This window comes from Lytechinus variegatus, chromosome 4, assembly GCF_018143015.1.
Source record: "Lytechinus variegatus isolate NC3 chromosome 4, Lvar_3.0, whole genome shotgun sequence".
Classification (NCBI taxonomy): domain Eukaryota; kingdom Metazoa; phylum Echinodermata; class Echinoidea; order Temnopleuroida; family Toxopneustidae; genus Lytechinus; species Lytechinus variegatus.
Window position 1 is genome coordinate 3,660,654 of NC_054743.1, and position 72,089 is coordinate 3,732,742.

Consider the following 72,089-nt stretch of genomic DNA (forward strand, 5'->3'; position numbering starts at 1 on the left):
TTTGATACATGTAGATGAGACCCAAACCAAGGTTATATGTGAAAAAAATTACCCACATGTTGTATATTTGTTAATTCCCATGGCTTTTTCAAAGTGTAAACCTTTTTTGATATGCACTGTAGTGTAGAAGGTTTTACGGTACACCATATGTGTATCTTGGGAAATTGTTAGTCCAAAAAAGGACTACGCAAACTCGACGTTTCGACAAGTGTGTTTTTGTCGTATTCAGGAGAATGAGCAAGGGTGGTGCATGTCAGGATCAAACCTTGTTTTCTCCTATTTAAAGATTTGATCACCAATCACCCAAATGACATAAACAACCTTTCATACCCCAGGCATCCTTTTTTTAAGCGACGAGAGGTATGATGTAGTCAAAGTACACATAAGTTATTGCACTGCGCAATAATCATTCCGGTTAATAGTTGTTTATTACAGCTATATCATTTTGCTCCAAATGCGATTCATTTCCATGGAAATTTTAACAATGAATCTAACATGAGTTCACATATAAATGATATTGACGTTCCAAAGATAAGATAAATTAAGTTGGATTTTATCAGTTTAGAATTTCAATTATGGAATGAAAAAATCTGTTATGGATGGAAAAAATTATAATTTCTCCGGACATCATCAAGGGTTTATTATATCAAAGAACTTCCATATAATAATAATAATAGTGTATATTTGTAGATCGCACACACCGTCAGTAGACGCTCATGGCGGTAGCCGAGCAACCGTTCTCTTTCACAATGTAAAAATTAGATTTTATAGAAATTTATATAAATACTACACAAGAACCATGAACGAGTACAATGTAAGAATAATAATTTCACATCTGGTTCATTCACCCCAACCAATCCATCAGCCCATCATCATGCGGAACCCAGTGCCCTCTAGTTGCCCCGTTCACTGACAATTTAAGGGGTAAACCCAGTCAGTACATAACTCACAGGAGCTCTAGCAATCTGAGGACTAGTAGGCGGCAAGTAGTAAGAATTCCAAAAATTTTCTGTAGAATCTGATTTTTTGTGCTATTTCTCCTATTTTTAGGGTGCTGAATACGAATCTGCTTGTTGCCAAATTTATAAATGCCGTCTTCGACCGTTGCCATGGCAACCGATTAATTTCTCAAAAATAACATGTATTCCCATGTAAATGGTAGATAAACATGATATAAATTAGCCAAGAGATTGAATTCAAGGTTCTGATTAAATACAAATTAAATGTAGAAATATTTAAGATCATCAAAATAGTTCCAATTAGCCCGTTGCCATGGTAACAGCTCATTTTTCCTCCAGAAAAGTAAAAAAAATTATTTAAAGTTGTATAATCTGTTTTTTGTTTCATTTTCCCTGCGATTAGGGTGTTAAACATAGGGAGTGATTTTGCTAAATGTATAAATGCACTCTCATTCCATTTCCATGGCAACCAAATAATACCTAATTTGGTAAAAAAAAGATAATAACATAGAAAAAAAGATAATGGCAGGAAAGACAATAAAAGCTACTTAATCTACATGCGTTGGGTTTTTCCCACTCATTTAGAACAAAAACTACATAAGTATTTTGCATGAGATTATTGGAATGATAGGAATTGATGTTGCCTTGACAATGCTTGAATTTAAAAATATATATCAATGTTGCAAATGGCCCGTTGCCATGGTAACATCTTATTTTTCTCAGAAAAGTACAAATTTTGATAAAATCATGTAGAGTCACGTTTTTATCCTTTCATTTCCACTAAGTTTAGGTTTCTAAAAATTAATATGGTTGTTGGTAATTGTGTAAGCACCATCTCAGACCATTGCCATGGCAACCAAATACCAACTTATTTGGTAAAAAAATAACCTGTTGAAAAAGGTAATGGTGGGATGTACAGTAAAAACGAACTAATCTACATGCGAAAGGCTTGACCCATTAATTTAATTTTTAAAGCAAAATTACGGTAAGTATTCTACATTAATTAAAATGATAAAATTGATATTTCCTTGGCAACGCTTGATTTTATAAATAAATATCAATGATGCAAATTGCCTATTGTCATGGTAACGGCTCCATTTACACCAGAAAATAACAAATTTTAATAAAAATATGTCCGATTATTCTTTCATTTCCGCCAAAGTATACATGTAGGTTGCTAGACATTGATATGCTTGTTGCTGTTGCTTTGATAGTGGTTAATCAATTTAATTTTATATGATAAATATCAATGTTGCAAATTGCCTGATGCCATGGTAAACATCACTCGCAAAGTTCCCTCCTGCAGACTTTTCAACCTGAAGAAAGTAAACTGTGAGCAGTTTTCCACAGATCTGGATACATATCTTCAGAACCTCCCTGCACTCCCTACTCATTACGACAGATTTTTAGAGCTGCTGAAGAAATCATCAAGGAAGAATATTCCACAAGGATGCCATACAAGCTATACTCAGGGCCAGCAGAAACACCAGATTCGGATCCTTGGGAATGACTGTACAAAGTCCCAATCTACATGTAGGTCCCAAGTTACCGCCGGCCAAGTGGCCAGCCAGCTCCTAGTGAACAGCTAAGGTAACCCGCGAAGTTCCAACCTCAGAGGTTGGGAGTAGCCTGCCAAGAGTCATCTGGATTCACAAGAACTTTCAGCATGAACGACTTGCGCAATGCTATAAAAGCAATGAAGATCAGCAAGGCAGCTGGATTGGACAATGTCCTCGATCTGTGAACAGATGAAACATCTTGGACCTGTTGCACTCCATCGGCGGCTTGACATGCTAAACTACTGTCTTGAGAACTCAGAACATGCTCTCAAATCAATGGTTTTCTGAATCTCAGTGGTTCCAGTAGCATGGCTGACACACAAAAGGTTTCCCACAAGGAAGCATACTCTTATCATCTACACAAATGACCAACCAATCCACCAAATAATGAGAGCTACCTGTCCGCTGATGACATTTGCATTGCTTCACACAAACAGTCCTTTGAAGAGATGAAAAAGCACTCAGCGATGCTCTGGTAGGTCTGACTCCTTACTACGTTGCAAATCATCTCTGGGCAAATCCAGAGAAAACCCAACTCAGTGCTTTCCACCTAAAAAACAAAGATGCAGATCAGTAACTAAGGGTCAGATGGTATAGAAAATGGTTGGAACACACCAGTAAGCCAATCTACCTTGACGTCACCCTAGACAGTTCCCTTACCTACAAAGAACATGTTGCCAAGACAAAGGCTAAAGTTGGAGCAAGGAACAGCATCCTGAAGAAGCTTTCCAACACAAAATGGGAACAGGTGCAAAACCATCCGTGCGACAGCTCCTGCTCTTTGCTACTTGACTGCTGAGTATGCAGTCCTCATCCGTTTTAGGTCATCACATGCTGCCACGATTGATACAGCCCTGAATGCTGCTTGCAGAGCAATTACTGGCTGCGACAAAAACAAGAGCAGATGATCTCTAGCTACAGTGTGGTATTGCCCATCCACACATCAGAAGAGAGGTATCAGCACAGGTGGAAAAAACAAGTAAGAAGATAACCATCTTCATCCACTCTTTTAAGTATGAACCTGCCAAAAAACAGACTCAAATCAAGATGTAGCTTCCTTCACTTGACTAAATCCCTTGATGGCTCTGCTCATAATCAAAGGGTCACCCTATTGTCCAACCACCTACAGTCTGTGGTCAACGCTCAATCTCTCCAATGGACCTAGCGAATCGCTTCCCAGGTTCAAGTGAGGAATGTGTAGTGTATAGATTTTTTTTGACCATTTGTGCTCCAATAAATTTTATAACGAAAAAAATAGCCAGTATGCCAATTTTTCTAAGGGTTTGTGAAATTTGGGAGAATTCAGCTAGAGACAATTTTGAGAATATTTTTGGCAATTTGACCTACAAATCTGACAAAAATAATGATTTAGGGGTTAAGTTTTTAAGAACTTGACATGCAACATCTATTTGCTGAATTGAATTACCCCCAACTTCTAACTCCAAGGTGGCTGCCAATTTAAGGGTCACAAATTCCATTTTGATAGAGAGTTGTTCAAAATATTTATTTGGGGGTTTTAGAGTCAAGAAATCAAAATATGGAAAGCCAGCAAAATCAGCATATCAAATGTATGTTTGTTCAAAAAGATTTCTAGATATGAATGTATATTTGTAAAGTCATTAATTTCTTAACAATTTTGTGTGATTTCCTTTGTTTACAAAGGACATTGTGCAAATTTTTCATAGAAAAAATTATGACACTGATGAATTTCCATAGAGTTACGATTGATCGGATCAATCGTAACTCTTTGTACAACAGGGCCCATTTACATTTGACACACTGACCTTGCCTTTAAAACGAATGGCGGTCGGTAGTAATTAAAAATGGGTGATGGGTTTGAATTTGGCGTTCCTCAGGGTTTTGTACTGGGACCTATACTTTTTTCTCGGTATTTATTACCACTTGGGGACACTTTGAGGCAGAATAATGTTGAATTTGATTTCTTTAGTTCCCAAATCTCCAACTAGTTTTCACAATGCTATTGTATTCAGGAAATTAATGTATCAATGATAAGAAATAAAGTTAAGCCTGCTCTTGAATGAACAAAAAGTCCTAGACATATTCCTGCTCATGTTCATTTGTTAATTGGTAATTCTGAACCTGCTGAATCTGTTAGAATTCTAGGTGTTGAACTTAATTTGTCATTAACGAGTAAGCAAGTAAATTCGCTTTGTAAAACCCAAAACTCCCATTTATACAAACATGGAGCTACCATGATACAATGGTCGGAAAGATATTGACGGATGATGCTTGCCATCATGCTGTTCAATCACTGGTGTTCAGGCGCCTAGATATAGTCAAAACATCACATTCAGAATCGAGCAGTCGGTACCATTACAACAGCCAGAAAGTATGATCATGTTTCCTTTGTTCAAAGAGCTTCACTTGCTACTGGTCAAAAACAGAATCATAGAAAAATTGCTTTGTTTACTTGTCGATTAATAACTTGACACCACAATACATTTCATGCTGGGTTTTTTCCATACGCTTTCTATCCCCAACTTGGGAAAACATTTCACTGGTCCCAGTATTCAAAATCAGTTCATGTCCTTCTGTACAATTATTTTTTGAATTTTATATACAACACCCACTTTATATATTGTAAGCACTTGAAGAGTAGAATTATTCATTTTTATAATAATAAATGAAATAATATAGCCTAGGATTTGTATAGTGCTCCTATATTACCCTGGCTAAGCTAGTCTACCGCATCCGGTGCTCACAACTTCCTTCAAGTATCCATTTACCTTACCTGGGTTGCACTTGCAGTACAATATGGATAAATTTTCTTGCTTTTAAAAGGAAAACACACCCCGGATGGGAATCGAACCGATGTCCCTCAGATTGAAAGAAAGAGGCTTAACCACTAGACCACGACGCCCCCACAATGTTAAGCTATATTGGAAAGTGCTTTGAGCATGTTTACATGAAGAACTTGCTATAAATGTTAATATGTATGTATTTATGTTAAAGGACAAGTCCACCCCAACACAAAATTAAGTTTAATAAAAAGAGAAAAATCCAACAAACACAACACTGAAAATATCAAAATCGGATGTAAAGCATGAAAGTTATATTTTATATTTTCGCTTAATTTCACAAAAAACAGATACTGGCATTTTCTGGTCGGTATGCAAATGAGAAGTCTGATGATGTCATCCACTCACTATGTCTTTTGCATTTTATTATGTGAAATATGATTTTTTTTCCTATTTTCTCCTCATTCTCATGTCTAATACAAAGTTTTATTCCTCCATGAACACATGTAATTAGCATTAATACTATATGGTTCAGTCAAGTTGGCCCTTATTGTCAAATCTGTATAAAATGAAATAATGTATATTAAAACAATAAAAAACAACAAAAGAAATAGTGAGAGACATCATCGACTGTCTCATTTGCGTATTACTGAGTTGTGCATATCACTGTTATGTGAAAAACAAGCAAAATTTAAAATGCCACAACTCTTCTTTTATATGAAATTTTCAGCGTTATGCCAGTATGATTTTTCTTTATTCATTCAAATCAACATTTATCGGGGTTGGACTTGACCTTTAATAGAAAACTGTTAAAGATAATAATTATAACTTTAAAGTTTATTTGGCAAATTGACATAATCCTGGCCTTCTATTAGATACAACTGACCTTTTGAGGATACAAGGTAAATTCTTCCATGTGTTAATGTAGACTCAATGTGGGACTTTCATGAAAAACCCATTCATTTAATAATAGAATCCTGAGGGTTTTTTTTTACCTCAAAAGACCCTTAACCTTCACCTTGTGACATGATATATAATTAACTTGAAAATTAATAAACCTGTAAAGTTTTTGATGTTGATACCACAGTACAGTCAAAGTTCATTGACCAGAACTTTAACCTGAAACTCGTGCACAATGATCAGTGATAGTTGAATACCAATATGCACTCTCAAAGTTTTGCCTTATCAGAAACTTGATGAGATTCAATGATGATAATACAACATGGCCAAATCTTGGCGATCGTAAAAGACCTACGACCTTGATCATATGACCTGAAACTTGAACTTTATGATTTATGATTAATGATTATGTCGATTGGACTTTATTATAAATTGAAAATGGCCCGAGGGAGTATTTTTACATTAACAAGCATATGGATGTTGAGCACCCTAACATTAGGAACAAGTGGAATGCCTCTGGCCGTCTCACCTGCATCACGCGGTTCAATATAGCAGCAGTGCTGACTTTGAATACTACTCTAACTCGCACAAGATGTTCAGTGATACATGGTTACTCTTATGTCCACTTTTTATGAACTAGACCAATAAACTTACAGAGATATGATGGTTATTCAACAAAAAACCCCAACATGGCCAAAGTTCATTGACCTTACATGACCTTTGACCTTGATCAGGTGACCTGAAACTCAAACAGGATGTTCAGTGATACTTGATTACTCTTATGTACAAGTTTCATGAATCAGATCCATAAACTTTCAAAGTTATGATGGTAATTCAACAGATACCCCCGATTCGGCCAAAGTTCATTGACCCTAAATGACCTTTGACCTTAATCATGAGACCTGAAACTTGCACAAATTTTTCAGTGATGCTTGATTACTATTATGTCCAAGTTTCATGAATCAGATCCATAAACTTTCAAAGTTATGATGGGAATTCAACAGATATCCCCAATTCGGCCAAAGTTCATTGACCCTAAATGACCTTTGACCTTGGTCATGTGACATGAAACTCATGAAGGATGTTCAGTGATACTTGATCAACCTTATGTCCAAGTTTCATGAACTAGGTCATATATTTTCTAAGTTATGATGACATTTCAAAAACTTAACCTCAGGTTAAGATTTCGATGTTGATTCCTCCAACATGGTCTAAGTTCATTGACCCTAAATGTCCTTTGACTTGGTCATGTGACATGAAACTCTAATAGGATATTTAGTAATACTTGATTGACCTTGATGGTCCATATACATTCTAAGTTATGACGTCATTTCAAAAACTTAACCTCATGTTAAGATTTGATGTTGACACCGCCGCCGTCGGAAAAGCGGCGCCTATAGTCTCACTTTGCTTCGCAGGTGAGACAAAAATGAAAGGAAAATCAGAAGTTTTAATTTATCAACTTTGTGATTTTTTGAGAAAAATCAGCTGTTACCATGGCAATGGGGGCGTTGCAACATTCATATTTATATTAAATGCAAGTTTTACCAAGGCAACAGTAATTATTTTCTTTCAAATGAACTCATGCAGACCACTTACCGTATGTTTTGTTCAATATTGAACGAATGGTTCAAAATTTACGTAAGTAGATTGTGATTTTTATGGTATTTTCCATTATTATCTCCCCCATGTTATTCGGTTGCCATGGCAATGGCTTAAGATGGTATTTATACATTTAGCAACAAGCATATATAGATATAGCATCTTGTAATTAGAGGAAATGAAATAAAATTCAGATTCTGTAATATTTTATATCAAATGTATACTTTTCTGAGAAAAATAAGCTGTTACCATGGCAACGGCCAGTTTGCAATATTCCTATTTATCTTTTAATTCAAACATTGTCAAGGCAACATCAATTCCTATCATTCCAATAAACTCCTGCAGAATACTTACTGTAGTTTTTGTTCTAAATGAGTGGGAAAAACCCAACGCATGTAGATTAGGTCGCTTTTATTGTATTTCTCGCCATTATCTTTTTTACCATGATATTACTTTTTTTACCAAATAAGGTATTATTTGGTTGCCATGGCAATGTAATGAGAGTGTATTTATACATTTAGCAAAAATCACTCCTATGTTTAACACCGTAAACGCATGGAAAATGAAACAACAAAAAAAAAACGATTCTACAACTATAAATCAATTTTTTTTACTTTTCTGGAGGAAATATGAGCCGTTACCATGGCAACGGGCCAGTTGGAACTATTTTGATGATCTTAAATATTTCTGAATTTCATTTGTATTTAATTGGAACCTTGATTTCAATCTATTTGCTAATTTTTTATCATGTTTATCTACCATTTACAGGGGTATACATGCTATTTTTGAGAAATTAATCCGTTGCCATGGCAACGGTCAAAGACGGCATTTATAAATTTGGCAACAAGCAGATTCATGTTCAGCACCCTCAAAATAGGGGAAATAGCACAAAAAATCAGATTCTACAGAAAATTTTTGGTAACCTTTAATATTATGACGAGGAGCTGTGTACTAGACACCGGGTCCCACATGAACAGCCAATCTTACTTTTAATCATAAATGGAATACAACAGAATACATTTAAAATCAGTTACAATTAGAATAGGTATGTCTTAAGGTGATCTTTGAAAGTAGTATATGTCTTGATGGAGCGAAGTGAGAGAGGAAGCATATTCCATAACCTGGCTGCTGCATTCGAGAAAGCATGGTCTCCAGTGGCGTACCGTGAGTCACGGCATTGGGGGGGCACCAGCAAAAATTTTGAGTCACTTAGTGAGCGTGCGACTGAGCGCGCCCAGTTGCCAGGTATACGGACCTAATAGAGACATTTTAAGGACAGCGCCATTAAACGGATATGTATCTCACTTGTCAAATAATGCGAGCGCGAAGCACGAGCTTAACATTTTTGATATTCAGACCTAAAAAGGGAAATTATAATCAATCTTTTGTAACCATGATACGTACCTGTCTCGCTAAATAATGCGAGCGCGAAGCGCGAGCCGAAATTTTTGTAAATATTGACCCCCAAACAGGAAGATTTTAAGGACTATATTTTAATTATACTTGCTTATATAGCGCTTAATACTTACTTTGTCAGAAGTCTCTAAGCGCTCTACAGTATATGCAGCATAATTACTTTAGGAATCCAATAAGAGTATACACATCTCACCATAGTCATTCAATGCGATTGCCAATAAGCACTTGCTGATTTTGTTAGAATTATATCTAAATATGCACATAAAGCACTTGTAATCGTGATTAACATGCCCATCTCACTAATCAAATCTTGCGAGCGCGAAGCGCGAGCTGAAAATTTAGGAAATTCAGACCTGAAGAGGGGCAATTTAAGGCTTGTTTGTAGGAATTCACGAAGACCATACGTAGTTCACTAACCAAATGATGCGAGCGCGAAGCGCGAGCTGAAAATTTTTGATATTCAGATCAGAAAAGGGAAATTTTAAGGACTGATTCTAGGAATTCTTGGAGAGCAGACATATTTCACCAATCCACTACTGCGAACGTAATCACGGACAGGAAATGTTTTATATTAAGACCTTAAAATAGGGCAATCACTTTAAGCAGTAATGAAAAAGAAGCATACTATTGTACATAAAACAATAATAACTCGAAGTGCGAGGAAATATATTTGGCAGTTTGGTGTATATGACTTGAAAACGGGAGGTTTTAGTATAACAGGATTATATATCTCGTTAAACAGACAATGCGAGCACCAGGAGCAATGGAGACATAGGCCCTGAGCAAATTATGTTTCATTAAGTTATGAAAAAAAATGTTTCTTATGTAATATAACATAACATAATTATGATATAATATAACATTATAATGAACAATAATGTCTTCTTTCCCACAATATTTCTCTTCCTTTCTCCCTCTTTTTTTTTCCTTTTCCCCGTTTTTTTTTTTTTTTGGTCAGCCGATTGGGGGGGCACGTGCCCCCCATGCCCCCCCCGTAGTTACGCCACTGATGGTCTCCCCAGGAATGATAGGTACGGGGAGTTTGAAGCAGCTTACAATCTGTAAATCGTATAGTGCGGATAGGATTGTATGACCTAAGGGATTCCTGGATATATTGCGGTGACAATACATTGAGGGCTCGATATACAAATAATACAAGTTTAAATTGAACTCGTTTGTGAACAGGAAGCTAATGTAGAGAATGTAAAACTGGTGTGATTGGGTCCATTCTCGGTGCAAGGAGATGATATCTCCTTGCTCGGTGTAAAGGTGAGGAGTCTGGCACTTGAATTTTGAAGAGATTGCAGTCTAGTAAGTTGTTGTTTTGTGAGTCCATAGAAAAGAGAATTACAAAAATCAAGCCGAGATGTGATTAAAGCATGAATTAATTGTTCACATGCTTGTTTGTTTAAGAATTTTTGAATAAACCCTAGGTTCCTAGGTTTCTTTCTCTGTCATTATATTACAACAATTTACAAGAATGCATTATAGTACTTTTTTTTCTAATATATTAGGTATACTTTTCATTTTTTACGATATTTATTTATGCTTACCTATAATAATTTGTATTGTATAATATTATTGTTTGTACTGAGTTGTTGACATTGTTGAAAGTGTGGTATGTTTGATATGAATAAACTCTGAACCTTGAACCTTCTTCCGCAATTGATATCTAACAGACTTTGATGTGCTAGATACCTGTTCAACAAAAGACATAATGGTATCAAATACCACACCTAGGTTAGGTTACGACCTTAGAGACTGGCCTTATAACTTTATCGTCAATATGTACAAGAAAGCGATCGTGGTTAATTTTCAAAATAGACTTTTTCGAACCAAAAACAATGAATTCACTTTTATTTTAAGTTTAAAACTATTTGAATCCATCCAGCACTTCATGTCATGGATGCAGGCATCTAAGACTCTTAAAGCACTGGCAATCGCATCAGGGGGAGGATGTACAGAAATGATAAGCTGAATGTCATCAGCATAGCAATGATACTTACTTTTTTAAATAATTGTACTGATAGGCTGAAGGTAAACAAAGAACATTAATGGGCCACCTACAGACCCTTGTGGCACACCATACGAAAGGAGAGTTCTATCTGATTGAGAATTATTGACAGACACATATTGGGTTCTTTGATCGATGTATGAAGAAAACCACTTCATTGCCATGCCCGTTACTCCAAGAGAGTGCAGTCTTTTTATTAGTATAGAGTGATCAATGGTGTCAAATGCACTCGACATATCAAGCTGCACGAGAAAAGTTATATTACCTCTGTCCATTTCCGATAATATGTCTATATATCGGCTTATGTCGAAAGGGTGGGTGCTGTCGCGTTAGGGTGCGTCAACGCGAACGCGAAGATTCGTCCAAAGCCCCCCCCCCCCAGTTTGGCCGAAAGGGTGCGTTGGGAGCGTTAGGGCGCGTCAGTGTCGACAACGCCCCCAAATGGCACAACCGGGGGGGGGGGGCTTTTCCCGAACCTTCGCGTTCAGTACATTTTTATTTTACAAATCGTCTTGAACGAGGTTCGCTGACTAATTAGGCCACGCCCACTCCCAAAGTTTTGATAAAAATGTAAAGTTTGTTTGATGTTTTCGCCGCGACGATTCGAAATGAAACGAAGAAATTAGCAGAAGTGAAGGTCACCGGAGAGGTGAATGAGGATTTTACCGTAAGTAAAACCATTCAAAATGTCGTTCATATTATATGTAAGGTGATGAATAATTTGTGGTTCGTAATTATCAATTGAATTACAAGAAAAGATAATCTTCTGGCAGGAACCCTGTCGATACGATCGACAAACTTGACAGTACATAATCCAGTCTAGTCCCATACCCGTGTTTCTGTGTCTGCAGAACTAAGTATCTGACTGAGGTCCACACAACGACCCATCGCGACCCTGTCCATACACGTTTTTATGATCCACACAGGGCTGTAATTTTGCTAAGAGAAATCTTTATATTGTTTTACCTTTATGACATTCGGCATTATCGTGATATAGGGAACCACCGTTCACTTCATACAGCAGCGCTTTATTCAGTCACACGTGCACGCACTACCCTATTTCCACCTCCATTCACTTTGTACACAAGTGCGCGTACACAAATCTACGAGTGGTTCCCAAAACCACGATTTGGCCTGACATTCTATATTAAAAATCATAATTTTTCTTTTCCTTTGGTTTTGTATTAATTTTGTTGCTCGGTGTGGTCGGGGATATCCTCGATTACCAGCGTGTGCAATAGATGTACACAAATCCAATGTGGCCATCCCAATTCTGTGTACTTACAGTCATTGGAATTGGACAGGAGCTAAATCACATATTGATAGTGTGAGTGATAAATTGGATATTCTCAACTTATTTAGCATATAGGCTTAGCGAACACAAGTCAAACGAAATGGAGGCACTCGACAGCAGGCGAGGATTCAGGGGGGAGTTATGTGGCAGAGGTGCGTTCACACCCAATCAAAATCTAGATATTATAAGTTTTAAATGGTGCACCCGTGGCAGTAGACCAAAAGCTTCGGTCCCTGTTTTGCTGGTTGTTCAGCTGAACTCCGTTGGCTTCACTCACCAAATACAGAGACCGAAGTTCTAGCACGATCTGTACAGGGGACTCAATGGCCATATGTTTACGTACTTAAGATCGGATAAAAAGGGGAAGTGAATTTGCGCGACAGCCGAGGTAAGTCACTGTTTTGTTCCTTTTAACTTCAATTTTCTCCGTTTTGGGGAATTATTGCCAAGAGGGAATATAAATTTGCATTTTGGTCGCGTTAATTTTCAAAATTGTTATTCATTAAAGACAAAATTGAACTTTGAAGAGCCCCGACGGGGGGATTTTGCATTGTAAGTCCCCTAATGGTGGCTGCACAATAGCAAGCCGTCTGTGTATGAGGAGAAATAAAAAAAAATGTTTAAAAACTCCTCGAAACAGACAGCTGCCAGCTGTCTAGCTATCGTGCAGCCACCATTATGGGACTTACAATGCGAAATCCCCCAGTCGGGGCTCTTCAATTTTTCAATTTTATTTTTCATTTTTATCGTACCACATAAAGTTAGAGTCTAGATCTAGTCAAACCTAACCTTAAATAGCACGTAAAGGTACTTAAAGGTCCATTCATTAAAACAAAAATAAAGGGGAATATGCAATGGATCTCATCAAGCCCAAGTATTTTTTTGCCTTTGAATCTCATAATAAAGTACTATTGAACAAAGTCCAGTAAATTAAACCAGCAAGGTATCCATGTGCTATTGGGTTAGAAAAAACTTTTATTTTAATTCAAAAATATATTAATGACAAAAATGTTTTATTATTTGTATGATTAATATGTTAATGACTGTCTTGCTTATAATCAAGTGGAAATTATATGAATTAACAAGAATTAATTGTTGACCGATTGTTGGTCGATTCTAGAAATTTCAGGATAATACAACAAGAAAGAAAAATGATTGGTATATTTGAATCATTCCCCTTTATAAAATGTCAACAATATTCATAGAAAGTGCAATATTTTTCAATGATCACTGTGTCAATCTACATATTTCTTTGTTATATCAATGTAATATTAATGTTCTAATTTCAGACTGGAACTAGAGAGCTTGGCTCTGACTGGTCTACTACAGCAAGGAATGTGCCAGGGGCCAATCTGATGAACATGTGGCAGAAGATTTGGCAATGGGTGAAGAAACACTGAGATTGAAATGCAACCACAGGTAACATGTAGACTAGTAAAATGCTATAATGGTGACAAAAAAATGAAGGATATTGTTTAGGTTGCAGAATGTTAAATCATTAAAACCCACATCAATGATAATGAAATCGCACTGTACCAGATTTTAAAGTCAGTTTGTAATGTAGACATTACATAGACATGAAAGACCATGACCATGCAAAAAATCATCCAGATGGTCATTTTTGTACATGGTTTTGGAAAACAGTGCGGGAGCTGAAAAACATAAAAATAACATTTGGTCACGATTTTTTGCATGGTCGCTCACTTTAAAAACTCTACAGTTAACATGCGACCCCAGCCCCCCCCCTTCTGTTTGCGTAGCCCCTACTCACACCCCTCAATCCATTTTTCACTACTTGCTCATGTGTATGTACATACAAGCTACATTAAGAAGGAATAATTTCTCTAAGTTTCTCAGCCAGAGCATATGTCATTTACTACTATTATTTTTGATTAACATAATAAAAGCTTGAACCCTTTGTTTACCCCCTTCTATATGAATTCTGGTAATCAAAAGATGTTTTATTTCCTGTTTTTAGACATGTACATATACATGTGAGAAGAAATACAAGATTGTGGCAAATATTTTAATTAGTTCAATACTCTTTTCCTTCAGGTGGAGGCTTCACCCAAACTTTTCAGACGGATGCGAGATACAAAGTTACCCAAGTATAAATGGTTGAAGGTTTTGGAGAGCCAGACAAGAAGGCAGGAAATGTGATGTCACTTGTAAGTTAAAACACTCTTAAGTATGACTGCCTCACTTTGGCGAAGAAAGTAGTCACATTAAAAAAATTAAATTACCAGTACTGTTCTCTTCTTTATTTGGTCTTCTAGCAGTCGATATTTGAAAACAGTGACATCTATAAGTCTATAAGATAATAGGTGCTTAAATGCTTAAATGATTAATGATGATATTTCTTGGACAGTTGTAAAACATCCAATATCAATCAATGCTAGATGCTGTGACTTGCTTTCTATTGCCAAAGTAGTAAATGAATGTTCCATTGTTCTGCATTCCTATTAGACCCCCCACACACCATCACCCTCTGCTTTGTCAGCTAGGAACACTGCAAAATTACCCAAAAAAGAACACAATTTTTTTTATATCTCTTGTAGGCCTGTATAAATCAGATAAATTTAATGACTACAAAAGCAGTCATTAAACCTCACTTATTCAAATGATCTTGGTAGGGGGGGGGGGGGGGTGGCTCAGGATCTTGCCTGTAGATTGTGCACTCACTTCAGAAATCAGCAGGTTGGTCTGAATCACGAAATAAAAAACAAATGTGATAATTTTGGATTTTGACTCCCTTTATTTTGGTATTAATGAGAAAAACTCAAGTCATTAAAATCAATTGTGTATACATGTACATTTTAATTTTTTTCTTATGCATTTTTTTTTCGTTGTTTAACCCTAAGAAGACGGGGGGGGGGGGGGGGGGCTCGACATTTTTCGCGATAAATCAGCTGCTCAAAGTGTTTTTTAATGTGTCGCTCGCTGACTTTTTACTTTCAAGACTCTCGGCAACTTTTGAGACCAAAATTGTGACCCCCAGGTACGCGTTTCCGAAATTACGCAACATTTCGTAAGTGCATGCAGACCCAAAATTGCTCAAAAACATGAATTTGTGTACAAATCCAATGCAAATAGTGTTTTTAGCCAAAATTCATAAAATGTATCATTATTTTTCCTTTTACTGCTTAAAATCATTTAATTTTATCTTGTCTATGGTAAAAATAAAGTCCCCGAAAATTTCCATTGAAAACACAATGAAAAGCAAAAAGTCATAAAACAAAGAAATACATAAGAAATTTAGAAAACAATATAATACATAAGAAAATAAATGTGATGTGTACATTTTTGAAAAATAAATTTGATCAGATGCCTATCTAGAGTATGTGAAACAAAAATGAGCATTTTAGGGGCTTTATTTTATTAATAAGCCAGTTCGTAGTTCCTTTCTGCGCATGATCAAAAGATTCTATGCATGATCAGAAGAAGGTCATTTGTACTAAAGTGACATGGTGCTTTAAAATCTAATGAGATAAGCACCAACTTTGATGTCTTGATTATTCATATATTCTTTTGAATTGTCATTTTCATTTTCATCCACAAAAACAACAATGCTTCCACGAACGACTGGTATTTCACAGTTTGCAAAGTACATTGTGCAACATGCTAAGATATGCATTCAAAGTAGGAATGCAACAAATGCCTTCATTACGTGTTCATTTGTGTGCTATTCTAGTCACCTGGTCTATTCAATTTCTTCATCCTGCTATGTAAGGCAAGCTTACGTAATATCTTGCTTTGAAATCTGCCTATCATGATGAAAGAAATGAAAGGTCATTTGACCAAAATTGTCCACGAAGTAACTACGAACTGGTCTATTAGAGCAAACTTATGATTTTACGCATAAATTTTCATAGTCAATGAGCAGTGAGATTTTTCGCAGAATTTTAACAGCAATAATTAGATTAGGAATAAATGACTTTGGTATCAATAATCATGGAAATTAATATCTTTATTAATAAAATATCACATGCTCTATAAATTAATTCCATTTCAGTTACTTCAATAAACATGAACAGCAGCAAGAGCAACAACAGCATCAGCAGCCGAAACCTCAACTGCAATAAGAGATGCAGCAACCGCACCGACAACATCAAGAGCAACAGCAAAAATACCTACATGTATTACAGCAGAAATGCAACAATCACATTGGCAACATCAACAGCAGCAGGAGCTCCAACAACCATGCAGGGAACATCGCGCGCAACATAAATAACTTCATCAAGAGATGCAACAGCCACAGTGGTAAACATCAACAGCAGTAGCGACAACGACAGTAGAAACAAAGCCAATGTCAAGGATTAAGCAATCATACAGGAAACAACACAAGCGGCAACATCAATAAATGCATCAGGGGATGCAACAGCCATACTTGTAAACAGCAGCAGTAGCAGCGATGACAAGAGCAACCACACAGGCAACACCTTGAGCAACATCAGTAGCAATGCACCAGCAATGAAACAATCACACCAACAACACCAAGAGCAGCAGCAAAAATTTTATAAATTTATAAATTTTTATCCAAAAATAATCTTCTAGTTTCAGAACAATTTGGCTTCCGGAAAAAACATTCTACTTCTTTAAGCATATTAAATATTACAGATTATATATTACGTAAATTTGATGAAGGTAAATTTTGCTGTGGGGTTTTTATGGATCTTTCCAAAGCATTTGACACCATCGACCATCACATACTGCTTGAAAAATTGTATTATTATGGTATAAGAGGTGTATCTCTTGAATGGTTTAGAAGTTATTTATTTGAAAGGAAACAGTATGTGATGGTCGATGGTGTAGCATCCGATTTTTCATATATAAATACTGGTGTTCCACAAGGATCTGTGCTTGGGCCACTGTTATTTTTGTTGTATATAAATGATATTACACATACTTCAGATATTCTCAAATTTTCATTATTTGCTGATGATACTGCTGTCATTTCATCTCACAAAGATATAAATATTTTAATTTGTAATATAAATATTGAATTAGAGAAACTAAGTGAATGGTATATTTGTAACAAACTCTTTTTAAATGCTGATAAAACACATTACATAATATTTCATTCCAAACAGAAAAAAGTTTCTTGTCAGGTTTCCCCTGTGTATATTAAAAATGATATTCTTAAGAAATGTAATATTGTAGAATTTTTAGGCATCAAACTTCATGAATCGCTTGATTGGTCTCACCACATTTCTCATGTTTGTTCTAAAATCTCAAGGGGAGTTGGTATTATATCACACTTTAGAAACAAACTGCCAAAAAATATTTTATTAACTATTTATAACAGTATTATATTACCACATATCAATTATTGTAATATGATATGGGGCAAGACACACCTATACAAAATTCATATTCTTCAAAAACGTGCTATCCGTATAATTACTCATTCTAACTACATGACACCAAGTACTCCTCTGTTTTGTGACCTAAAATGTTTGCCTGTTTTTGATCTTGTAACAGTAAACAATTTAATATTTATGTTCAATTTTCATAAAAAAGAGCTTCCATCAATATTCAATGATATGTTTAAAACAAATTCTTTTTATCATTCTTATGCTACCAGAAACAAATCAAAATTTCTTATTCCTTTTGCACGTACCTCATTAACCCAACATACAATAAGATTTCAGGGTGTTCATGATTGGAATTTGTTACCTTATGTTGTGAAAAATTCTTCAACTTTAACGAGATTCAAATACTTATGTAAACAATTATTGTTTAAACGTTTGATGTGCTCTGAGTAGAGGGTATTCTTTCTCCCTCTCGAACTCTATCTTCCCTCTTTCTTTCTTTCTCCCTATCTCTCCTTTTCCTTTTCTATCGCTTCCTTCTCTTTCTTACTCTTTGTTAACTTCTCAATGTTCTGCATATGGGTGTGTGTTGGTGTGATTGTGTGTGTGTATGAGACAGTTTTTTTTTGTTTATCTGCTTTACGTTTTAACAATGTAAGATCTGTTTTGTTTTGTTAATGATTGTACAGGGCCCCATCCTCGCAAGCTATGCTTTTCTTGGGGTCCTTCCGATTTTTAGTTGTGAACTTTGTATGTATTTATTTCAAATGAATTTTTAATGGAAAATAAATGAACTGAACTGAACTGAACAAAAAGAAAATAATTTCCAGCAACCATGATGACAACAGCAGCGGCAACACCAACAACACTAATGAATGTTGAAAAACTTGTACAAAAGTCAATGACACCACAGTTTTTTTTTAGAATTTATTGGACATTATTGATTAAAAAATGCACAATGATTTATTCAGGTTGAAAAAAATTATGTGTGAAAAATTGTGTACATTTGAAGATGTTTCCTGTGTATTGAATAATATTTATGAAAATATAGTTTTATAGATGAAAATATGATTCTTGAAATGTCTACTTTTTATTTGTCATTGACTAAAGATAAATACATACATTTTCTTTGAATTTTCTTAATGAAATGAAAAAAAGGGAATTTATTCAAATATTATCATTATTATCATCGTTCTTATCTTTATTATTATTATTATCACTATCATTATTACTATTATTATTATTATTATTATTGATATTATTATTATCATTATTATTCTTATCATTATTGTTATTATTATTATCGTCATCATTAAGTATTATTTTTCTCATTATTATTATAATTATCATTATCATTATTTTTTTATTATTATTATGATCAATAGCACTAGTAACATGTTAGTATTTGGATTAATTATTATAATTATTGTAATTAAAATCATTCCTTCATTTTTGTCTCACCTGCGAAGCAAAGTGAGACTATAGGCGCCGCTTTTCCGACGGCGACGGCGGCGTCAACATCAAATCTTAACCTGAGGTTAAGTTTTTGAAATGATGTCATAACTTAGAGAAAATATATGGACCTAGTTCATGAAACTTAGACATAAGGTTAATCAAGTATTACTGAACATCCTATTACAGTTTCATGTCACATGACCAAGGTCAAAGGTCATTTAGGGTCAATGAACTTAGACCATGTTGGAGGAATCAACATCGAAATCTTAACCTGAGGTTAAGTTTTTGAAATGTCATCATAACTAAGAAAATATATGAACCTAGTTCATGAATCTTGGACATAAGGTTAATCAAGTATCACTGAACATCCTGCATGAGTTTCACGTCACATGACCAAGGTCAAAGGTCATTTAGGGTCAATGAACTTTGGCCGAATTGGGGATATCTGTTGAATTCCCATCATAACTTTGAAAGTTTATGGATCTGATTCATGAAACTTGGACATAATAGTAATCAAGCATCACTGAAAATTTTGTGCAAGTTTCAGGTCTCTTGATTAAGGTCAAAGGTCATTTAGGGTCAATGAACTTTGGCCGAATCGGGGGTATCTGTTGAATTACCATCATAACTTTGAAAGTTTATTGGTCTAGTTCATTAAACTTGGACATTAGAGTAATCAAGTATCACTGAACATCCTGTGCGCATTTCAGGTCACATGACCAAGGTCAAAGGTCAATGAACTTTGGCCGAATTGGGTGTATCTGTTGAATTACCATCATAACTTTGAAAGTTTATGGATCTGATTCATGAAACTTGTACATAAGAGTAATCAAGTATCACTGAACATCCTGTTCGAGTTTCAGGTCACATGATCAAGGTCAAAGGTCATGTAAGGTCTATGAACTTTGGCCATGTTGGTTTTTTGTTGTTGAATAACCATCATATCTCTGTAAGTTTATTGGTCTAGTTCATAAAAAGTGGACATAAGAGTAACCATGTATCACTGAACACCTTGTGCGAGTTAGAGTAGTATTCAAAGTCAGAACTGCTGCTATATTGAACCGCGTGATGCCGGTGAGACTGCCAGAGGCATTCCACTTGTTTTCTTTTATTCTTCTTTTTCTTCTTCCTCTTCTTATTCCTCCTCTTCTTATCATTATTATTATTTTTATTATTATTATCATTAAGCATATTTTATCATTATTATAATTATTATAATTATTATTATTTTTAATTTTTTGATCCATAGGAGAAGGAGCATGCTATTAGGTAAGATTATTATTATTGTAATTAAAATAATTCCTTCGTTTTTTATTTTCTTCTTTCTCCTCCCTTTGTTCTTCCTCGAACTTCTTCATCTTTTCTTCTTCTTTTTCTTCTTCTTCTTCTCCTCTTCTTCTTCCTCTTATTATTCTTATTCTTCCGCTTCTACTTTTTCCTCTCCTTCTGCTTCTTCTTCCTCTTATTATTATTATTGTAATTAAAATAATTCCTTCGGTTTTTTGTCTCGCCTGCGTAGCGAAGCGAGACATAGGTATCACTATTTCCGATGTCGGCGGCGTCGTCGTCAACAATTGTGTTGTACACCCAATAACTTTCTACAGCTTCGAGGTGGGATCACCAAATTCATACCAGAGGTCCATCTCGTGAAAGCACAGGTCAAGTTCGAATATGAGTTGAATTTGAATAAGGTCAAAGGTCAATGAACTTTCCATGACTGGCACTGTGCTATGTTGTACACCCAATAACTTTCTACAGCTTCGAGGTGGGATTGCCAAATTCATACAAGAGGTCCATCTTTTGAAGGTGCAGGTCAAGTTCGAATGTGAGTTGAATTTGATTAAGGTCAAAGGTCAATGAACATTTTACTTCAGAACTCAGTACTCTCTATACTTGAACCAGATTTTATATTTTACTTGTTTATTCTTTAAAAGCTGTTCTTGTTATTTATTTAATGAGCTATAGTTCTTGACACCATTTATAATATTCACACAAATTTGCCAAAGGTACAATAGAAAAGCTGTCAAAGTTTTCACTCACATTGTTATGAATTACATTCTTTTTCACTAACATTAATTTCCTTACTTCCATGGAAGTCATTATACATGTAGCTTCATAGTATTAACAGCATTCTTAGTGTTATCTCATTTCCTAGGGATAAAGTAGGCCTATAGCATTATTGCATATGTAAACTGTCAGAACCACAATTCACCCCCTAAACTGCTGACAGCCTCGGAAGTCATACAGCATAGTTTTGACATACATTCTCTTCATGACTGCAATATGCAGGCGAGACAACGCTTGGCGTTTGCCTTGTCTTCTTTTTCTTCTTCCTCTGCATCCCTCTTCCTCTCCTTCATATTATTATAATTACTATCATTATGATTATTACTAAATTTGTATTTTCATAATTGTCTGTGATATTTTTTTTTGTTATTGTTGTTCTTCATCATTATCGTATACTCCTTTTTCTTCTACATCATTTTCTTCTACTACTACTACCTCTTCTTTTTCTTCTTCTTCGTCTCCTTCATATTGTAATTATTTTTTTACTATCATTATTAATCATTGTTGTTGGTGATATTATTTTTCTTGTAATTGTTGTTGTTTTTCATCATCATTATCTTATTCTCCTCCTCCTCCTTCCGCTTCTTTTTTTTCTTATTGTTATTGTAATTATTATTATAATTATTATTGATATTACCATTATTATTATTATCATTATCATTATTATTGTAATTATTATTATTATTGTTAGTATTATTATTAATATTATCATTATTATTAAAAACAAAATAAAACGCACCCTTTCGGCACTTCCGGGGGGGGGCTTTGGACGAATGGATGCGTTCCAGTGAACGCGACGTGACGTAATGCTCCAAGCGCACCCTTTCGGCCAAGCCGGGGGGGCTTTGGACGAATCTTCGCGTTCGCGTTGACGCACCCTAACGCGACAGCACCCACCCTTTCGAAATAAGCCCTATATATCTACCAGATTAGTAAGTAATGTTTCTACACTATGGTTTGGTCTGTAGGCAGACTGGCAATTGTCTATTAAACTGTTTTCAAGAAGATATGCACGAAAACGTGAGAAGACCACTCGTTCAGCGACCTTGGAAAGATAAGATAAGTTTGAAATGGGTCTATAAATTTGTTTGAATTTAACTTCTTAAGGGTAGGGCGCACTGATGCTACCTTCATGCTATCAGGAACTATCCCTGAATAAAGACTTGAGTTTATTATAGATATGATTAAGGGTAAGATTGCAGGGAGACATTTTTTCAGAAGTAGTGTTGGTATAGGATCAAGCTCACTGGATTTTGAAGGTGAATTCATTATAATAGATGCAATTTCATCAGGAGTAGTAGGAGAAAGTGTATCCAAGGTTTTGTTAGTAATCAGTGGGATATCAAATTCTCCAACACTGGTGAGACTTGATCGTACCTTCTGGACTTTTTCTACGAAAAAATTATCAAAGCGTTCTGGAAGATCTGTAAAAGTAGGAAGAGGATTTTGTTTACCTCTGTTTAGCAGAGAATTGGCAACTCTAAAGAGCTGTCTCGTATTTGTGCATTTTTCAACCAGCATAGAGTTGTAAGATGTTTTGGCAACACGAACACTCGCCTGTACTACCTGACGTTGTTTCTGATATTTCTTATGATCGGACTCTAGACCTGATTTTAGCCATTTGCGCTCAAATTTCCTGCGCTGAAGTTTTTTTTGTCGGCAATGTCTTGAGATAACCACTGTGTATTGGGGCGAACTGTTACATGTCGCTGTTTTACACGAGCATGTTCATCAAGAACAGTTCTTAGAATTATATTGTAGTGTTCTACAGAGACGGAAATATCAGAGCAAGAGCAGTTTTCAAGATCAGATAGTTTAGAAATTCTATCAATGCAATGTAAATGCAATATCGATTCGATGGACCGTAATGATCTATATCTAAGAATCCATGACACATGCTCCGGCGACGATTGCTCCGCCGATATTTGCTCCGCCGACTATTGCTCCGCCGACTGTTGCTCCGACGAAATTTGCTCCGCCGACTGTTGCTCCGCCGACAGTTGCTCCGCCGACACTTACTCCGCCGACAGTTGCTCCACCGACAATTGCTCCACATTTAGCGACAAATGCTCCGGCGACAAATGCTACCCGAACGACACATGCTCCGGCGGCAATTGCTCCGCCAATATTTGCTCCGCATGTAGGGACAGTTGCTCCACCGACATTTGCTCCGCATGTAGGGACAAATGCTCCGCCAATAGTTGCTCCGTCTTCAATTGCTCCATCGACAGTTTCTCGGCATGTTGCTTTTAAAAATAAATATAAGACCTAAATAAAATACCTGCGACAAATGCTCCTCGAATAAAAATTGCTCTGCTCATGATTGCTCTACTTACAGTAACGAGGCCTAAAAGAAAACAAGACACTTGCTCAGACGAAAATATTTGTTATATCCTTTTGCGTTACATACTTTTTGTATTGTTTTGTTTTACCATTGAAGTTGTTGTACCACTTTATATCATAGGCGAATCCAGGGGGCGAGGGGCCCGGGTCCTCCCTTTCTGACGGAGCAAAAAAAAATTAAAAAGGGGAAAAAGAAAAAAAAACAGGGAAAAGAGAGAAAAAAGAAGAGGAAGACAAGTGAAAGACTTGGAAAATAAAAAGAATCTCTCATATTTCACTATATAAAATGTTCGCTCGCACTTCGTGCTCGCATTGCCTGTTAGTTGATTTACATACATGTATCTTGTAATATTATGTTTGAAAGTCAATATGCAAAAGATATTTCGCCGCAGAAATCGAACTTTCATCATTTTGTTTGATATACAAATTGATTGGTTTAAAGTGATTTTTAAAAATGTTAGTTTTACGATCTGAACATTGATATTTTCTGCTCGTGGTACACGCTTGCAAATACATGTATTAACCAATCAGTTACCTTTATTATTTTCGTGTATTCCATAAAGTTTTCAAAATATCCCTTTGCAGATCTGATTGTATCAGCTAGCGCTGCATGCTCGCATTTTGATTGGCAAGTAATGTATGTATCAATATTGATTACATATCAAACTTCTTAAAATCCACATTTCGTGACAGTCTATCAAAAGTTTCGGCTCGCGATTTGCGCTTTAATTAATTGTTAAAAATGTATTTACTCATGCATCTCATTCATAATTACCAAAATTCTTGAAATTTCCAGTTTTCAGGCCATAATTTCGTGCCCTACTTAGGCATATTAGCTTAATAAATAAGATAAATAATTTTATGATTAAATTGTCCCTTTTGTTTTATCTCGCACTTAGCAAGAGGAATAGGAAGATCATGTGATGACTTGTCCTAATGATGTCCCGGTCTCTTGTCAAAACGTGAAGTTATAATAATGAAAAATCAAAGCTGTTTTTTTTTTTAAGTACGATCCATATCCACCTCACAATTTTCAAATAAATGCTTGATATAGAGCTGAAATACACCCTTTTTTTATTGATTTTCATGATAAAAGATATATTTAGAAGGCTAGTTTCTAGGTCTAAATATGAAACACACGCGAGCATGTTTCATCAGATACGCAACTTGTTCTCTATTTAAATCATTATCTAGTTTCAGATTAAAATATCAACAATTTTCTGCTCGTGCTCTGTTCTTGCATTATTAATACAGGAAGATCCCCTATTACTCATCCCATTCATGATTTACAAAACATGAATAGTGTCCCGTTTTTAGGACTAAATTTCGAATTTTGTCGCTCGCGCTTCGCGCTCGCATCAATCGTTTAGTTATATAGCTATCCTGTTCACGATTAAAGAAATTGATTTAATTTTTTCATTCTTTATGTAGAAAGGTAAACAAATTTTGCTTGCGCTTTGCGCTCGCATTATTAGTGTTAGGAAGATCCCCAATTACTCATCCTTTACATAATTTACAAAACGTGAATAGAGTATCTCGTTTTAGGTCTTAATCTCGAAATTTTCCGCTCGCGCTTCGCGCTCGCATTAATTGTTTAGTTGTATACCTATCCTGTTGAAATCACAAAAAGTGTTAGAATTTCCATTTTTTAGAAATGTAAAAAAATTCAGCTCGCGCTTCGCGCTCGCATTATTTGATTGTTAAAATATGTAACTCCTTCATGGCTAACTGCAGGCAAACTTAGGTACCTTTTTGATCAGTTCAAAGCGTGTATTAACAATTTCTGCTCGCGCTTCGCATTTGTAGTTTTTATCCAGTTGCATACACATCTTTTCATGATATCATTGTCCAGAATATTCAAATTTTAGGACAAAACACATACAATAAAAAAAAAATTGTTCGCGCTCGCGATTGCATTATTCAAATAAGGATTATGATATCATATATTTATGTTGATTTATAAGAATAAAGCTAAGAAATAGCTATTAGGACTACCCCTTCAACGAAATGTTAAACAATGATAATTCCACATGTTCAGGGAGAAATAAGATTTTTTTCACAGGAAAATGAGGAGAAAATTTGAATATTGTATATTTCTTATAATAAAATACAAAAGAAATATTGAGTGAGTGATGTCATCATTTCTCTCATTTGAATACCGACCAGGATGTGCATATAACTATTTTGTGAAATTAAGCGAAACTTAAAAATATCATAGCTTTTTTATATTTTACATCCGATTTCGATGAAATTTTCAGTGTTACGCTCGTTTGATTTTTCTCCTTTTATTCAAATCAACTTTTTCTTGGGTGGACATGTCCTTCAAGAGGTGAGTTGTTTTCACACTGCACGTAATTGAAGGGAAAAAATAATGAAAAAAATTGAGTGAAAGTGACAGGAAACGCCTTTCTAACAAGATTATAAAACTTTATTAGTTTTCAATTCCATTAGAGGGGGTAGGAAAAAGTTAAAAGAATAAACAGTGAAAACAGGCCAAAATAGCATTAGAGCGAGAAAGGAGAAGAAGGTTGAGGTTGTAAAAGAAATGGGAACAGAAGTTACTTGGAATGCAGAGAGAGAGAAAAAAAATTAGGAGAGAGGGACGTGGGAGAAGGTGCTTTTCAAGGAAAGAAAGGGAGAAATAATCGAGATAAAAGCGCTGATGGGAAATTTAATTTGAGCCAAACTATTTCTTTCCGCTGAACAATTCAATTAGGAATGTTAAAAATATATAAAATAACAATAATGACCATACAGCTTTGGAGAAGAAGCGTTGTTAGTTTTACACACAAAAAAACAATAATTTTTCGGTAGATGGCATTTTCGGCGGAGCTATTATCAGCGGAGCATTTGTCCGTACATGCGGAGCAAATTTTCGGCGGAGCAAATATTGGCGGAGCAATTGTCGCCGGAGCATGTGTCGTCCGGGTAGCATTTGTCGCCGGGGCATTTGTCGCTTAATGTGGAGCAATAGTCGGTGGAGCAACTGTCGGCGGAGTAACTGTCGGCGGAGCAACTGTCGGCGGAGCAACTGTCGGCGGAGCAACTGTCGGCGGAGCAAATATCGGCGGAGCAAATGTCGGCGGAGCAAATGTCGAGGAGCAAATGTCGCGGAGCAAATGTCGCATTTTGGGGTGCATTTGTCACCGGAGCAATCGTCGCCGGAGCATGTGTCGGGTTACCAAGCTTATACTAGGAGTGGGCTATACATGGGTCAAAAATACTTTTTTGTTAATTTCAATATGAGAACAGTTTTTTTTTATTCCTTGTAATGTATCTCAACATGAAATGACAATATTTTTTGTCTCGGGTCCGAGAAAAAAGTGTGCCGGGCCAAAATCCAAAATGGCCGCCAAAACCCCCCAAAATCACAGTTTTGGCCACAACTTCTTTATTTGGTGGTCTTTTTCTTTGGTTTTGGTGTCTATTCATATGTGTTTGGGGGCAGGCAATTTGTTTTTCCTATAATTAGTACTTTTAAACCATTATTTGTAGAGTTAAAAGGTAATTATACCTAAATTCTCAAATTTTTATAGCCTTTTTTCAGCCAAAATGTAGGTTTTTTCGTCCTGGGATTCTTGGATATTAGATGATATGAGGTCAACAATAGCAAGCAGCTTCATAGCGATATATTGCTTTTATTCCTCTACTATGGGTTTTACGGATATTTGTGAAATATATCTTATTTAATAAAATATGTTAATTATCCATAGAGGATATACAGTATACAATGTACATACTGTTACTGTACATACTGCGCTGCATAAATGCATTGGCCACCATGACAAGGCCTGTATAAACTATAGTGTTATACATGTAGAAATGAGCTGTTAGGTTTAGAATTAGATGCCCAGAAATTGAAGATATGTTTTGTCTCAGACACTGCATGAGGACATGTTTTGTCAATGCTACATGTAATTCAGGGGGACTCGAGGAGAAAGGTACAGTAATTAACCCCACATCATGGCATTTACACTGTAGCTTATTCTGGGCCCTGTTGCGTAAAATTTACCATTATGTTGACTTAACTTAATGGTAACTTGCATGGAATCCTTGGTTCTGATTGGCTGTTGATCAACGTTACCATGATAGTTACCTGACCCCACAAACATAGGACAGTTACTTAGACACCACAACCAGGTAAAAAAAAGCATCCAAATGAAGAAGATATGGCTACATGTAGATACATGATGTACATGTACGTATATGATGTGATATTTTTATGTGCAATTTACGTTGCTGGTTTAATCATGTACATCAGCTGACAAGCAATCAAATTCAAAATTCACAATCTAATTTTAAACCTTAGGAGCTTATTTCTATTACACTATAGTGCATATACAGGGCTTGTCATATGTCATGGTGGTCAATGCATGGATATATGCAGTGTAGTACTAGTATGTACAGTAACAGTACATTGTATACTGTATAGCCGTATGGAAAATTAATCTTTTTTTATTTAATAAGATATATTTCACAAATATCCGTAAAACCCATACATGTAGTAGAGGAATAACAGAGTTTTGTAGAATGGTGTAATCAATCAAATCTATTCCTCAATGTTCAAAAGACAAAGGAAATTATTTTTGATTTCCGTCGCTCTTCACATTTTCATGAGCCTCTTACCATGCATGGACATCCCATAGACCAGGTTCCTGAATATAAATATTTAGGAACGATTATCGACAATAAATTGAACTGGAATTCAAATACACAAGTACTTGCTGGAAAAGCTAATCAAAGGATGTACTTCCTCAGAAAACTAAAGGAATTTCGAGTAGACAACACAATACTGTTATTATTCTACAAATCATTGATACAGAGTATCATCACCTTCAACTTAGTTTGTATGTTCGGGAATTTGTCAAATGAAAATGTGAAGAAGCTTGAAAGAGCTAGGAAAACTGCTCAGCGAATTACTCACGTAGAGCTCCCTACTTTTGGTGATCTTTATGAAAAACAAATTCTTCTGAAGATTCACAAAATAATGCAAGACTCATCTCATGCACTCCATGATCTGTTCAAGTTCAATCGATCTGGTGTACGTCTATCAGTGCCTAAAACAACACGATGCAGGTTCAGACAATCCTTTGTCCCTAATGCCATACATATTTTTAATAGACATGTGAAACGATAGGTTATCTTCTTACAATGATATTGGAAATAATAATACTTAATAAATGCTATGATTTGCAACATAAACTAAAATAAACTAATTAAGTGCAATATTATATATACACAACTTAGGAAGTTATTATAGTTTACATGTAAGCTATTCCAATTCCAATTCTAAGATTATGAACATGATGGAGCAGTGGTGTTCCCAACTCATCTCATGCACCCCATGATCTGTTCAAGTTCAATCGATTTGGTGTACGTCTATCAGTGCCTAAAACAATACGATGCAGGTTCAGACAATCCTTTGTCCCTAATGCCATACATATTTTTAATAGACATGTGAATTTCTTTTGTTGTTTACTACATTATTTATCTGGATTTTTCAGTATTCTCTGGCTCGCCGCACTGGTGCTTTGGCGCGGATTCGTTACATGTAAATCTGCTGTTATGCGCATCTGCAGTGGTGTGGGCGTGCTAGAGAATGCTGAAAATTGGTGGAATTGTATAATGTTATTTTTGTACTGATTATTTATGTATTTTGTATGTTGTATTTTGTATGTTGAATAAATGTTGTCATGTGAATTTTAATGCCAGCGGAGGCCGAATTTCTGTGTTTTTACAGACAATAAATATTTGAATCTTGAATCTTGTTATATTGTCTCAAGAAAGTCTTGGGATACTCGATCATTAGTTGTTTTTAAAGAGCTGAGTTGGCCAACTCTCGATAAACTGTTCTGGAAGACAACATGCTGTCTAATGTATAAATGTATCAACAAATTAACGCCTGAGATTATGTCTAATAAATTCATATTTACTGATGAAATCTCAGTACGAACAACTCGTATTTCTGAAAGGATGATGTTACGTTTACCCAAATGTAAAACTGAATTTTATAGGAAATCATTTATTTATTCAGGTAGTCAAATTTGGAATGATCTGCCGCTTGTAATCAAACAAGCCCAAAGCCTAGCAATTTTCAATAGAGCTTTAAAAGATTTTCTCACGTGATGACACACTCAATATCCACGTTTTGTTTATACACCTAATGCCATGAACCCATGTTTTAATTGTATTATGTTTTAAGCTATAATTTATGCTATAATGTATACAATTTATTTGTGTGTCCAAGTGAAGAGGTGAGGGTGTGTATGGGTATGTGTACACTGTGTGGAATGGGGTGCTGATTGGCGCTTGCAGTGCAAGTGTAGTGGCTGTGCTGCGGGTGCTCATTTTCTGGTTTAAATTAGAAAACCGGCACTCGTGGTGCAGTCGCTGTACAGCACTGTTTGTGCTAAATTAGCATTTTATTTTTTACAGTGTATACAAATATGTGTGAGTGTGTGTGTGTGTGTGGGGGGGGTGGGGGTGGAATGTGTGTACGAATGTCTTTGGCTGTAGGTGACCCGTGGGTATGTATTGAGGGTGTATGCATGAGTAGTTTAAATGTGTAGAGATAAGTATTGTAATCTGTAGCTGCATTGTTATTTGCTTTGTTTACGATCACCTTTCTAACTTTTAACTGTTAAATTTGTACCTTATTCTTTAATCGTGTAACATTTTGAGTTAGTTCTTAGTATACATAAGTTCGTATTTATAATTTTGTTATATCTGTATATATTATGTGTATCTACTATGTAATTAAAGGGCCCCAACGAAAACCAGTGTTTGTACTGATTGGGCCACCCTTTTTAAATATGTGAAATAAATAAATAAATAAAGTATCAAGGCGCTGTCACACCTTGGCGTTTTAAACAGCGTATGCCCGACGTATGAGGAATTTGGCGAATACGCTGGCGTACGTCGAATACGTTACGGGTAAGTTTTGCATTACGTTAAGAGTACGCTAAAACACGCTGGTATACGTCGTCATACGGCGAGGTCGTCGAAAAATTTTGTGCAAGCACAAAATTTTTCGACGTATGCCAGCATATGGCTCATACGTCCCGCATACGCGGGCCAGAAGTTGTAGGCAAGTTACGCGATCGTTGATACACGTTGACACACGTTACTCATAAGTTACTCATAAGTCGATGTACGTCGAGATAATGTCCAGCGTACCCTAAAACTTACTTCTAACCTACGAGTAACGTGCTTTGAACGTATGTGTAACTTAACTCCAACGTATATTGACGTATGAAGACGTGCTCCGGACGACCACAAAACTTACTGAACGTGTTTATAACTTACAGCCACCGTATAATGGCGTATTGACAACGTTTATAAGAATTGGTATGTAAAGGTGGGGTTCACAGGAGGAACCCATCAGAACTCATGAAGACTTCATGGTGGACAGATGCCCATGCCATTCGAGAGATGGAGGATCCGGAAAGACTGAGACGAGAATACCTACTAGCTGTCCCGCTCCAACATCAGCATGACCTCATCGACTTGACACTGTACCAGTTGCGTGCCAACAGAGCCAGGAGAAGAAGAGGTGAACAGAGGAGAAGTGGATTATACCATGGATTGGGAGGCGACGGCAGTTTGGCATGTATGACAAGCTTCTGGTGGAACTTCGTAACGAGGACCATGCATCCTTCACCAACTTCATGCGTATGCAGCCAGCAATGTTCGATGAGTTGCTAGCCAGAGTGGGTCCAAGGATAACCAAGGAGTACACCTTCTACAGGGATACGCTTGAGCCCGGCATGAAGCTGGCACTAACTTTGCGTCACCTTGCCTCAGGGAACAAGTATGCCTCGATGAAGTTCGGATGGAGGGTCCCTCACAACACCCAATCCGTAGTGGTCAGAGAAGTCTGTCAAGCCATTATTGACGAATACGTGGATGAGGTGCTGGTTTGCCCAAGTACTCCTGATGGTTGGCGCGCCATAGCTGACAAGTTCTTCCAAAGATGGAACTTTCCCCATACATGTGGGGCACTTGATGGAAAACACGTGGCCTGCCGCTGTCCTCCAAAGAGTGGGTCCCAATACTTTAACTACAAAGGATTCTACTCCATTGTTCTGCTGGCGCTTGTAGATGCTGACTATAAATTCATTTGGGCAGATGTCGGTGGTACTGGATCAGCATCAGATGCGCAGATATACAACGACTGTGAGCTGAAGGAATGTACTGAAGACGGCACCCTAGGTTTCCCTGACCCTGAGCCTCTTCTCAATGACAACCAGGATGTGCCTTCTTCTTCATCGGTGACGATGCCTTCGCCCTACGACCAAGCATGATGAAGCCATACAACCTGCGGGGTCTGACGAATGAACAACGCATCTTCAACCATAGGCTTTCTCGGGCAAGGAGAGTGGTAGAAAATGCGTTCGGCATCCTGGATAACAGATTCCAGGTTCTGCTAAGTACTATGCATCATCACCCCTGCATGTACTGGTCTACGTAGTCAGCTGTCTGTGAACCCCAGACTGACTGAGCAGGTGCCTTGTGTCTCCACATGTCGGGAGGTGGCTGGTACATCTCCGACGCCGTGGGGGTGTAGGTAGCTGGTGCTGAATTGGGTCGCACGGAAGCAGGGAAAGAAGATTTGAGGACTCTGGGAGGTTCTTCCTCATCACTCTCCTCATCCATCAGCTCAGTGAGGATGGTGTTGATGCTTGACCGTGCCTTCCGAAACCTGCGCTTGGACATGCTGACCAGGCTGTCATGCACGTAGTTGGCGAAGGCTGCCGTGGCTGTAATGGGCTGAGGGTGTGCGAGACCTTTGAGGACCCCCCAGACTCGTGTACCCTCTTCTGGAGTGACTGTAGCAACTGGTCATCTTCCTGGCAACGCTTGCCCTTGCGCTGTGAGGATGAAACAGTGCAGGGCGTGCTTTCATCATCAACCACGATGTCTGCACAGGCAGCCTCGGCGGCCTCGAGGTCCCCGCTGTGTGCCACAATGGCTGCCTTCACCTGCAAATATGATTATTAAAATACAAGTCATGAATTCAAGGCATATTTGATGATTTTTTTATCACAATGAAACTAATATAAATGAATATCAATATTTGTTTATACTTACACTGTTGACTGGCTAAGCATTATGGCGGACCACAGGCTTGAGGAAACCGAAGTTTGTCTTCACCCACTGCTCCCTCTCTGTCAGTTCCGGGGCGCCGTCACCGCTCTTCTTCTTGTCGAGACGGGTGTGGGTGTCTCGCAGGGACTTGAACCATCCTTGTAGGTGCTCAACAGTCTTCCTCATCCCCTTGGCTTGATCCTCCCAGAGTTTTGCCTTCTTGTCCACTCTTCTGTAATGAGTCTTCTTGATGTCCCAGATCATGGCGTTTTCTCGAAGGAATTCGCACACGAGCTGCTCCTCTTGGACATTAAGACAAAACTGTGTCTTCTTAGCCCTCTTCTTCTTGGTAAAGGTTGACTGAGATGAGTTGGAGGTCACGGAGGCAGCAGCTGATGCCACTGACGATTCCCGAGAAGCGTTGGAACCTGCATCATCTCCATCAGAGGGTGAGCGTGAGGTTGTGAGTGATGGTGAGGGATCCTGCTTGCGTTCACGTTCACGCCCCGCCCACGGCCAGGGAACTTCTTGGTAGCGTTCTCCGAAGTTTTCTTCGGCATGGCGGTGGTGTTGATACGGTGATGTATCGTGCGGTTATGATTTGAATGGTCGAGCGGCAGACTTTTATAGGCTACGACACGTGTTTGTCAGCAATACGCTGCCGCGCGCCATGCGTACGTTAGGCTATCGTAGGGCATAAGTTGTGTACGCCAGCAATACGCTAAGCATTCGTTGGATTACTTATAAGTTAATGAAGCGTTCGATATAAGTTACTAAAAAATACGTTATGTATACGTTCAACTCGTTATGAATACGCAAAGTATACGCCCAGAGTTGAAAAAAAGGTCAAAGTTCAGTGTATGCCGACGTTTTAGAGAAATTTTGATACGTCGGGCATACGCTCTCTAAAACGCCAAGGTGTGACACCGCCTTGAATCAACACCACCGCCATGTCGAAGAAAACTCCTGTGAACCCCACCTTTATATACCAATTCCTATAAACGTTGTCAATACGCCATTATAAGGTATCTGTAAGTTATAAACACGTTCAGTAAGTTTTGTGGTCGTCCGAGCACGTCTTCATACGTCAATATACGTTGGAGTTAAGTTACACATACGTTCAAAGCACGTTACTCATAGGTTAGAAGTAAGTTTTAGGGTACGCTGGACATTATCTCGACGTACATCGACTTATGAGTAACTTACGAGTAACGTGTGTCAACGTGTATCAACGATCGCGTAACTTGCCTACAACTTATGACCCGCGTATGCGGGACGTATGAGCCATACGCTGGCATACGTCGAAAATTTTTTTGCTTGCACAAAATTTTTCGACGACCTCGCCGTATGACGACGTAAACCAGCGTGTTTTAGCGTACTCTTAACGTATGCAAAACTTACCCGTAACGTATTCGACGTACGCCAGCGTATTCGCCAAATTCCTCATACGTCGGGCATACGCTGTCTAAAACGCCAAGGTGTGACAGCGCCTTTAAGGTTGGTGTTGGTGTTGATTTTTTTTTTTTTTGGGGGGGGGGTGGGGTCTTTGATTAGAATAGTATTTCATCATAGAAAAAAAAATGAATTAAAAAAAAAAGATTTTTTAAATCTTACGTATAGTGTGTGGCTAAAACAGACACTCATTGCCAAATGGTAAAAACAATTAATGCAATGATATATGATTATATGGAATCAACATTCATTGCTATAAGAAGGCCTACATTCGCTGCTGAATGATATTTAAGCTAAACAACAACAACATCTGTAATACACTTCTGACGAATAAAACTCAAATACACACACAACAAACAAGGCCAAGGACAACGTAAAATGACCAGTCAATAGATCAGTACTTAATCCTTTGTTTCGGATCATAATACCGGTATCTATCCCAAGATCTAGTAGTCTACAATCATAGACCTTTTTACGTTTTTTAATACAGATGTATGACTCTGAAGTGATGAAAATCGAATCATTCATATGCTGTGACTATCTGTTATAAAAGTTTCCGACAGTAAAAATAATTTGAAACAAGTTCGGAACTTTGGAGTCATTTCTTTATGAAAATGAGGTGTAAAAGGACTACTTGGGTCTGTGTTTACAGACTAGAGCCGCGCTGGCGGGTATTTTGAAAATCAGCTGTTCGCACATACACGCACAATTCTGATTATCCCTGGTCCATGGTGAGTAAATTATCGATTATTTTTGTTTTGTATGTTTATCAATATCAATCATGATTAGATCTAGAATTACGTAATTTTCCAATGTATACGATTAGCCTATATATATGGCTGTTCTTTGTCACAACTTTAACTTTTTTTGAGTTACGCTGTCTGATGAACGCGTTAACTCAGTCGAGTCAGACGAGCACAGGCTCTCGGGGCTCGGCTCGCCTTTTGCCGTGCCTGCGTGTCCCCGGAGCATGCCTGGCCCACTCATTCAATGAACTCTTACCATGCTTACTCTTTAGACAGTGGGCAGCCGTCTGTTTCGATTTTATTAATATTTTTTTTTCTGGTGAGTGGAGCAAACATAGTTTAGTGAACAACCAATATAACAGAGACCGAAGCTCTGGTCTAAGTAACTTTGCTAGACAGCTGACAGCCGTCTGTTTCGAGAAGTTTGTTAACAATAACAATTTTTTTTTCTCATCGTTTTATTATCTGACTGTATTTGGTGAGTGGAGCCAACGGAGTTCAACAGACAGTCTACACTAGTAGGGGGGGGGGGGGGGGGGGAGGGTCGGGTGTCCAGACACTTTATATTCTTGAAGCATTTTTTTTTATCTTTGGAATACATTATGATGTAGGCTAGGGCAGGGGAAGGTGGGGTAAGTTGTGACAATTTTTATATTTTGCATGTTACTAATTGATACAACCAATAATATTGTAGAATTACATGTAACAATAATTACCTTGCCTTTAAATTTGATTCTTTGGAAGCATTTTTCGCCAATATGTAACTTTCTACCCCCCGGGGGGGGGGGGGGCACTCGACCAAAAAAGTGGTAGGGGTGTGCCGCGGGAGAGACACAAAACGGGGGCCTTGGAGTGGGCTTATTGTAAAATAGAGGGTCCTCGGAAAGGGCTTCGGAACTACAATTTTGTGAAAACGGGGGTCCCTGGAACCATAGAGATGTATATTATTGACACTAGAGTAATCGCTCGCATTGACGCGCGCGTAATGCGGCTGTGATTCCATGTATTGCGCAGCCGCCATCTTAAAGAGGGCAAGAGCGCGGATTTATAACACACGGCTCTATGGGAGAATATCACATATTTCACTTTTTTACATTATATTTTCAATTTAATGCTGTATGCAATGTTAAAATCACAAGGCAAAACATTTTTATGTTAAAATATATGATAACCATGCATATTTTATAAAGGAGATGGACTGAACATCCAGAAAACGGGGGGAAAACGACGAGGTCGACTGAGTAGTAGTTATTCAATATATAAGCCATCATATAGCATATACCGTGACAAGGGTGTCAGATAAGGTCAACTTAACACTTTAGAGTGTTCATATGTTCTCATTATTTGGTGCTCATTTGACACTCAGTGTTCAAGCAATATACTGTGTTGAAACAACACTTAGAGTGTAAAATAAACACCAAATACTCAGAAGTGTTGAAACAACACCGTGAAAGCCCAGCAAACACACAACCTTCTCAGAACGTTTTAAAAATGTTTTGCACGGGTCCGTTCGTCCTTCGTCCAAAATGGACGTTTTTAAAACGTTTATATAACGTTGTAGTAAGAACTTAAAATTTAAGTTTTTTTTTCAAACGTTTTAAGAACGTACATGGGCGTTACAAAATGGAACGTCCTTTACGGAACGTTTATAAAACGTTTCCGGACGTTACAAAATCAAACGTTCTGTATCAGACGTTTTCAGAACGTTTTCCACTGACCTATTTTGTTGAACGTTTTTCAAACGTGTTAAAAATGTCAATTTTTATATAATATGAACAAATAGCACTCTTCTTCAAATAGATCCTCTAATCTAAGTTATATAAATAGGCATCGAACGATTACTTTTTCCCCAATATTCAAATAAAAACAAGAACAGATATATATAGATAGATAGATAAATGGTGTTATTAAAAAAACAATTCATGGTAGCCCAAAGGCTAAATTTACATTGTTTTACATTGTAAAGATCTTGTTGCATGTACATGTAAGATAAGATATATACAAAGACCATTTTGAACAACATGAACATTTCAGAGTAAACTATCAATATATAGAAATCATAAAAATACAAACATACATAAGCCTCCAAACCAATTAAATTAGAATAATAAAAGATAACTCATAAATATATAATGCAAATTAAAATCAGAATTAAAATTGAGGACAGGTCTGAAAATGGGCAACACCAGAGCAACGGACGCGACTCCGAGTCATACCCCCACACCTCCGAAGCGCTACAGCCCAGAAATGCTAGTTCCCAAACAGCCACTTCCTAGCTGGACAGGCGCAAAAAAAAACACCAGTCGCACACACGACGAGAAAGGCGCCGAGAGAAATGTATCCACCGGGAGCAATGGGCATGGCACAAGCTTGTCACACCCATCACTCCCAGGGAAACACACTCCTCCCAGCCACCCAACCCGATCGGATATGCGACCAAAAGTCTAATGCGCCCGTCCAACCAAGCAACAGCCGTCCGGAACCACACACCCCAAACTGCAGCACTCCGAAACCATAGGGGCCAGTCCCGATGTCGCGTCCGCCGCTCCGGTACCGCCCACACGACACCTATCCCTGCAAAGTCATGGCATAATGTCAATTGACATACATGTATGAATGAGATGTGAACTATACATACACACTGGTATTCCCTGACAGTGTAAGCTGTTATTGCACAATATAAATCAAACTGCTGCCCTAAAGAATTTGCATGGGCAGTGTACATTTCACACTCCATTCCAAAGTGAAGGAATTCTTGGTCATATGAACAAAGGAATCACTTAAAACTGGACAGATTAAGAGTTTTTGGAATGATATTCATTCAGGATATTAATAAAATATGGAACTGCACTCTTCTGAAACCTATCAGTTTTACAATGTAATTGTGAGTATTTTTTTACATGTCTTAGGTTAAAATCAATATTCCTAGCAACAGGTAACCAAGATGAGTACCTAGGATGTTTCTCTAAATTCAAAGCAAGGTCTAAACATAACTTAACCCTCCTTTGTTCCAAAGTTGATAAATTGCACATTTCTAGTGATTCCTCATAAGCAATGTACCTGGAACCAAGTATGATTTTGATTGCACGTTTTTGTATTTTTTCTATGTTATCAGTTTGATTTTTAGTAAGATTGGAGTGGAACAGAGGAGCACAATATTCCACAATGGGTCTAATGTATCCAGTATACAGAGTAGTCAGATCATACATGGGTAAATTGAACCGTTTAAGTTTACGCAACATGAACAGTCGTCTATTGCATTTTTTTATCATTTCATTAACTTGAGAATCCCATTTTAGGTTTTGTTGAAATAAAACACCCAAAATTTTAACAATACTGGTCTCATTCATTGGTATTTGGTTGATATTGAAATTTTGGTGTATCGGCTGTTTCATGAATGAAATAGTCATAAAAACACATTTACTAGGATTGAGTTTCATGTTATTAGCCAAAGACCAAGCAAGCAAAGAGTCAATCTCTCTTTGCATCTGAGAAGGTTTGTTTTGATTTCTAGCTTCTACAATTGTTAAATCATCCACATACTTATAGAAAGGTAGGGGACAATTGTTACAAGCATCATTTACCATAATCAAGAACAACACAGGGCCGAGCTTTGTCCCTTGCGGAACGCCCGCATTACAGTCCTTGACATCAGAAATGTGACCATTATATTTTACAGACTGTTGTCTGCAGTACAAGAAATCAATGACTAATGAGATTACACATGGTCGTACGTTCAAGCATATTAATTTGTGAATAAGAATATTATGATCAATTCGATCAAAAGCCTTAGAAAAATCTGTCAACACCATAGTTGAGATGTTTTTTTGTTTGTCAGCATTCGTATAGAGATTATGAAGCATAGAAATAAGATAATGACAAGTAGAGAGACCTGGACGGTTACCAAATTGATTGTTATCAATCTGATCGCATATATCCTCCAACAACCACTTAACAATGAACGATTCAGCAGTCTTAGCAAAGTAAGAGGTTAAGGCTATTGGTCTTAGATCAGACACCACAGGAGGAAAAGATTTTGGAATTGGTACAATTTCAGAAAGTTTCCATATCTGTGGAAAGATACCTTGTTTAAAGGCAGTATTTATAATATGACATAGTGGAAAACACAATTCATAGGAAAACTCTTTAATAATTCTGATAGGTAGATCACCAGAAACAGTTGACTTCTGCAAATTTAATTTGCGTAATTTATTGTAAATATCCAATGGTTGTACTGTTGGACATTCAGAGGGTGATGGCAGATAAGCTGGCAAATTTGACCTGTCAAGTTTTGGAAGGTCAGATGCAATCGATAAAAACCTGTCATTGATGATATTTGCTACACACTTAAAATTTTGAAGTTCCTCATATGAGAGATTTGGTATATCAATATGTGTTTGAGATTGAGAACCATGAGTCATGAGTTTGATATGACGGTACCAATCAGCTGGATTATTAAGTTTAAGTTTCTGTATTCTTTTATTATAAAATTTATCCTTTGCCAAGTCTATGGCCCTCTGTACCTTGTTCCTATAATGTTTCCACAATGTTACATTATTATTTGAAAAAGCTTCTTGCCTATTTTCTATTAATGATTTAATTTTGCCATTAATCCATGGTTTGTCATTTTCATGAAATTTAATAACCTTAGTGGGAAATGTCAAATCTATGTGGTATTTTAAGACTTGCAAAAACATGTTACACATTACAGATACATCCATGGTATTGTACAATTCATCCCAAGAATAATGGGTTAACCAAGTTCCAAATTCCCGAATTCCACTATCAGTTAAAGGACGTACAATTTTTGTCTTTTTGCTCTTTTGATTATGAGATAAATGTCCATAATAATGAAGTAAAGGACACCAGGCGCGCCGGAACACTTTCAGTTTTGGGGGGGCAAAATCCCGAAGGGGACACAATATTTTTGACAGCGTGAGATACCGAAGCGATCGAGCGGTAGAGGGCGTGGGACCCCCCCACGGTAAGGACTTTGTGTAAAAATGGAGTTTAAAAGTTACGTTTCTAAGAGAATTCAAAAATAAATTTCTTGAGAATTAAACATAGAATTCACTACGAAAGACTATACTCAGAGTTTATGAGAACCTATGAAATCTACGCGCAAAACGATCGCTTAATTCGGAATGTGGTTTTCGTGTCTGATCAATTAAATTACGTAACACGCTTATATTGACTAAAAATACCAGAAATTACATTTTTCATGCAATATCCTTTCAGAAATATTTATTTATGTACATTTACATACACGGACGACGCGAGAAGAAGAAGCAGAAGAAGCGTAACAACAGAAACAAAATACATTCCAATGAATGTCTTTTTAAATTCAAAATGGCGGGTGTTCTGACGTGGCAGACGACGATAAGCGCTTAAATACCCATTCTATTTAAATCATTTCTGACCTCAGCATTGGAGAGAGTCCCTGATTATACATACATAGGCAAACCTTTCATATTTCGTAACTGGAGGAAAAAGAAATATGACCTGCTTAATTATTGTCTAACAATTTAAAACTTTTCTGAAAATTTAAAACATTACTCGATTTATGTGTTTCCTTTGGCATGTTTTGTATGGCTGGGAAGCACTTTTGGATGACCCCTTCAAAATCTTCTTTTTTCTTTACATATTTTCTGGGGAAAATGTGACCATAACTAGGAAATTATGAATATCGAATTCCTGGAAATATTCATTGGTAAATAATCATGAACTAACAAACTACGGCAGTTCATAATGTACATTATGTAACATTATTTAGAAGAAAACAATTACATTCCAACAGCGGATGTGGTTGACGGTACACCATGTGGAGTTTTCGAAAAAAAAAGAAAAAAAGTGGATAGAGGAAGAATTGAAATTGATAGGAGGAAGTAGACAGTGAAAGTCGAGTAATGTTTTCTTCAAATGAGCGTAATCCTGATAAAGACAGTAAACCAGAAAAGGTTGAAGAAGAGGCTTGATTAGTTGATAGATGAGTACTCCTGCTCTGCACTCCATTCGCCGAATCATAGCATCTTCTCATTTATCCAATAAGCAACTACTCAATCCTCTATAACTCTTTAAACTTTTCGGTTTTACAGCTATTTTCAGATTCCATATGTTGCTCGAGTAACTAGCGTTCACGCGCGTTGGTGATATCGGAGGGGGGGGGGGGCGTTTCATGAAAGGACTTGTCGGACGTTTTATCCGAAAAGTCCCATTTCATCCGACAGTTACCATAGTAACAGTACATCTCAGCCAATCAACATCAGAGAAAGATGTCAGATCTGACAACTTGTCGGATGAAACACTCCCCAGGTCCGGGAGCGTTTCATGAAAGGACTTGTAGGACGTTTTATCCGACAGTTACTATGGTAACAATGCTTCTCAACCAATCAGAATACAGGAAAGTTGTCAGATCTTACAACTTGTCGGACGAAAATATTTATGAAACACCATCCCGGTCTGAGCGTTTCTGGGCGACCGCGCGTTTGTTAGCCGACACAGCATGCAAATTTGCCATTCGGTTTTAGTCTGAAATGTATTCATTAATACTAATAGGCCCCCATTCCACAGAACGGAGACCATTGAAAGATTGGTGAGGTCTTACAGCGGTCTTCAAGATCAATGAAATTTGTCGACTCTGTGGAATGGCTCAGAAAGACCCCTCAAAGAACTCTAAAAGACTAGTTGGATATTTCTTGTCGTACTGGTCTTAGACTAGTCCTCTCGAGATCTTTCAATGGTCTTTCAGAGATTTTTTATGCAATAAGTGATCTTTCAGAATTCTTTCCATGGACTTTGCCTGGTCTTTCAATTGTCTTTCAATGATCTTTCAATGATCTCTCATGAGTCTTACAGTGATCTCCGCAAAAATCTTGAGAGACTGCTGAAAGACCACTGAAAGACAATTTTCCTGTAAGACCGTTGTAAGACTGTTTTGAACCGTTTCAAGAAGTTTTGGAGCCCATGAAGACCACGAAGACCACTGAAAGATTGGTCAGGACTCTCGTAAGACCTCAAAGACCATTGTAGGTTCATTGAGAGACCTCTGAAAGATCAACCAAAATTCATGGTCTTTCAAAGGTCTTTCAGCGGTCTTGTTTATCACACTGTAATAAGATGGAAAAGGGGCTTATAAAAGGTATGTTTCACAGAGGGACATGTTCGTCAAAAGACGCAAGGCTTACTATGATGTGTAATTGCCCCGTCAGGAGCGAATTTTTTTTCATTTTTGACAAAAGAAATGACAATTCTTAGGCAGAAAAGTGCCTTCATCGTTTACTTTTGTCCTTAAATAATATCATTTTTCTACTTTTAGGGGGAAAATTGGGGGGGGGGGGGCAAAATCTCGTTTTGCCCCCAAAAATTTTCTTTGGGGGGGCAAGTGCCCCCCGCTTCCGGCGCCCTTGAAGGACACCAAATGATACAGTTGTGATCGCTCATTCCCAAAGGTGACAAAATCCTCACTGGATTATCGGCAGAGCCAATATTAGTAATGATTTTATCCAGAATGTTTTGACCCCTGGTGGGTTTATCAACAACCTGCATGTAATTTATTCAATAAAAGTATTTGACTGATATCTAAATCATTAAAATCACCAGTTATTATAAATCCAGCAGAAGAATATTTTGTCGATAAAGAGTCAATGGTAGACAAAATGTGGTCAATGTAAAGTTCAGAGTTTGGATGCTTAGGAGGAAAATATACAGTACACAAGATAATGCATGATATTGACCGAGGTAATCGAGGTGGTCTTAAACGTATCCAAATAATCTCAATGTCATCGCGTACTTGAACAGAGAGACGCTTCGGATTGTAGATATCTCTTATAAAAGCTGCTACACCTCCTCCTTTCTTGTTGATACGTTGTATGGAAAAGGAACTAAACCCAGGTAAGGAAAAATAATCAATTGAAGTGTTTTCATCTAACCAGGTTTCAGTTATGGAAAAAATATCAATGTTATATTTATGAACAGCAATGGCTATTTCATCAAATTTATTCTTGAGTGAGCGAACATTGGTTAAAAATACATTTGGTAAGTTATACTCAACTTTTTGCAATGAGTTATTATCACGTTTTAAGAATCTCAAGTTGCTCAGACAGACATTAGTTCTTATATGGTTACGAGAAGATATACGCGGTCGTATTAATACCGATATTGACTTGGAAGTTGAGCATTGCTGAGAACGCGAAGGGCTTTGAGGTCTTCTTCTTCCATGCCCTTTACTTCCACGATGTGTTTTTCGCTTACGTGAGATTCCCAATTTATGAATTCGCTTCCATACATCATTATCAAGTGGTTGCTGTAGAAAATTGTGAGTAGAGTGTTGAGTTGTTAAGTCAAAGCCGGGTCGTAGTCTTCTGATGAGTTGTTCGTGGGTTGATACTGAGAAGCTGAGATTCCTAGGGTACCATGTTGTCTGGTCTTCAGTGTGAAAATGGCATCCTGTAGTCGTGGGCTTCCATGTAGATTTTGGCGAGTCTTGAAGATAAGATTGACATCTAATGGTGGCATGTGTGTGATGATCAGTAATGTTCCGATGTTGAGGGCCGGGATTGGGCTCGACGTCTCCACAGATGATAAGTGGTATTTGAAAAGTTGCATGTGTATTAGTGTAGTATTGTATACGAGTCTTAAAAAACCTAAGACGTTTAAATCGACATAGTGAGAAATTGGCCGAGAAATTTGTGATCAAGTTATTTGTAACTGTTTGTAGCTTCGGATCAATTTGTAATTGAGTATTTACAAATTTCCACAAGAGTAAAAATACGAAGAGCTGAAGGAGAGTCCTTGATGGCTGGGTAAGCATTACATAACACAGCTACATAAAATCACTGCCGTTGCGTTGCAAACAAGGACACTATTAATGACGTATAGTGAGTCTAATAAGTGTAAGTGATGGCGCAGGACTTGAAAATAAGTTGTGATAATGTACATGCAGATCTATACTCAAGTCAAGGGCATAAAAAAGTATGTATAGATTCAACGTCTCTGGAGGAAAAACAAGTTGTAGACAGTTAATGTCAAAGACAATGTGTGCATATAAAAATAGTTATAATGTAACTTGGTGTAATACCCGATCTCCAACTGTGTAGATTCAAAATGTCTCACGAATCCTGGCATACATGTAGACATCTCTGACACCAAATGACAGAAGTTAAAACTTGGTAGATCAAGTCAAGAAAGTGTAGGCAAGATGTGGTTAAAAATGGAGGCTGTTATAATCACATGTAGTTAAAAAGTTCAAGTTTCTGGGGGTGAATCCAGAATAAAATTTGTAAAAAGCGATGAGTGCGCACGCACACTAAACCAACGTATGCAAGATACAAGTCGGTATGAATGAATGGTAGAATTATAATTGAGACATTGATTATAATTATAATTCCTGTCTCAATCGCGCCCCCGATCGCCACTGCACTGAAATCATCGCGTTTCCCGAGACTGAATTGTATCGCGGTTCCCGAGAAAAAGAAACAGCAAGCTCAAGCAAGAAGCAAAAACAATAACAAAATAAAAAAGAAAAAAAAAGAAAAAGAAAACAACACCTCGGAGCGCGATCGCGACGCGTACGTACGTACTACGAACAGCATGCATTATCTAGTACTTGCTATGTTGTTGTTGTTGTTGGTATTTTGGTGATTCACATAATGCATCATGCATGTTTGCATGCAACGTACGCGCAAGCTCGATTCGATGCCATGCACGTAGGCGCTAAGCACGTGCTTTCATGCAATATCAAGCTTTTTCTACCAATGCATCCTCAAGACATCTTGATTCTACCTAATGTTTCAGACAGTAATATCAAGGTAAATAATTTTGTTTTATTATGAAATCTGAAAGGCGTTAACTGTTTTTATTTGCAGTGATTTAGAGGCATTCAAACTAATGTAAATGGTCCAGACATTGTGATTGAGACAAGTGAGCATGATGAGCTCGCGCTCTTGATCGAGCATGATGAGTGTTGTGCTGCATGCTGTGTGTCTGTATTAAGTTATAGTAAACTGCGTGTTTCAAAAACATTTGACACTTTTGATCATTAATAGTTCAAAATCTATTCATCCGATAAAACTGTCATTGACATTAATGATAGCTGAATAATGTACAATTTTGTTGGAAGTAATTTGAATGTGAAAGCATAGCCTAAATCAATCAATCAATTTCATTAAGTGTAAGTCTAAGATTAAACTTGAAGTAAGCTTTCAGATATTGGTCAAATTTTAACCCTCTACAAAAATTGAACTTTGCACAGGAACCAATGGTGTGTAGACATGAGTGTGTGCTGACAATGGCCCTGAACAATGGACGAGGAGTCCGTTTCCTCTCCCAGGAACATTATGATGAATGCTTAATCAATAATTCATGTGGATTACCCTGGGCACTGCTAGTCTGATTTTTATGCAATGAAAAGGGTGAACTGAAATGCATGCACATGAAAAAAGCAAGCACATTGTTTCCATGACCATGTGCTTGCAAATACCGCATTTCATTCCAGCTGCCAGAGGCTGAAGAAAGTGTAGTTGTGATAGTGGAATAAATCCTGAATAAATAATGAGACATTCAAATCCTGACCATTGTTCAGTACCATTATCAGGATGTTAATCAGACACTCCCCTACACACCCATTAACCCCCTGTGCAAATTGAAAGTTTTGTACAGAGTCAGACTCAGAGGGTTGAAAATAGAGCAAAATCTGGAACCTTACCGTGAAATTAATCGATTTCATGAAACTGATTTATCCTTTCATTGTTAAACCACCTCCAACAAAATTGTACATTATTCAGCTGTCATTCATATCAATGACAGTGTTATCTGATGTATAGTATTTGAATTATTAAGAATCAAAAGTGTCAAATGTTTTGTGAAACACGCAGTACATATACAAGTAAGCAGTAGAGCCATAGAGGCACCGGTCCGTAAACAGGGATCGTCCTAATATAGCGGGATCGGATCGTCCTAATTTACAATAGAATTTATTTTTAGCACTCCTGAGCCCCGATTCTGGAGTCCAAAGCCCGTACAGGTAAGTAGAAAAAAGTGTCTTCATAAACTGAGACGGTCCGAGTTTACGAGGACGCGATTTGTCCGCGTTTACCTTAGTCCAGGATAGGACCCATAGAAAATTGACCAAACCTTGTTTTTTTATATATACAATATTTTTTTATGGTTTCTTGTCAATTCGAGGGTGCTGATTACGAATCTGGATGATGCCACTCGTGTAACCTTGAGCATTTTCCGCAAATTGGCAAAATCCTATATGGCCGCCAAAATATGCAAATTACCCATGAAAATCATAAAATTGTCCACACATTGGCTGTGAAATGCATGAAATTGTATGGCAGGAGTGAAATACAATCTTGAAAAATAATTTTTGACAAAATATTTATTTTCTTGATATTCAAAATGGCCGCCATAGGCCATTGTATACACTATCATGTACAATACGAATAGGGAAAACTAATTTTCACAAAAATGAGCACTAAACTGCAAAAACTGCGATGTATGAACGAAGTAATATATACAAATCATCATTACTAATGAGGTATATTATTTATTATGTCAAATATGGGAACATTGCTGTATTTTGATATCTAAAATAGCCACCACTGTCCCAAAGAGTATTATGTACAATGGCAATGGCCGGGGGCAAAAAAAGACAAGAATGAGGATTAAAATATTAAAGGGGAAGTTCACCCTGAAGAAAACTTTGTTGTAAAAATAGCAGAAAAAATAGTCAAAAATATTGGTGAAAGTTTGAGGAAAATCCGTTAAAGAGTAAGAAAGTTATTAGAGTTCAAAATTTTGGATTTGTGACGTCATAAACGAGCAGCTGCCCCATGTGTTATGTAATATAAAATGTATGAATTTCAAATTTTGTATGGTTCCTGATGACTTAATTTTGTTTTCTTTTCATGATCGGGTGTGAAATGATTTGTCTATTGATATACAAAAGTTCCAGTAAAACCATTTTTAATTTTCTGAGAAAATGACATTTCATTGATTTTTTACCATTCGCTATGTAGGAATACTGCTCACATATGACGTCACAAATCAAATAATTGAAATTCTAATAACTTTTTAATTATTTGATGAATTTTTCTCAAACCTTCGGCAATATTTTTTATTATTTTTTCTGCTATTTTTGAAATAAATTTTTTGTCAGGGTGAACTTGCTCTTTAAGATATTAAGATTAATAAACGAGTGGAATACTGACTAAAAACATAGTTGTAAATATGCCATTTATGTGAAAAATGCTGTATTTTGTAATTCAAAATGGCCACATAGCCCCTATATTCATCATGTACAATGCGAATGGAGAAACTAATTTTCACACGAGTAAGAAACATGAAATGCATGTAATTGTGATCTATGAGTAAAATATTGTCTGACAACATGTTTTATAGCGAGACACATCATTTCTTTTGTCAGGCATGAGATAAATACTGTATTATGAAATTCAAAATGGCCCCCATAGGCCCTATTAGTATTATCTACAGTGTGAATTGGGACATATGATTTTGTAAGAATTCGGATTTGCTTGATTATGACATCCATATAATCCTGTTTTATGAGTAAAACGTTATTTGAAAAAAAAAACATTTTTTTAATCATCGCATTTTTTCTTTTTTCCATATGGGTGATAAATACTGTATTTTGACATTCAAAATAACCTCTACAAGCCCTAACTAAATTATGTAACATGCGAACAGGGAAACTAATTTTCACAAGAGTGAGAATCATAAAATGCATATTACTGTGATGTACGAGTAAAGATATTGTCTTAAACATTATTTCTAACTAAATACATCACATATTGGTCGTGGACATGGTGGAGGTAATAAATGCAGTACTCTGAAATCCAAAATGGCTGCCATATGTCCTAAAAGTATTGTGTACATTGTAACATGCATGGGACATTTAGTTTTGACAGAATTTGGCTTTGCTTGACTCTAAATAATGCATATAATTGTGAATTGTGATGTAAGGGCTAATTATTGTCTAAAACCATGGTTTCTAACGGGATATATCATAATGTTCTGTAATTAAGGTGATAAATGTTGCAATTTGAAATTGAAAATGGCCACCGTAGGCACTTATCGTATAATATACAATTTGGGTGGAGACAAATAATGTTCACTAAAAGGGCATATGGCAGCCATTTTGAATGTTGAAATACAGTATTTATCACCTTAATTACATAAGATATGATATATTTTGTTATAAATCACGTTTTCAGACAATATTCCACTGATGCATCTCCATTTGACAAGCAAAGCCAAATTCTGTTGAAATGATTTGTTCCCATTCATATTGTGCATAATACCATAAGGGACTGTAGCGGCCATTTTGGCTTTAAAATAACCGTATTTATCACTTAACTGGTAGAATAAGTTATATATCTCAATAGAAATTATATGCTTTCTGACAATATTTTACTCATAGATCACTATTATGTGCATTTATGGCGCTCACTCCTGTGAATATTGGTTTCTCACTTTGCATTGTACATAATACAATTAATGTCGATGGCGGCCATTTTGAAAGTCGAAATACAGTATTTAACACAAACTTGAAACCTGAATGATATATTTTGTAAGAAAATACGTTTTTAGACAGTATCTAATTAATTTATCACATATATATGCATTATAGCGCTCACTCTTGTGATTTCTTTTCTCCCATTTCTCATTGTGTATAATACTTTTAGGGCCTTTGGCAGCCATTTTGAATATCAAAATACAACATTCACCACATACATGGTATATTAATAATATATTTTGTTAATATTTATGTTTACAGTCAGTATTCCACCTGTTTAATATTCATAATAAGCATTTTAGTGATCACTCTTGTGCATTTTTTGGCCCCCATTGCCATTGTACGCAATTCTGTTTGGGCCAGTGGCGGCTATTTTAGATATCAAAATACAGCAATGTTCCCATAAATGACATTATAAATGATATATCTCGTTAGTTATGATGATTTGCATATATTACTTTGTTCATATATCGCGATTTTTGGCAGTTTAGTGCTCATTTTTGTGAAAATTATTTTTCCCTATTCACATTGTACATAATAAGGTATACAATGACCTATGGCGGCCATTTTGAATATCAGGAAAATAAATATTTCGTTAAAAATCATTTTTTCAGAGAGTATTTCACTTCTGTCATACAATTTCATGCATTTCACAGCCAATGTGCGGACAATTTTATGATTTTCATGGGTAATTTGCATATTTTGGCGGCCATATTGGATTTTGCCAATTTGCGGAAAACGCTCAAGGTTACACGAGTGGCATCATCCAGATTCGTAATCAGCACCCTCGAATTGACAAGAAACCGTCAAAAAATATTGTATATATAAAAAACAAGGTTATGCATCTTCTATCCTGGACTACCTAGATTTCCCGCTTTTTAGGACGATCCCCGTTTACGGACCGGCGCCTCTACTGGTAGGTAGGGTTATGGCTATGGCCTATGGCTATGCCCACATAAAAATTTAAAGAAAATATCCAAATGGTCATAAATCATGCCTGAAAATAGTCTTGAAAATCTCAAAACATCATCAAATTTAAACTTGTGTGGATCAAAAGTTGTGCCAAAGGGGTAAAACTGGTATAAATTAGTCTACATGTTAAAATTTGTGTAACAACACTAAAAGTAAAACAGTTAGACTCTACAGTTTTGATAATTCAGACCCGGGTCTAGAAGTCTACAGTGCTCTTTTCTTTTTCAGAGTGTAGACCCGGGGGGGGGGGCACTCGACCAAAAAAAAGTGACAGGGGTGTGTCGCGGGCGAGACAAAAAACGGGGGCCTTGGAGCGGGCTTATTGTAAAAGGAGGGTCCTCGGAACGGGCTTCGGAACTACAATTTTGTGAAAACGGGGGTCCTTGGAACGGATCGCCAGCGTGTGAGTACGTGCGTATTCACCCCTATGGAACGGGTATGAGTGCATGATGCAGCTAGCGCGGCCTCCGCCGGTCGCGCTCGCCCAGAGACGATGGTCGGACAGCGCTCGGCTGCCGCTTTTAACCAAATTGCAGCAGATCAATGCGGCCGGAACAGCGTAACGAAAAATATGCGAAGCTTTGGAGCGGATTTCTTTCTTCTTTTTTCTCGATAAGAACAAAATGCTATGCCTTGGAGCGACTTTCTTTGTTTTTTTTCTCAATGAGACAAAAATGCTATGCCTTGGAACGGAAATTTGGGTGTAAAAATGGGGGTTCCCTCCGCGGCACATACCCACCATGCATTATATACTGAGTGCCCCCCCCCGGGGTGTAGACATGTCCTAGAATTCAACATTTGCACATTTTATGGTAGATTCTAGTTGACTTTAATGGCAATGTGTCATGTCAAAAGCATTCCTGTTTTACCCCAAAACCATGAAAAGGTACGCCTATTTGATTTATAGATATCTAGTATGTTCTTGCAAAAGGGAACCGACATCTACGTGAGGCATGTATGTGGGACTGCAATCTCTGAATGGGCATACCACCGGCTGTGAATTATCATGAAGTTGAAGTGATTCCTGATGGGAAAGGATGTAATTCTTAACAATAGAATATTTTTATCATATATGCTGCGCGGTTTTGGAATCAACATCAGGCGCGGATCCAGACACCGACTTTTACGGGGTGCGCTCATGGAATTTATCAAGATTTTTAGGGGAAGTTTTTTTCACAGAAAAATAGCTCAGAAGTGAAAAAAAGTTATTTTATTTATAGGGCATGTTTTCTCCCAAAATATCTGACGAGCAAAAAAAAAAGGTTATTAACATATCTACGGGGGGCGCAAACAAACGGTCTTTGTACAAAGTGCAAAGCGCCGCCCCCCCCCCCATGGATCCATGCCTGAACATACATGTGCATGTAAGAAATTCCCTAGAGATCTGGGCGAATAGTGCATTTAAATGAAAACTAAATCTTAATCTCTGGCGCGTATCCAGGAATTGACACATCGTCCTCGGGGGGGGGGGGGGGCGATGTGATTTTGATTTGGCGCCCCTAGTGATGGATTCAGAAAGGAACATCCAAATTTTCAGGAGGGGGTGGGCTGGGGGAGAATTTTGTTGGTCTTTGAGACTCCAGCCAACCACAAGGTCAATTATTAGTAATCTTAGGGGTACATGTACCTTTGGGAGTGCTCTTTTAATCATTTTTTTTTTCAATAACATTTTGTTCATTTTGGCACCCCCTTAAGTTATTTCTCCCTTCTCATATTTCAAAAATAGCTAATTACAATTGTACCTCTAGATTCAGTTAGTGAAGCTCGTTCCAAAAATATATAATTTGTCAATACTTTTTGTTATTAAAATAATCGTAAATTGCTTAATAAAAAAATAACTTGATTTGTACATTTTTCAATTCCAAAACTAAGCTTTTAGATTTGTTGTTATAGTGATAAAAAGGGCATTTTTATGGGACTCTAATGCATCTATATATTTTTTATCATTTGATATTTAAATTGTTCATTTGATTTTGCAAGTCTACTTGGGCAAATTTTTGGCTATTATCCTTTCATCCTTCAAAGTTATCTGTATTTCTGTATCTATATATTTTTTATCATTTGATATTTAAAGTGTTCATTTGGTTTTGCAAGTCTACTAGGGCAAATTATTGGCTATTATCCTTTCATCCTTCAAAGTTATCTGGATTTCTGTATTGTTAGGTCAGCAAAATGTCAGATCCTGACACATCACGCTAACTTGTGGACAGCAGGTTGCACGTGGAGTGGTTCGTGTAATTAATCGAGGTTTAATCTGTTTTTGAAAGAGGTAGTTTGTAGTTTGTTCCAGTCTATTATGGATGTAAACAAAGAAGGAGTCCTGAAAGGCATTAGATAGGTGGCGTACATGTACATTGCAGCTGTTTATTTTTTGGGGGGGTTGTGTCAGGCTCCAGTAGTTTGCTACTTGACACTTGTCCGACCATTTCGATAAAATGGCATTACCCGGAATGATAGCTAAGGTATATGTGATTATTTTTGGTGTATTTAGATATTGTTAACGAGAAAATGATATTATTTTGTTGATTAAACCTTTTCGTGAAGACTTTTTAAGAGTTTGCAATCACCATAAAAGCAGCAGTCTCCATTTTTCAACGAGGGTCGACTGTGCTTTTGACCGTTTCCACCTGACCAGCACAACTGCCCTTCCCTGTTACGCACATAGTGTTTTATGCTGGATTCAGACCTGAAGTCAGAAAAATACCGTCAACATCGGATAGATATCAATATTAAAATTCCATTTGAATTAATGATAACTTCATTTTTTTCTGTCTTAAGTTCGATATACATATTTCATAATTTTTTTTTTTTTTTTTGATCTCTTGATTTAAGGGAAATAAGTCATTTTAGAGCATAATCTGCCTTTGATCAACGTCATGTCTAAGAGCCCCACTTTAATAGACAGGCGAGCAATTGATAACATTTTTTGTCACGATACTTCCTGCAAAATGTCTTATTTCTCAAAATTCAGGCAATGCAAGATCAGAAATATTTTCCAAACTACGTTATTACGAAATGGAATAAGTAAGAATTGATGTTACGAGTACTTCAAATGGAATTTTAATATTGATTTCTACCCGACGTTGACTGTGTTTTTCTGACTTCAGCATAAAACTCTCCAGCATAAAACACTACATGTACGCGTGTAACAGGGTGTGGCAGATAGACTGGGCCAACGGCACAGTCGACCCTCGTTGAAAATTGGAGACTATGGTGATTGCAAACTTTTAACAAGTCATCACGAAAAGGTTTAATCAACAAAATAATATTTTTTTTTGTTAACAATATCTAAATACATGAAAAATAATGCCAGATGCATTGATATTAGCTATCATTCGGGTTCATCCGATTTTATCCTAATGGTCGAACGAGTGTCTGTAAGATGAAGGAATTGATAAATTTTCATCAAAATCAAGATGTTTAAAATTTAAATGCACTGTCCGTCCAGATGAGCATTTTTAGGGGGGAACTGGCAGAGTTGATGAGCTAACTTTTGAAAGTACATGTACACTGTACATGTATGTATGTATTATCGCAGGAACCCATTTTTGACGAGTTGACCAATGTTCTCAGTGTACTGATATATATAGTGTATATTCCACATAAGATTTTGAACCCCACCCCCCCCCCTTGATACAGGCAAAAGTATTTAATGACAAGTATCAAAATATATCAGAATCATTAATTTATTCATGTCATTTTTAGTATTTCCTAGACCTGGTAAAAATCAATCATACTTGGTGTAATCTTTTATGTCCATGTTTACATAGATCTGTTACAAAATGAGTTCATCGTGGTCAGGGAAGAAAGATTACAATAGAAGATGGATGGGTGCTCGTCGTTTATTGCAAAAGAATAGACCTGATGATGAAACTAGCAGTAGTGAGGATGACATACATGTAGAAGCTCTTGTAGAAGATGCCGAATGTCTTCGTTTTGAACCAGATGGGGAAGTCGCAAACAACGACCCCATTCCCGTTAACGATGAGGACTCTGGCGATAGTTGGACGAATTTGATTGCTGATTCCCCGGTATCTTCTGACTCTGATAATGCTCAAGTACCTGTAGATCCTGTTTTATCATCAGATTCAGAATATGGAAATGATTCAGATCATTTGGATGCGGAGCCACCCGTCAACTTACAAAATGAGTTGGCAAAATGGGTGAATGACTACCAAGTTGCTATCTGCATTTGAAAGGAGGCCACAACGTCCAGGAAATGATCAACCCCAAGCAAGAATCAGTGTTCGCACCGACTTACCCCCAGTGTTGAAAGCTGAGAGAGGAATTCTGGCTGCAAAAGCGTACAAATTCAGGAAAGAAAACAACCTTTCAACCAAAATAGTTGTTGCCGGCACAAAAGTTATCCTGTACACCAAATCAAAAGAATCAACAGAATGGAAGCGTTACCAAGAATAAAGGAGTAAGAACCCAAGATTATTATTGTGGCCCTAATACTAGAGCAAAGTTGTCTTAAAATAAAAATAATAATATAATGATAAGCACAAACAATTTTTCCGGAATGTTCTTCAAATTAAAATAACTCATATCCTATGTAAAATCAAACGCCTTAGTTGGATCAAAGCTCACCAACACGGTCATAGGCCTACAGACTTTAAACACAGGTGTATGCTGTTTGAATTGCTTACAAGAAACTAACCTTGTGTTAGTGTCTCTACCAAAAATCTATAATATCGAATTCTTATAGGCCTGATAATCAGACAGGTATTATAATCCATATTTTGACATAAACATTGTTTCCAAATCGTTTAGTAAACGAAACACATTTTAATATTCATACAGCTATGTTAAGGTTGAAATTTATAAGCGAAACAACAACATCCAAATCTTCATAAGTCCTTCACCTAAAGCAAATAAAAAAAAATCTCTACAATGATAAGTAAATAAAAAATATATATTGTGAGATGCATTCGCCAAAATGTGAGGACTTGTACTATGTGAATCTTTTATTCGAAATCTGTCAATTTCACAGAGATTGCTAAATATAATATCTTCACACCTTACTATGCACTTATTATGATATCCATTCAGCCAAATGTGCAGATATTATGTGGTTTTGTTGTTTGAGGAAAGGAAAAATATTAATGTCACAATTCATATAGATTGTATGAAAGGCTAAACCATTTTGTAAACAAATCAATTTGAATGAATTGGAGATACAGTGTGTATTTCATCTAACTACATATGAATTTGCACGCGGTAGTATATATCTTGCTCAAATACATCCGAGTAGGGATCCATCTTTAACTTGAATAGTGACGATTTATGCAGATGTTAACACAAGACTATTATAAGTATACAAATGTTTCACGAAATGTGAAATATATATAATCATAAAATACATCTAATTCAATGTGGAACTTCTGTTTCAAATGTGACAACTATTGCAGATATTGTCATCAAAGCATATACTAATCATATCTCACTATATATTATCAGATCCATTCAGTCAAAAGTTGAAAATATTTGGTTGTGTTTTGTTCGAGGAAATTATTAAATAAATTATTTTGTAAACAACCAAATCTGAATAATTTGACAATATATCTTGAGACTCATAGATGTGAATGTTTACACGCGGTTGTATTTTATTAAAATACATTCGATTCATTAGCAATCTTTTACTTGGAATGTAACGACTCTGTAGACACTTTTTTTCAATCATAACTAAAAAATAAATGTGTCTTTTTTGTATCAAATATATCTAGCTCTAGTTAAATCTTTTACTTATATGAGATCGGACTGCAAAAGTTGTTAAACATTGGACTATCATTAGTATACAAACCATATATAATGTCGTGTTGGGTATGGGATCGGTGATTATTGAAGGGAAGCGTAATAAGGAAACTTTGGAGAAAGTTGTACAGTTCAAATCACAAAGTATTTAATTATCAATATTCACCTAGTACAGTTCGAAGTACATGAAGATTCGGATACAACAGGAGACGATGAATATAATAGTTTCGAAGTAGAAAATCAAGATTCGGAGTGAAGTTAAAATATTACTCAATGGACGTCTAAGTCTTGAAGTCAGTCAGTCTATCTGGATGAGTGTGGGTCTAGTATTCTATCGTTGGTGTTCTCTATTCCTCTAATAATCAAGAAGTCTTATTTATATCATTTGTTTTGGGGGTGTAACTATTTAAGGTGGGAGTGATCTAAACTTGATCTGATTGGTCTACAGGTAACTGTCTATCAAACTCTCTCTGGTATAAGGGGTTAGGTGATGCTCTGTGCAAGTGTCTGGGGCTGGAGTGTGAGTCATACTTCTTCCATGAAGTTAGCTGACGTCACTGAGGGTTGGTCTTTTTATGGTCAAGGCTTAGCAGTTAAATGGTATTGGGGGTTTGGGATTCTAAGATGACATTGGGGAGTTTGTAAACAAGTGAGGGTGAATGACTGAAAGGATAGCAGGAAGTTATATTCATACTACATAACATACTACATAACAATACAGTGAGATGCATTTGCCAAGCGTGAGATATGAGGTAATATTTTATCCAAACATATATAATTCTATGTGGATTTAATATTTGAAATTTGTCATTTTCTGCAGATATTTTTATCAACATAAGATTATCATCAATATACAAAGTATATTTCAATATACATTATTAGAGATTCAATCAACAAACTGTGAAAATATGTGGTTGTGTTTTTGTTCGAGGGATAACAACTGCTTGTAAGTCTTTATAGAGCTTCAGTTAAATGCGTTAATTTCTAGATTATCTAGAAGGAAAATATTGAATGTATTATATTGTCTTTGTAAACACCACAATTAAATTTCAATATATCATGAGATTCATTTAGCTAGTTGTGAAAGTGTACACTAAATCTAGCTCTATGTGAATCTTTCTTTTTTTTATACTGGAGATGCGAAATGTCTGCAGATATTGTTAAAGAAGTGACTACCATTAGTATACTTCACATATTTCATCACATATTGTGAGACTCTAATATGTGGATGTATTTTGTGGATCTAATTTTTTTTTATTGCTGTGTAGCTAGAATGTGAAGGTGCACACGCGAATGTAGTTTATTCACCGTGAGCTGATATCAATTGGAAGGCTCGATTTGTCATTTTCTTTTATCTTGTTTTTGGCGCCTGAAGTGAAAAATTAGACTAAATCGATATAAAACATAGGGAAGGGAAAACAAATGTTTTATGTAATCAACTTCCTGATTGCTGCAATTCACTATATGAGTGAGTTTAGGGACACCTCATTGCTTTGTTTCCGGGAATTATTAACTGTGCCTATGGCGGTTTACTGGACCGTACCTTTATACATGTTTCTTGCTATCTCGGTGGCCATGTGACGTGACGGGGTGTTCCATTGTTACCAATCGGTGAATAAACTCATCAAGTTGTCCATGCATTACCCGTTGCCAGGTCAGGGCAGTTTTTATAATAATTTGATCGTCCAGACATTTATTGACAAGTGAAATTTTCCCTTCCTTGCATCCACCAGCTTTTGCTGAATCAACCTGTATGCAGCCATTATGTGCATAGGCCCTATGCAACCATGCATTATGTGATTATACCACGCATATCCATTGTGGCACCACCCTTTGGTTGTACATGACATTATGTGCTAATTTATCATCATTTTCACGAACTATCCTTCTTTTAGAGGTCATGAACCAATTTTGAGAAACTTGTGTTTAATTTCTAGCTTTTAGAATTCACTTTTTTATTTTGAATACCAACACAAGTGATCGATCATGAAAAATAAAAGACTGAAATTTAACGAGATATTTAACAATTTGCATCTTATTAGAAATTAACAAATTAAAAATTTTCTTTGATTCTGGGTTGACTCAGACCTCTGAGACACTTCGTGATGCCGATGACCAATTATATCAATATATATAAATGTATATTTTTTCGATAGGATCGAAACCTTTATTTTGTATCCTTATTATTACAGTGCCACTGATATTTCGTGTTTAAAAGGTTCCTTCATATACAAATCATGGCTGAGACACTCAGAAATAAGAGTGTTCATTACATTTCGATTATGAATATTCATCAGATTCCGGTTGTAGGATTTGAATTCTCCAATCATCAAACTCCATCATCATTGTCATCATTGTCATCATTTTCATCATCATCATCATAATCACCAACAGCAAATTCTATTTCACATTCATCCATTTTTAGTTTTTTTAAACTTCATCCTCTCTTCATCTCATCACCATCTTGCTGTCACGACACAGAAAATTTACACACAAATCACATGTCATACCAATAATCTTAAGTTTTTGGTAATATTAAATATTCCTCCTGAGTAATGACATGGACATTTTTTCTATTTTCAATACAAACAATATATCATCTGATAATAACTATTACTCAACTGAAGATTTTACCTCTAGATTTAGAGACATGGAACATAAATTCAGTTTGCTTCACATTAATGCTCGAAGTTTGAACAAAAATTCTGAGTCATTAGAATCATTACTTTTCACTATAAACAATTTCAAATTTTCCATTATTGGTGTCACGGAAACATGGCTTCACAATACTTCACCTAACATATTCAGTTTGCAAAACTATAATCTCATTAGGCGTGACCGGGAAGAACAAAGAGGAGGAGGTGTAGCATTTTACATCAGTGAACATTTACAATTCAAAGTAAGGAAAGAAATATCATTAAAACAGAGTGAAACTTTATTCATAGAAATCACGAGGCCAAACAGCAAAAATATAATTATTGGATTGATTTATAGACCCCCTCATGATAAAGTAAATTTATTTTGTGAAGACCTTGAAACATGCCTTCATACTATTAGAAAAGAAGAGAACAAATATATTTAATGGGAGATTTTAACATCAACCTGTTATCCCAAAATAATGAACACGATTTATTCCTACACACAATGCATTCATTTGGCTATTATCCCCATATAGATAAACCGACAAGAATTGATAACCATTCATCAACACTTATCGACAACATTTTTTCAAATATATTAAACAGAGATATTACCAGCGGATTGTTAATATCTGATATATCGGATCATTTGCCGGTTTTTTTTCATTTTGCGATAATGATATTCCAAAAGAAAATATACTCAAATCGACAATGTATAGAAATGAATCTCAAAATAACACTGAATCGTTTAAAAGGGATCTTGCAATTGAAGAATGGTTGGATGTATTTCATGAGTCTAATCCAAACATTGCTTACACAAATTTTAACAATAAATTGCAGACATTTTACGAGAAAAATTTTCCCCTGATATCACAGGTCAAAAGAAAGAAGGCAAAAATGCCATGGATTTCTAAAGCAATTTTAAGATCCATACGTACCCGAAATAAACTTTACAAGGCATTTTTAAAGAACCCTTCTATTCAAAACAAAAATAAATACAAAACTTATAGAAATAGACTAACCAATACAATTCGAGCTTTTCGCAAATTATATTATTCCGAGAAGCTTTGCAAAGTCAAATCAAACATGAAAGCAACATGGGATATTATAAATGATTTGATTGGCAAGAAACCCAAAACATTACCCAAAGATAATTTCACAGCTCATAATCTTGCAATAAATTCAGAAGATGTAGCTGATACCTTTAATTCTTTTTTTGTTAACTCAGGACCCTCCTTAGCAAACAAACTTGACAGAACTGATGAAAATTTTGGAAAATTTCTTCCCACACCCATTAACTCTTTATTCTTTAACCCAACAAATGTTCAGGAATTAATTGAAATAACAAAAAATCTAAAATCAAGCAAATCACAGGGAATTGATAGAATTAGTACTTCCCTTCTTAAGCAGATCATACACTATATTGCCTCTCCTTTGTGTCATATTTTCAATCTCTCAATTAGCACTGGAATATGTCCTGATTCCCTAAAAATTGCAATTTTAAATCCTGTTTTTAAAAAAGACAATCTGCATGAAATAACAAATTACAGGCCTATTTCTATTCTTCCCAGCATTTTCAAAATATTAGAGAAGATTATTTACAATAGACTTTATAAGTTTCTAGATACTTTTCATTTTCTAAATTCTAACCAATATGGATTCAGGAAAGGACATTCGACTGATCAGGCGTTAATTCAAATATATGATAAAATTACAAATGCAATGGCAAATAAAGAACATATAATAGGCGTATTCATGGACTTAAGCAAAGCCTTTGACACTCTTGACCACCAGATATTACTTAAAAAACTTGAAAATTATGGAATTCGCGGAATTACACTATCTTGGTTTAAGAGTTATTTGTCCAATAGAAAACAATATGTAATTCACAATAATATTTCTTCTGATTTTCAGTTAATACAATGCGGAGTTCCACAAGGATCAATCCTAGGCCCCTTGCTCTTTTTAATATATATTAATGATTTGACTTCTGTAACACCTTTATTATCATATGTATTATTTGCAGATTACACCAACATTTTTTGTTCACATAATAGCTTAGAAACTTTAGTAGATATAATTAACCGTGAGTTACCAAAACTATCTTTGTGGTTTAAGTGTAATAAGCTTTCACTCAATATAGACAAAACAAACTTTATATATTTCAAGCATACACACTTACATGGTAACGAATTTCCTTATGATATAAACATAGACAATATTCCCCTCAAAAGGAAAAGAGAAACAAAGTTTTTAGGTGTCACAATAGATGAAAATTTAAATTGGAATGAACATGTACGTTGTATAACTACTAGTATTTCTAGAAACGTTGGTATACTTTACAAAATGAAGAATATAATTCCACATACAACTCTTGTCATACTATACGATTCATTGATATTGCCTTATATATCGTATTGCAACATAGTTTGGGCAACATGTGCAAAAACTAAAATTAATACAATATACTTATTACAGAAAAAAGCAATTCGAATCTGTACTGATTCCCAATATTTATCACACACAAATCCATTATTCCATAAACTAAAGACTCTAACAGTATTTGACATAATATCTTTTAGCGAAAGTATTTCGTTAACAAGCGGTTATCCAGAGTCTAGACATCAAGGGCGTAGTTGGAAATCTCCCCGCCTGGCGATCTTGGCGCGGACAGGTGGTCCAGTTTTACGACTTTGTTGACAAAAAATTATTGGCGGGGAGATTTCTTCCCTACCTCCTCACTTTTCTTCGTGGTGTTCAGAGTAGCAGGTCGTATTAATTTCGATCGCTTGTTTGATTATTTCCAATTCCTACAAATTTCTATTTCCTACAAATTTCGACGCCTTGCTGCACTTGTTTAACATTTTATGTTAGGAAAAATCAGGACGCTTTGCTGGTATTACTACTCTCTTGATAAAGTTACAGCTTCAGGACGCTATGCAGGATTTGAGTCTTTTTTTAACTCGTCATTTGTTTATTCTCCATGCGCTGTTACGACCTGCTTGCTGTTTAATACTTGCTAACTTATGATAATTTTTCGGAATTCGTTGAATCTACCTCAGTACACCATTCTCCTGTGTTGTCGTCGGTGAGCTCTTTTGCTTGGATTCTACGTCTCATTTTTTACTATTGTGAGTACTTGAATATACCACAGCTCGTCATTATCCTGTCTGCCGGTTTTCTGTGCCCGGACTTTAAGTTTACTCTAACTTTTGAGCAGCCTCTGTCTTTCCACGTCATATTTTGGAATAGTTGAACATGCTGAAAGTAAAACAGGGAAGGAAAAATGCTATCAAGCCTGCAACGCCTCGTCGCACGCGGAAGGCTGGGACTGGGACTGGGAGTGCATCGTCTACCTCGGTCGTCGAAGAGGACGTCGCTGGAGCTGGAGCCGGCACGAGTATTATAAACGGTGAGTCTGATACTGTAGGGGCTCCCTGGCCCATAGTTACCCCTCCCGGCGCTGCGCATAGTTCTGAGGCAACTCATGAAATTCAGGCGCCTTCACATCCCCCTGATACTCCTGTTACCCTCCCCATTTATGATGCTTCTGGCATTACCCCTCCGACACAGCCGGCTATGCTGAGCTGCGTATGCGATGAGCTGGGTAGTGAGGTTCCTCTTGGGATCAAAGAAAAGATTTGGAGTGGTGAATATTTTGATCTCGGTTTGCTACTAAAAAGGGACGGCGCGCAGGTAGATTCCGCTCAATCATTCAGCCTCTGTTCTACGGGGGCTGCAGTAGTTTTGCGGCCGCATAGCAAGCCCCCTGTGCTGTCTAATATTGAACAGTGGACATCAGCTTTTCTGATTTTCGCGTCGATATATCTAGAGCGTCATCCAGCTCGGGCTCGGGAATTATTGAAGTACATGGACATCGTACGTTCCATTGTTCGATATGGGGGGGGGGGGTCAATTGGCGGTCTTATGATGCGCAGTTTCGCCTCCGTCAGGCGCGTCACCCCTTTAGATCCTGGGCGTCAATCGACTCTGAACTATGGCTGACAATCGCAACAGCGAGCCACAATTTTCAATATCCCCCCTCGTCATCCCTCGCCCCCAGGAGTCAGCCCTTTCGCCCATACGGGAGGGGAGCAAGCCGCATGCCCCCGTCTCGGCAATATGGTTCAAACCGCGTCGGCATCCCCCGACCCCCGCTGCTCTGTTACGCATTCAATGACACCGGGTCATGCAGCCGAGTTAACTGCCGTTTTCTGCACAGATGCAGAAACTGTTCTGCAACTTCCCATGGCGCCCACGCCTGCGTCAAACCCACCGCCGCCGCCAGTAGCAAACGGGTGCCCGGCCCAAACACCAATTAATTTGAAAAGCATGCTTCCTTTTCTTAGTAAGTACGCCAGGCGCGATGATGCCGCCCAACTTATTTCTGGGTTCCGATTTGGGTTCTCTCTTGGTTTTACTGGGCTCCGTCACCCTGTTTCTTCACGAAATCTGAAATCGGCAGGGAGCTGAAGGATATTTTAAAGGTTAAGATACAGAAAGAAATTGACCTGGGTAGAATTGCCGGTCCTTTCCAAAATCCACCCTTTCCGAATTTTCGCTGCTCCCCTATAGGGCTTGTTCCCAAGCGTACCCCGGGGGAATTTCGCCTTATTCAACACCTCTCAGCTCCTCGAGGTCAATCGGTCAATGAGTTTATTAACTCAGATCTATGCTCCGTATCATACACTTCGTTCGACGAAGCTGTTAATCTTGTTTCACGCCTCGGTCGGGGTGCATTTATGGGCAAGGCAGATATCAAATCTGCATTTCGGCTGCTGCCGGTCCACCCTTCTGATTTTGAACTTCTCGGTTTCTGCGTTGACGGGGAATATTTTTACGACAAATGTTTGCCTATGGGCTGTGCTATATCATGCGCGCACTTTGAACGGTTTAGCACTTTCCTCGAGTCTTGTTGTCGCAACCTAGCTAATACTGACCGCATTCTGCATTATCTAGACGATTTCTTCTTCGCCGGCGCTTCGCGCGAGGAGTGTGAATCGTCTATGAGGCATTTTTTGGCTATGTGCGAGGCTTTGGAGTCCCTATTGCAAGCGAGAAAACGGAAGGGCCCGTTTCTTCTATCACCTTTTTAGGTTTAGAGATTGATGCGATAGCAATGAAAGTTCGCGTTCCTAGTCAGAAAATCGACTCTCTGCAGGCAGCGTTGCGTCACTGTGAAGCGCAAAAGAAGTTGACATTGAGACAATTGCAATCGCTTATCGGCAGCCTTAATTTTGTGTGTAAAGCTGTTGCTCCAGGCAGGGCATTTCTTAGGCGTCTTATCGATTTGACTCGAGGCATCCGTCGCCCGGAGCACCGAATTCGCATATCAAAAGGGGCAAGAGCTGATTTGCAGGCGTGGGCTCTGTTTTTATCCGAGTTTAATGGCACCGTCATGTTTTCTCACCCAAACTGGCGCTCAAACACCGAATTTCAGTTTTTCACAGATGCAGCAGCTAGCATTGGTTTTGGCATTTTCTTTCAGAACAAATGGGCTCAGGGCCGTTGGCCTGCAGCGATTTTGGATGCAGGTTTTTCCATTGCCTTCTTAGAGCTATTTCCGATTGTGGCGGGTATCCGGTTATGGGGGGCGCGTTTAGCTAACAACCGGGTTCTTTTCTGGTCGGATAACCAAACCGTTGTGCATGTTGTTAATTCGCAAACATCTAAGTGCAAACACATCATGAAGCTAGTTAGGATGTTGGTAGGGCTTTGCTTGAAATACAACATTCTTTTTAGGGCGCGTTACGTGCCTGGCTCTTCCAACGAAATAGCTGACTCCCTCTCTCGTTTTCAGATGGAAAGGTTTCGGCAGCTAGCACCGGGCGCCGATCAGCGGGGATGCGTCATACCCATCCATCTGTGGCGGACCTTTTTGTAGAGAGGAATCGTCTCATGCTGGCTTCTCGAGCGCAGAGCACTCATTCTACCTATAGGAAGGCTTGGGACGCATTCGAGCAATTTCGGTTGCGATATCACTACGATATAAATGTCGAACCAGACGTTGAACAGGTGTTCAACGTTTATTTGAACGTTTATTTCTTTTCTTTCATGGCATGGTTATGCGGGATCAACCATAAGTACTTACATATCAGGGTTAGCCTTTGGGATGCAGGCTTCGGGTTGGCCTGACACGACCGGCTGTTTCGCCATTCGGCGTTTGGTGGATGGTTGTCGGCGCAAATTTGCCCAGCATGATACTCGGTGCCCCATAACTTTCCCCATTTTGAAATCGTTAATTCATGCCATACCTCATGTTTGTCCAAATTCTTACAATCAGGCACTTTTTCGCGCCGCTTTTCTAGTGGCGTTTTTTGGCTTTCTCCGGGTGGGCGAGTTTACGGCTCAATCTAAACGGGGCCCCCTTTGTTGGAAAACGATGTTTGTATACGGGGGGAGGGTCCCCGCAGAAAATTGGAAGTCACAATCCGGAGGTCAAAGTCGGATCAGACAGGGAAAGGGTGTTGCATTATTATTCCCACGAATACTTCATCTCCAATGTGTCCTGTTCAGGCTGTAGATAATTACTTGTCCATTCGTTCTAGTAGTCAGGGGAGTGAACGCGCCTTTTTCCGCCACTTTAGCACTCAGCCGTTGACGAGGCATGAATTTGGTAAAACATTAAAACAGGCGATATCATTCCTCAACTTGCCGGTGGAGTTTTATTCCTCTCACTCGTTCCGTATCGGGGCGGCAACGTCTGCTGCAATGGCAGGGATCCCTGACGCTTGCATTCAAAATATGGGGCGCTGGGCTTCTCTTTCCCACCGACGCTACATCCGGGCCAATTATGCCTTGCTTGGCGATAGTTTGTAAACAGGGGCGATCGCCACGGCCAAGTATTTTGCCTAAAGTAATTAATTCAAAGGTCGCGCTTCTTGGTATTTTGTTCCCCCTTTCTTTTCTAGTAATCTCATTTTACAAATTATGTTGCTTTTAGTCAGGAGCTGGGATTTTAGCTGCAAGTTTAAGGGTGTGTTACTTACAGATAGGCAGCTCAAAATATGAAGTGAAGAAGGGATGTTTTCATTACATTTGATTTGAATGTGGTCGCGGGTAACTTCTATTTTGATAACAAGGGTAGTGAGTGGCGTTATGCATATCTCGGTTATGAGCATGCCCGTAATTTAGTGATGCAGGTTATTTATGTATACTGGAAGTAGGGTTATTCACTAGTTGCATTTTGTACTGTGTTCAAAATACTCAATGGCGGGTTTCTCGCTCGCTTGGCAGTGCATTAGTGAACACTGAATACAGAATGGGGTTGAATTCAGTGGCAACATATTTAAGTGCCTACAATATATGTATTGTTATATATTGTTATGATGTGTTATAGCATGTTTTGGGGCCATCAGGCTCCTAAGTTGTAGTTCGCCTTGCTGCTTGTCCTTTTTGTTTTTTCTCTCCCCATTGCAGCTGATATGATTCCGCCTGGCTGTAACCCGTTCAACATTTGGTTTGGAAGGAGCCTGCTTACTCTCGATCTACATGCCACGCGTCCAAGCGAATTTTTTCTCGACCTGGGTCTTTAGACGAACTTGAAGGGGGGCACCAGTCGACTATACCTCATCCTTTGTTTATCCGCGATCTACTTTTCGATATAGCACGAGACATGAACTAGTTTGTGGGTCAGACCTGCCACGTAATAACACGTGGCATTTCCTTCGGAGCGATGCCATACCCCCCTCCCCTCACTGCCCGTTCGACCATTAATGTTTGACCTATCATGCCTATGTGGCCCCGGCCGCCCCTGGACATTTTACGACTCTATTTTGCCCCTCGTCCAGCCAAAGTTACGGCTCTTCCCTAATTCAGCTTGTATGTACCCATTGGATTTCTTGGACGGATAACAGAAGTCGGTAGTTGACGTTTTGTTTTTAACAAATTTTTAAGATGTTAAATGTGTTATAAGATGTTTAGGTTTAGGTTTTTTGCTCTTGCGCGAAGCAGAATGTGTTGTGGCGGCGGGATGTCAATCCGGGCAAGATGTACCCGTACCCATATTTTCCATCCCGTTTGGCGGAATTGCATTTTTTGCCACACCACATTCGTTCGTACAGTAATTTACTTTATCATTATATAAACATAAATGTATAACGAGAGGCTTCCTGAGAGGTTTATTACAATTCGCAAAAGAATAATGATTATTAGCGCCCACGTTGGCCTGGTGGGCTACGGCAAGCTGAGAAATCTTGTCGTAGATAGGCCTGTGGATAAATTTATATGTATTTTTCCCTACTTTGGCCACGTGGCAAGCTGGGAAATCTTGGCACGAAATTTAAGTAGGAAGGGCAAGCTGTGAAATCTTGCCATGGTTTTGGGTAAGCTGTGAAATCTTACCATTAATTATCGAACTTGACAAGCTGTGAAATCTTGCCATGATTGCGGGTAAGCTGTGAAATCTTACCATTAAATATTGAACTTGGCAAGCTGTGAAATCTTGCTATGTTCGTGTTTTTCTGAATTTTGATTATTTTTATTCCCACCTATATTGGTCGAGCTATATTTACAGTATTATCGAAAATCATTAGTAACCTCAGGAGGCCTCCACACCTATTTCTTTATGTAAAAGAACGTATGATAATATGACTTTTCTTGATGATTTGAGAATTTGAATACGGCGATGCTACTCGCTTAATTATTAAACCACGAAATACCGCATACAACTGTGTTTGTATCTTTGTTGTGTCTGGACTTGGATAATATCTTTTAGGGACGAGAGCAAAAATATCACAGCATTCCCCCTGCAGGCTTCCCCTAGAGCACGCTCCAATTAAGAAGCCCATGCCCCCTGCAGGCGGTAATCACTTGCTCTTAAAAATAATCCGCCATGCCCCCTGCGTGCTGCCGCGTCTAATCTCGATAAATTAATCCACCATTCCCCCTGCAACCTAACACCGGATGTTCTAAATAATAATCCGCCATGCCCCCTGCGTGCTGCCGTGCAAAATCTTTCCAATTTAATCCACCATTCCACCTGCAGCCTACCACCAGTTGCTCTTGAAAATAATCTTGAAAATAATGCTCCCGTGATAAATTTTAATCATTTGGGTGCGACGGGCTTCTACAGAAGCCGAGATTTGTTTGGTTTGAGTCGATGGAGTTTTTTTTTACTTTTTGAAATCTTTATGTCCTAAAACTTGTGCCACGTACTATTTCCTTTATATAATTATTTCAATAACAAAAATCCCGAAAATAGGAAATCATTTCGACTTTACCCGATTTTTTCGTTGGAGTCAGACGGGGAAAATAAGTTTTATGACGAGCACGTACGCGCGCGCACTAGGCCGGGGGCCCATTGCAGAAAGAGTTACGTTTAAACGCAAGCCAAAAAAAAAAAACAATCACAAGTCCCAAATGCGTGCTGTTTATTGGTTGAAAATCGAGTTGCGCATGCTTTTTACAGTTGTGATGGATTGCAACTCTTTCTGCAATAGGCACCTGATCATGTAATTTGATCCATATCGTTGTTCTGAGAGTATACGCTAACATCTTTTCTGCAAGATCGTCACGTAATAAGCTATGCGTTTACTCACCACTTTCGTCTTATTATTTGTTTCATCAAGGAGATATATCTCTAGAATGATATATATTTGTAATTGTATTTTCAGAAAAAACAAAAATCTTGTAGTGACGAGAGTAATGTCTTAGTACTTTGAGCTGATCTCGGTGCACTTTCGACCCCATCATCCCTCTTCTTCTCATTATTTTGAAGAAAAAAAAGAGAGAAAAGAAAGCATTTTAGCATACCATTCATATGCTCTTTTCAAAAGGGAAACGTCCATGTAGTGCATGAATATCGGCATTACCCGAACAAAAGAATGTCTTGGCGGCCACTCAAACAAATTCCTCCCGAAAAGAGCAGGATACAGATGGTCAACGCCCCGAACAAAAGGAAGATTAGTGTTTATCGGCAGGACGACCTGTTGAATGCTTTTCGAGTTGGAGTCAGACGGGGAAATACAAAAAGCTTTTATGAATACTCTTTTTTATTTCGACCAACAACCAGCATCTCAAAAAAAAAAACAACCTCGTTTCATTTACCGACAACACAGGTGCTTATGACAGTGAGTCATATTGCGTAAAAGCGCTTCCCCTAGGTGATAACAAGTATAGGGATGAAAGAAGAATCATTTAGGGCAATTCTAGAATAAAAAAATGCTCAGATGTCACGGAGAACGAGAGAGAATGAGAGACAGAGATAAAAAGGGGGAATAGACAAGTGCGCTTTTGCTAAAATTCCATGAATATCTACTTAAACGAATAACAACATGACTTTATTTGTTTGGTTATATCACTTAAAAAAACAAACACGTTTTGTTTGTCACAACTCTGTCCTCAGACCCTTGTCGGACTGATGACTTTTTATTATTACTCTTGTTTAACTTAGCCCCCCCCCCTCCCCCGATGGAAATGTTCTGACATACACTCTAATGTTGCTTGTTTGTCTCCTCTCTCCGATGTTCTGTTTGTAAAGCGGTAGAAAAAATAAGAATAACAATCATCCTGGCCAGTTTTTTCCCTGTTACGTCCCCCCAAAAAATCGCATTTGGGCGCTTACTATGGTTAATGTCCAAACGAAAATATTTTGGAAAAGAATTGTGTTATACAGGGACAGCCTTTTTTTTTTTTTTTTTTTTGGTGCAGGGGTTGAGCTGTGGGACGGGGGTGAATCGGTTAAAAAAAAATCACAATATTTCTAATTCATGTCATTTTACAAAATAAATTCATAACATGTTAGGTTTTAGAGGCTTGTGATCTCATTCTCCTTTCTTTCCCAGATGAAAACTTCTGCATTTAAAAGTTGACAAAAACATAATCACTTCAAAGAAAACCAATAATGAACTAAACGTTTCCTCTCCCGAAGTGGAGGAAATAAAATAATATAGGAGGAGAAATTACGTTAAGGCATCCCCTGCAGAAAACATGTTTGTCTGCCGTGTCCCCACAGAACCCTCTCAATCCTACAATCTTTTACTCATTTGTGACCTACCACCCCCCCCCCCAAAAAAAATATGTTGATACCGATCTAAATTTTATTGATGTTCCTACCTTTTCGCCAATTTCTTTCTTTTTTTTAACCGACGAATAGCGTGGTATAAAAGAATCATATAAAGAGCTCACTCGAAAAAGGGGTTAAAACCATTTTTCATCAAATTTGATTTTTTGGGCCTCAATGTATAGATTTTTAGTAGTTCTATAATAAGATGATACCAAAGAAAAGTTGAAATTCCTATTCAAAAGTGATCCAAAATGGCAAAGAAAAATCACTTTTTTTCAAAAGGAGCTAGATCCATTCTTCATTAATTTTATTGTTCTCTGTCTCAAAACCTCTATTTCTTTTTTAAACTGACATGCAAACATGAATAAAAGTGGCAAGGAAAAATCACTTTTTAATCAAAATCGATTGGATTCATTTCAGTTTAGTTGCAAATGGATAATGATTTTTAAAAGAATATATAGAAAAAAATGAAGACTGGTAGATTTCTTTTATACCCAATTTTATGTTCGCATGATAGGGTAGTACATCATGACAATTTAGTTTCTCATAAGAATATTGCAGTAAGTGAGAATAAAAAACATGTTTTTTCTCGGAATGGTCAAAAGTGGACCTAACCCCTTTTGCAACTAAACTCGTTATATAGAAAAAAAAAACACCCACGCATTTTTTTTTCCATTACTGCAAACAAACATTTGGGGCGCTTACCCTGGTTATCATCAAAACCAAAATATCTGATTTTTTAAATAAACAAAAAACAGGGACCGCTGAGCCTTTTTTTATAATAGAGGGGTTGAGTTGAATGTGAGATCGAGGGAGTAGACCGGCCAACCAAAATCACAAATTTATACAGACTTCGGCTTTTTCTTGTACGTGTTTGCTGAAGGGGGTGAGGACTGAAACTTCCTACCAACTCCGCCGTCTCTGTACTTTTAGATTGAACGATTAAAACGATCGAGACAAAAATGCATTCTAACTATTTTGAATGTTGTTTTAATGATTTATTCATTATTTTAATTTGTCGAATAAAGATGCCGCTCACAAGAGTTCATATGGTACCAAGCATACGGGAATGGTATAGCCTGAGTGGTAATTTATTCCAGAACCAATTAGAGCTTGGAGTGGACGAGAATATCATTACGTGTCTGTAGTATGTTCATGGTAGTATTTATTTCATTATTATACAGTGTAGAAATAGAGAAATATATACTCTTTTCATTAATTCAGTGTTTTCTGACACTCTCGATCTTGAAAAAGACATCCCTTTTGCGCATGGTATCCAGTCGTCAATTAAAGTCCCCCATCACCCCCCCCCCCCCGAACAATGAGCTGACTTGTACACAACATTAACATATAACATAACAAAATAAAGCGAAAATACCTTAGCACTTATGAGCAATTATATACAACATCACATGATTGCCAGATGCGAGAATGTAATGGGGGGAAAATTGAGTCACTTCATCTCCCCCCCCCCCCTCTCTCTCTTTTAAGGAGGCCCGAAATACCATGCGTCTTTTTGTGGAAGTAATGCGTCCGGGATTGGGGATTAGCTTTGAATGCATTTTACTTTGACACCATGCCGACTGCGCACTGAACGGGGTAATTACCTATTAGTGGGCGTCCAAGCTGGCTGCGTCCGGCATAGGGGATTATCTTGAAAATGCGCCATGATGTGACCCCATGCCGCTTGCGTGCTGAATGGGGTTGTAGAGAGGCCCATGCTGGTTGCATCCGGCATGGGGGATTAAATTGAATTTCGCATGGCTTTGACCCCATGCTGCCTGCGTGCTGAACGGGGCAATTAATTAGTAACAACCGTTCATGCTGCCTGCATCCGGCATGGGGGATTAATTCTGATTACCCCATGCCTCTAGCGTTCACCCCATGCCCCCTGCAGGCTTCACGCTATAATATTTTTGCTCTGTTCCCTTAGCGAAAGCATTTCGTTAACAAGCGGTTATCCAGAGTCTAGACATCAAGGGCGTAGTTGGAAATCTCCCCGCCTGGCGATCTTGGCGCGGACAGGTGGTCCAGTTTTACGACTTTGTTGACAAAAAATTATTGGCGGGGAGATTTCTTCCCTACCTCCTCACTTTTCTTCGTGGTGTTCAGAGTAGCAGGTCGTATTAATTTCGATCGCTTGTTTGATTATTTCCAATTCCTACAAATTTCCCCACCTCCATCCCCTACACCTCCATTTAGCTAGAAGGGTAGGCGTCTCTTTCCTATTCCATATAGAATTTTGGCTCGTTATTCGCGCTCTGGAGCTATGAGCTTTGTCGCACCTATAGGGTGGGCCGCAAGGGAATTTTCCGTCCGCCCCTTTTCACTCTTTTTAGTACTTTTGGTTTCATATACTTTTGGCTTTGGGTGTTTTGGGGGGTCCGACGTTTTGCCCTTGCCAGAGCGCGCTAAATTTTGCTAGGGTGTATTAGTCAGTTCATTCATTTGTACAGTAATTTACTTTATCATTATATAAACATAATTGTATAACGAGAGGCTTCCTGAGAGGTTTATTACAATTCGCAAAAGAATAATGATTATTAGCGCCCACGTTGGCCTGGTGGGCTACGGCAAGCTGAGAAATCTTGTCGTAGATAGGCCTGTGGATGGATTTATATGTATTTTTCCCTACTTTGGCCACGTGGCAAGCTGGGAAATCTTGGCACGAAATTTAAGTAGGAAGGGCAAGCTGTGAAATCTTGCCATGGTTTTGGGTAAGCTGTGAAATCTTACCATTAAATATTGAACTTGGCAAGCTGTGAAATCTTGCTATGTTCGTGTTTTTCTGAATTTTGATTATTTTTATTCCCACCTATATTGGTTGAACTATATTTACAGTATTATCGAAAATCATTAGTAACCTCAGGAGGCCTCCACACCTATTTCTTTATGTAAAAGAACGTATGATAATATTATGACTTTTCTTGATGATTTGAGAATTTGAATACGGCGATGCTACTCGCTTAATTATTAAACCACGAAATACCGCATATAACTGTGTTTGTATCTTTGTTGTGTCTGGACTTGGATAAATACTCTTCAAAGCTTACTACTTATGTTTAAGTACGTAAATAACATGCTCCCACCTTCATTCCACAATTTTTATACTCTGAATGCATCTATTCATTCATACCCTACCCGTAACTCTTCAAATTTCCATTTAATTAACCCCAAATTGCTTATTGCGCAGAGATCCATAAGACACCATGGTCCA

The 72,089-nt window shown here is 37.5% G+C and overlaps 1 protein-coding gene, 2 long non-coding RNA genes and 1 pseudogene across 3 annotated transcripts; 2 read left to right on the top strand and 2 right to left on the bottom strand.

The window, feature by feature from the left end:
* Positions 1-848: 848 nt before the first annotated feature.
* On the bottom strand, positions 849-8,759 carry LOC121413216. Its single transcript, XR_005969713.1, has 3 exons — positions 8,739-8,759; positions 1,824-1,826; positions 849-972 (listed from the first exon to the last, which is right to left on the bottom strand). It is a non-coding gene; the product is annotated as an uncharacterized LOC121413216 (long non-coding RNA).
* Positions 8,760-11,727: 2,968 nt separating this feature from the next.
* On the top strand, positions 11,728-17,015 carry LOC121413217. Its single transcript, XR_005969714.1, has 4 exons — positions 11,728-11,876; positions 13,793-13,922; positions 14,559-14,671; positions 16,516-17,015. It is a non-coding gene; the product is annotated as an uncharacterized LOC121413217 (long non-coding RNA).
* Positions 17,016-31,287: 14,272 nt separating this feature from the next.
* LOC121412423 lies at positions 31,288-31,983 on the top strand. The gene has a single exon (XM_041605234.1). It carries the CDS (start codon positions 31,288-31,290, stop codon positions 31,981-31,983), a length of 696 nt encoding a protein of 231 aa, XP_041461168.1.
* Positions 31,984-32,122: 139 nt separating this feature from the next.
* LOC121412424 lies at positions 32,123-33,327 on the bottom strand (annotated as a pseudogene).
* Positions 33,328-72,089: the final 38,762 nt, after the last annotated feature.

What these genes read in the sequence shown, in the direction of transcription:
- LOC121412423 (XM_041605234.1), top strand. Translation starts at nt 31,288, where the DNA reads ATGTATGACAAGCTTCTGGTGGAACTTCGTAACGAGGACCATGCATCC.